This window comes from Prinia subflava, chromosome 2 (assembly GCF_021018805.1).
Source record: "Prinia subflava isolate CZ2003 ecotype Zambia chromosome 2, Cam_Psub_1.2, whole genome shotgun sequence".
Lineage (NCBI taxonomy): Eukaryota > Metazoa > Chordata > Aves > Passeriformes > Cisticolidae > Prinia > Prinia subflava.
In genome coordinates, this window is record NC_086248.1 from 97115241 (window position 1) to 97185941 (window position 70701).

Consider the following 70701-nt stretch of genomic DNA (forward strand, 5'->3'; position numbering starts at 1 on the left):
CAGGAAATAACAGTTTAACAACAACCAAGGAATCAGCGGGCCAAAAGCTTCTCCTACCCAGAGGTCACCAAGACTCATCCCCTAGAGAAATCCAAAAGTATTCGAATTCCTCTTGTCATTCTAAGGCTTGTGGCAGTGCTCTTATGAAGAGTTCATGACCATGCTGTGAGACAGCCAGCAAAAGGACTGTTTCAACACACAGAGAAAAGAATAAATAAATCAAGACAGTCTGAATTTTTTCTAAAGTCAGTGTTTTATTGCTCGGTGTTTTTTAGTTACACTTTGACACATTGCACTTCGGGATAGATTAGCACCTACTACATAATTTAAAAACTTAGTATCTTACAACTCATATAATTGGCACTATAGAGAAAACCCAGAGATTTGTCATTTTAACCCAAGACTAAAAGAGATAAAATGTTTACAACCTTTATTATTGGCAGGTGAACTTTCATTGTGGAAGGCCCTTAAAAAAAGTGAACAGAAACTAACAACCTAAATGCCCTCCAAAAATATATAAAAACAGTATCAGATAAGTCACTCCCTTCTTTACACCAGTCTTTTTGCTTTGGTACTTTTAGTACCCAAGTGCACAGTAATTCCCTCATCTTTTTCAAGGAAAAAAAAAGTAACATGATCAAAACTACACTGACTACTTTGGGTGAAAAGAGGAGAGACTCCCACACACCATTCTCAGTACCCACACAAACAGCATTTTCATCAAAAGTGGCATTGTCTCAGGATTTAGCACATCCCAAGAGGTTCATAAATAGTAAACGTTGGGGGTTTTTAAAAAGGGAAGAATTATTTTGAATAAATAAATGACAGCTCTAATAGCTGCATTGGCTTTGGTGACCAGTTATCTATATGCAGCATAAGTTATCTTCATAAGGTAAGTGATGAGCTAGCAGATGTGAAGTCCCTGAGGATCAGCATCTCTGCATTCAACTTGTTTGTTTCACAACGTGTGTAGACAGCCTGGAAAACAATCAGTCCCAAGGCATCTGCTTTTTAATCTCCCAGCACAGCTGCAGACCACACAATGAATTATTTCTGTACCTTTTCTGCAGGCAGGAATACATAAATAACACCGAATACTTCGTAGGAGGTGGCAGGGAATTAGTTCTGCTAAACCTGGGCCAAGTACTCCACCTTGTGTTCGTCCTCGGCTCTCAGAGAGAAGCTCCCGATGCCTGCTCCACAGCGGCAGGTCCAGCGGCGTAGCTCCTGATTCCTTCTGCCTGGGAAGAGGTGTTGTCCATGGTGCCATAGGACTGCTGCTCCGTAGGGGCCAGCACCGTCCTTTCGGTGGGGTGAGGACGCAAAACCTGGGGGATGTACATCTGAAATCACAAGTGAAGGGGTTTAGTGGTCTCTCAAAGCACAGTGCCGAGATAACTCGCCCAGGAGAATTCCTCCCCTTGTCACTCTTCTTTTCATCCTTTTCCAATTCTTCACCTTAACACCTCAGGCCTTTTGCACCCTGCTGGAGGCTTCCTGGTGCAACACTCACTGCACCTCTTGACTGTGGCACAAAGGCCCTTCCTTCTACCTCAGTCCTACATCCTTCTCAGTGACACGGCAAGCAAGACCTGCGACACATCACAGCTTTCAGAATCAAAGCAGCGGCAGTGACTGCATTTGCAGCTGTCCATGTGGGGCTCTGTCTGGGGCAGGGCACAGCACACAGCACACAGAGCTGCTGGAAGCAGTGTGGCTCAGCTACTGCTGAAATGGCAGCCAAAGGTACTTCTGGAACACCATCAGGGAGCAGTCCAGGAGCCCAGCTGCAGAACCCTCTGGTCCCACATGCACGTGGGAAATCCCACAGTCCATTCAGACTAACATGTCCTACATAAGCTCTTTGGTAAGCAGGGTGAGAAATCAAGTTTTTCTAGGACACTTAAGGGAATATTAGTAACTCTTAGCTTCTTACAGAAGATGTTGGAACTGTTGGTACGTCTGTGTCTTTTCCTCTTTCACCTTGTGTGTCTTCAATCTGTAACCAGCAATAGATGGGGAAAGAAAGAGAGACAACATCAAACTGGTGAGTGAAAACAATACACACAGATCATGAGCACCAAAACCTGCACAGACAAATCTCAGTGCAGTGCTGGCACTCTCTCCACCAATCCTTCTACACAGAATCACAGAAAGGTTTGGCTTGGAAAGGACCTTAGGGATCATCTAGTTCCAACCCCCTGCCACAGGCAGGGACATCTTCCACTAGGCCAGGTTGCTCCAGGTTCCATCCATCTTGGCCTTGACCACCCCCAGGGATGGAGCATCCACAGCTGCTCTGGGCAACCTCTGCTAGTGCTTCAGCAACCCCACAGCAAAGAATTACTTACTATTACCTAATCTAAACCTACTGTCAGTTTAAAGCCATTCCCCCTTGTTCTCTCATGACATGCTCTTGTAAAAAGTCTCCCTCCATCTTTTTTGTAGGCTCCCTTCAGGTACTGGAAGGGAGGTCAACTCAGAGCCTTCTCTTCTGCAGGCTGAACACCCCCAATTGTCTCAGCCTGGCCTCATATCAGAGCTGCTCCATCCTCTGATCATCTTGGTTGTCTTCCCTGGACTCGCTCCAACAGGTCCATGTCCCTCCTGTGCTGGGCCCCAGAGCAGGCTGCAGCCCTGCAGGTGGGGTGCAGAGAGCAGAATCACCTCCCTCAACCTGCCAGCCACTGCTGGGGATGCAGCCCAGGATACTTTTCCCATTCTGCTCTTTTCTCTCAAATTGAGTTCCTGCAGACACAGAGACTTTCCACTCTGCCAAGCAGGGCCTGTGCTACAGGCCCTCTTCAGCCATCTCACCATGAACCTTTGGGAGCAGACACTTCCAGGCTGTCCCTGGAAGGCAGGGACAACCCAGCAGGAATAGCTGGTGCTCTGTCAAGCACACAGGTAGGTGCTGAAAGGTCGGGTATCCAGCACTTACCCTGTAATTCAGTGGACTCAGGTACTTGAAACAGCCAAAACAAGTGTAAGCCAAGCAAATAACAATAGTGATGTTGACAACCAGCAAGGTAAACATGGTTGTAGGTGCTTTAAAACCTAGGAAAATATCCAGAGAATACAATATAAAAATGCAAAGCAGAAAAACCCAGCAAAATCAAAATCAGCCTTTATTTATCCTTCTCATTTTCAGAAGCCTCATGGATTTTTTTTTCCTTAGAGGAATGGGCAGCCCACTTCCAGCCATAAATGGAATGTCATTATACACTAAGTTCTCTCACTTTTCCTAGAGGCCAAGAAGTATTGCTGTAATATAGCATGTATATGTAATAATATTAAATTATAGACAAGAGTCAGAGTGAGTGTTCTCCTCCCTCATTCATCCATTCTGGACCAACTTCTTAAATATTTTTATTAATGATCTGTGAAATATAATATTAATTACATTGATTAATTATGATGATGGCACCAAATTGGATGGTTTGGCATCAGCTCAAAGGGATAAAGGTGAGGGGACAGGAGAATCAAAATGGTCTTGGCAGATAAAACCACCCCACCTGCTTTAAATGATCAAAGAAAAAAAAAAACCACATCCGACAGCAAGATAAAACTGTATGCAGAAAACAGCAAATAAATACAATTTGGAAGGAAAAATAAAATGTAGATATAAAGGATAACAACAGCACTGCAGTATACAACTGCTGGAAAGCAGTCAGTAGTGGAATGGTATCAAAGAACATGGGAAGAGAGGAAAATGAGGGAAAAAAACAAAACAAAACAAAAACAAGTCCCTGGTAAATATACAAAGCAATTCAGTGCTACTAAACTTTCAGCTGGGTAGCCTTGTCTACAATAAAATATGGACAGAACTGGGAAAAATCCAAGGAAAAAGATAAAGGCAAGAAACAGCAAGTATGAACTAGGCTGACAGGTAAGTTTTAGTTCAGAGAGAGTGCAATAAACCATAGGAAAGGACATGGTTGCCTAGTATGGAAAAAGTATTAAAGATTACAGTGGCTTCTTATTTTCCAGATGCACTAGGGAAATATTGTAAAGAAATTAGTCTCATTTCGCAGTAAAGATGACTTGAACAGGCTCTTAGGAAAAAGTAAACATCACTGCAAACCCTAGCTGTTTCCAAGCTTCTTCAGACAAAAGAGGCAACACCAACTCTCAGACATTTTTGTGGTAACCCCAGCATATGCAGTGGCACAGAACAGACAAGTTTTAGACCTTAGCAGGTTATATAAGCCCTGCACAGGTCTGTTCACAAGGGGAAAACACCACACACGTGCAAAAAACAAAACCAAAAAAGCCCTACAAACACATCACTGTTCAAACTAAAAAAGGAAGTGAAAAAACCTCCCTGGTGTATTCTGGAATGTCCTTCAGAGGAAGTTATTTTTATAAGCACAGGTTACACGAATATTTCCCAGATGGTGAGGTGTGTCTACACCAAAGCCAGTGTGTGGTGCAAACCACAAGGCAAACAGCAACAGGTCAGGGAAAGAGAAGTCTCCTACATCAGTTTTCCCTGCACTGTGTCCTCAGAACTCCTGCCTGCCAACAGCTCTGGAGAACACGGGACTCAAGTGACTGTTCCAGGAGATGGGGGTTGAACTGCAGACAGGACCTCATCTCCTCTGAGGTGAGAGGCCCAGTGGTGCTGCAGGTGTGGATGGGAGGGTGGATGGGTGGCATAAGGGTTGAGACAGAATACAGGCACTGAGAAGGAAAAAGATGAGTACAGCCTCTCACCTTCTATATGCAGTCAGGTGGTTTCTGATCCTGACTGAGAACTGGGGGAGAGGTCTTTCCAGCCTTACATTAATATATAAGGAGTGAGAAACCAGAGTATTGTCACTGGACTCTGCAACCAGACTGAAACACCCGTATCAAGCCAACTACACAAGTCAATGACAAAGCAGTCAAGCTTTACACCATAAACTGATCTATTTTGCAGATAAGGAAGCAGAGCTCTCTTACTCTTCCTTCCTTCTTTTTGGCACAAGAAGCAGCAATGAAATCAATGGCAATGAAATCAAAGTATTATATTGCCACCTCTCAAACTGCCCTGTGCACTGACAAACCACTGAACAACATCCTGTAAACAGGATCCTTACACTGACCAAGCCAAACGCAGCAATCCAGTCTGTGTTTTCCATTATTAAGGTCCCTGACAAATGATGGGTTTACCATGCTTTATTATAATAAAGACTGTATTTTTACTTCACCAGGATTTCCTTCCTAACAATTAAAGAGGTGCTTGCAATGCAGAGCGCTTGGCTGATTTTTCTAAAGCATGCTCTAGAAATTCTCCTGTTAATTTAGAGGACCCAGATTTGTTTTGTCTTCCTGGTTGCAAAAGCAGCTCTCAAAACAAGGGTAAAAACAAGCTCTGAAACACACAAGTAATGCAGGAACATCTATTCAAATCCAAGGACAGCCTGAAGCAATAGTTCCAAGTGCCTCTTGCATCCAGAGGAAGCTTTCCCTGTAGCTTTCTCTCTCCCTAAAGGTGCATGACAGCCTGCCAACAATACCTTGCTGACTACTGGTGTGTTAGAAAACACAATGCAGACATGGGCATTTGCCATGAGGACACAATAGAGTTAGCTATCAGGAGCTTCCTTCCAAAGAAGGGGAATCCAACCCTTCCAGCATCACTGACATCCCTGTTCCATGCCAAATACTTCCTGCTGTATCAAGGATAACAACCCATAAGCTGCTGCCTACCTTTTCTGACACCTAAGCTGTTGGTACAGCACCGCCAATGCTACCAACGCCAAGTATTTGCAAAACACAGATTGTCCCTATTTTAAAAATAAATTACACACAAACCACGAGGTTTCAAACTACAGTGTGGGGAAGGGAGTCACCATCTCACTGCAGTCGTCCATGTAAAATTTGATGGATGATGCAGAACACACGAGGACTAGCATTAGCCAACATTTTAGCATTTTTTCCTAAGTGATGGCAGTACAACCGAGGCAGCAGCCAATTCATCCAGGCAAATTAAACTTATACCCAGGCTGCACAAATGCAGGTAGTGAAGCCAGTGATCATCTTACTATAAAGAGCTAATTCTGAATAGATTTTTGTTTGATGCAATGATTTTTACTGTCTGTCACTTCACAGCCCAACTGACCAATACAAGCATACTGATTTAAGGAATACATGATCTCCTTTGAAATGAAGGCACATGGAGCCCCATACTAACAGTTTAATAGATCAGCCATCTCCATCAAAGGCTCTTGTGCAAATCTCGTGTAGTTCAGTGCCACAGGCAACCACCATGACTCCCCCTTTATGGAAGGAAAAAGAAAAGCCCACAAAGCATATGAAACTCCACATCTAATTCAGGGAAGGTGGCAAGAGAGCTGGCAGGTGGAAACAGGTAATACTTACCCAGCCGCACAAATGAGTAAAAGTAGAGCCAGAAAAGGCAGAGGATGGGAGCTGCCAGGGCCTGATTGACAGCTGCAAAGTGCATCTTCTTCTCCAGCTTGGCAGGGAGATAGGCGTAGTAGAGGTTGTGACGGTCCACCATGTGCTTCAGGAGGATGTAGATCAAACCTGGCAAAACACGAGAGCCAAGCAGAGGCCGTGGGAGGTTTGATAAAAAGCAGCACCTCTGTGAGGAGAGCTACACTAACCAAGTGAGTGGATACAGCCCAGACAGGAGGGGGTACAGCTGCAAGACAGCATCTGCTCCTAAGCCTGCTGCATCTCCATCCCTCCCCTCTCCACACACCACCTCTCTGTGGTGCCTCTCGTGCTCCCAGGGAGAGCCCAGAACTCCTCCCAGGTGCTGGCACACGAGGCCAAGGCAGTAGGGAACGCTTCCCAGCTGCCCTTCCACTGTGCTGGCAAGGAAGGCCTGACAGTGGCTTAACATCTCCCTCTCAGCCTTCACCAGATTCATGAGTGTGTTTCAAGTCAGCCATTCCTTATCCAAACAAACAGCAGCAACTGCTGTGGCAGCTCTGAATTGCAACAGCTTTGGGATGCAGTGGCACATTCAGATATTTACAACTGCATACAAAACGGATTGTGAGTAAATATCAATTACATTGTTACATAAAAATTGGCCACATTCTCCCAATAATAAGGTTGTTGATTAAACCAGTTCTGAACAATATCTAATTTAGATAATTATCTCCTATCTAGCTCTGTAAAGTTTTGGATTAGGAAATGAAAATACCAACTATATAAAATTATTTAGTACTACTTATGTCTGATCTAAGCCCCTCACCACCAAAGCCAGCACACTCAAATCTGAGAAATAAAATAAATATCTAATAGACATCAAATGTACTTTCAACCTCTAAAGGCAGTACAAGAGCTAAGTAATTCATCAGCTTTTTCACTGTTCTTCCACAAGAAGGGAAGGAAACTTGCATCCAAGTCCTAAGGATTAGCAACGTTTGAATGGGAATAAGAATTCAAAGCTGGGCCTTCCAAACTTCCCACATGCCCCATCTGACTCCCACAGTGCTCACTGGAAAACTCACCAAAAGGGACAATGATGGGACACGTGATGCTGTAGGCCATGATGACAGTGAACACACACAGCATCCAGGCATACATTGCTCCAAATTCATATTCAAAAGCCTGTTGCTAGGAACAAAAAACAAAACACCCAAAACTCTCAAGTCATCCATCAATGTGTCAGGAGTTAAGAATAGATTCACTGAAGCAACAATTCACCTTCTCTTGCTAAACCTGAGACATCAGTTATTTCCCTAAGAGGCAGAAATGATGTAATTAGATGAAGTATTTTGTGTTTTTATTACCTGGACATACAGAAAAGATGCTGTTTCTTTCCTAGCCTTAAAGTAATTTCTCAGGGAATCTGCATCTACAAGAAGCAGCTTCTTAAAATCACAAGGCAGAAAATAATTGTGCCAGACTCAGAACCTTCACTCCACTGGCAGCTGTATACAGGTTTAAGTTCCTACTGTAACACCTGGAATTTCAAGCTATAGGATAAGACTTCACCTGGAAGTGAAAGTCCACCTCTTAAAATGGAATATAGGTAAAAATATATATTTTGCTAGGTTCAGTTTAGGTTTTGCTATGTTCAGTTTAAAGCAAGTTGTACACACCTGATGGCTGACAAGAAACTAATGCTAGACAGAAAACCCCCTGAAGTTCAGACTATAAGCTAAAATCAGAACTATTCTATAAAATTTGAATCATAGAACTCTGACTTAGAGCTATGAAGAGATTGATACCTGAAGCTCAGAGCTTGGGTTTTGATTTTTGACTATCTCTGACTGGAATAAATCTCTCCCTGCTATCTGTGCTGTGAATGAAGGGAATATGACCCTGTCCTGGACAAGCGAAACAAAGGCTAAAAAAAAAAGAAAGCCAGGAGATGGTCGTTAATGGTGTGAAGGATGGGTGCTCCCAGTGGTTCAGACAAGGACCAGGCACTGAGATGCCTGTGCTGAGGAGGGGCTCAGTACCTGTTTGATGTTTTTCCTCTCTGCAGTGGACTTGGCCATGATCATGCGTATGGTGTAGAGGATGAGGCCCGGCAGGCGCAGCAGCTCCATCCCGTTGCCCACGAAGGCAGAGGCGATCACGTAGTTCACAAAGAACGCTCCCTGGTCAGGCAGGAACACACATCTGCCAGGAGAGACACCACTCACTGACTGCAGGGAGGGCAGCAAACACTGGCTCTATGCAGTGTATCCCTACGGCCTTTGGAAATCTCTTATGTACGTTAAGAAGCTGCCAGAAGAACTTCTGACAACCTTGTTGTAAAAGAATACTGCACAGCTGTAAGTGCAGCCAAGGCAAGAGCCTGGCTGAGCTGCAGTTCAGATGAGGAATAAACTCTTCACAAAAAGATGCAGCAGCCTGAGAGGTGGCTGACAGCAGACAAGAGCATCATCTGATGTCTGCAACAGCAACCTGACACGAGATGAGATAAGACTGCAATAGCATAATTATTTCTCCTAACTTAGTAACTCCTAATTATCTTCCTGCTACTGATTTTGAAACAGTGTTTGGAAATCTATGTCCTAATAATTCCATTCTATTCTTTCCCTCCAGGCACAAGCACAAGAGCTTAAAATAACCAATATCTGCAAATTTGCAATGTAATGTGTGTGAAAACATATATTTTTCTTAAAATCAAGATTCATTGGATTACAGAAAGAAAACTGCTGCAGCTGTTTTGTCTCACTCTAATCCCTGTGAAGATTCCCTGTCCATGATATGCAAAAATCCTCATCCAATTCCAATATCTTATCATCCTTTCTGTGAAGAAATTCTTTCTAATGTCTGACCTTATTGTCTCTTCCCCTTATTCAGAAGCTCAGCATCATCCCAGAGTAGCAACCCTGAGCAAATTTTAGTAAACACCAACCAAGGACAGTAAACAGCAAAAAATATTTCAAATCCTAAGTATTCCTTTACAAAGGAATAGCAAAGAGAGACTATTATTTAGCTAATACTTACTCCAGCCTAACTGCAGAATCAGACGATTCTCTGTCAAACAGCCAGCGGAAAAAGAAATCAAGGCTGAAAGAAAAATGGTAAGTGTAATTCAGTCTCCCACACCTTAGTACTGTCTAAAATTGCTTCTCTTTTTAAGTAGCTTAAATCAAGATAGTGGATAGAGAGAGTTTAATCAAATAATCTGAACACTACTTTAACTTTATTACAGTTACTGATAGCTAGAAATAAGAAAAAGGCTACAAAATCAAACAGAACAAAAACATCTAGCTCATATTAATGTTTTAATTATACATTTTTAGCAATTATTATACAGATAGCAGAAATACATGCCACCCAGAGAAACAGTCAAAAACTTAAAGGTAGAAAAAAAAAGATAACTCCAACTGAAGTGTAAGACACAGTCAGGAAACTTGGTTCTCAGCTATAATGGTGAGTATGGGTAACTTTTAATTAGCTCTTGATGTTACAAGAGCTAAATTTCTTTGTTAAAAGAAAAGCCAGGCTTTGGAAACTTTTAAGGGCTCTGAGGATCCCAGAAGTAAGATGAACATTGACATTTTACATGTAATGGTAACTTAACCACCCACACTGAAGGGAGTGGGAGTACATTGACCATACCTCACAACTAGAAAACATGAATAAGATGTCTCATTATAAAAGTACTCAGCCATTATCTCATTAAACCATGATTCTTTACCTGGTCAGACCAAGAGAAGGCAGAATCAATACCATGAAGATCAAAAATATGTAGACTTTATGCATCATGATTCTGTTCTCTGCAGATCTAGCAACACAAAAAGGCACAGAGTAAGAAACTCATACAAAAAGCTGCCACATATGAAGGATCTTTCCTGGACTATGCCAGCACATGTCAGACTTCCAGCTTCCCCTACTAATATCATATTGCTACCAAACATCTTTGAGATATTCACCAATATGGACCAAGCAGACTTTCAGTATCTTCTTGGGCAACCAAAATATTGCTGAATTAATTATTATTTAAATATAAAAATTAATTAATTGCTGAATTAATCCAGCCTCTGGATGAGCATCACTACGTGTCTGCACCACAGGCACAGGGATGTGCCACCAGCACAGCTGGTCTCTCACCCAAAGGCATTCAATCTTGCAAGAGCTTGTAGACAAACAGCTCTTCAAGTGTCATGCCAGGAGGGATTAAGCAGTTCAGGAAAGGGCACAACTGCCAAGAAACCAGACACTTAGAGAACCTCCCTCCCAAGTGTCAAGCCTTGGGGAATAACGTGGCACTACTAATGCTACACCCTTACTACAGTAGCAGGAACATGGATCCAGTGACACCCTGTTGCCAGAAAACTGCAGCACAGTGAACACTTCAGACTCTTAGAGGTGGTGTCTGATAGGGCTTTAAATCCCTAGGGGTTTTATTACAGGAACACTTGGGCACTGTGAGACCTATCAGTGTAACTACACTGAGGCCTGAAATCAGACCTGTGATCTCTAGTGACTTCAGAAAATTATTTTAACTGATTGAGAAGGGCTCAAAGTTCATGTGTGTAGTAAAGCTACCAAAACAAAGATGATGCAAAGCATACAATGGTGACAAATAAACAGTAGACTCTGGACATGGTGTCTTAGAAAGGCATTGTACAAAAATTCAAAAGGAAAACCGTCAAATTTACCTTAGAATATAAAAACAAACAAACAAACAATGACTACCAGCTTTAAGGATAAAGACTGAGTGAAGTTGAGTGAAGATGGGATTGAGTGTGAAGTATCCATGCTTTTATCTGTGTGTAGGTAAACAGGGCATCAAATCTGGTGCTTCAAACCAAGCTGTGCTGAGTTCTCCAAGTCAGCAGCACGTTAGTGGGCTTGACATCTCTGGGGTGCACCAGCTCAATGTGAAAACCTTGCACCAACACATCTGCTGGGCCTTGGCCCCATAAATCATCTCAGATCACCACTGATATCCAACAGATCTGAGCTGTGCACCAGGAATTACATCCAAACCATTTTGTCATGCCAAACAATCAAAAGATGGATTCCCTTTTTATAAGTTGTCAGCCTGGAGGGGATCCAAACCACATGGCCCATCTTCCCAGAGAGCAAGTTAATTATGGGATTAGAGGCACTTCCCATGCTCCTGTTGAATGAAGCTGCACCTCCTGGGCCTGCTCATACAATTCTTTTATTATTAAACACGAAGAGGAGCAAGGTGGGGAGCAGGGAAAAGCATAAGCAAATCATGTGGTCACATTACACTTGCTGTGTGGGTTACAAATGACCCAAACCCCGAAGTGTGGTTACAATACTAGAAAGAGACAAGATCAGGAAATTCCCTGCTATGAAGGGCCTGTGGATCTGAGAGCTCTGTCAAAGATCAGCACTTTCATTTATTTTAGGAGCTGATAAAGTAAAAACAGAGGAAAAGGTTGCTTACTTCGTCCAGTGGGACTCCAGCAACGTTGAGTAATAGACAATTGTTGGTAGCAAAGCTGAGAAGGACCAGAGCAAGAGCGTTGGGAAAAACTGACTGATGACAGGATTCTAGTGGGGGAGAAAATAAGTATTAAAAACACTTTAATGCAGTTGTGGTGGAACAAAGATGCTAATATTTTGCTTTTTGTAAATTATAGCAGGGTGAACTGGAGAAATTATGTTTAGATAGTCTTAAATTGAGTAGTGAGTGCTTAGCACTGGCATATAAAACAAAAAAACAAAGAGAGATTGGGAATTAAATTCCATGAGAGTGCAGCCTCACAAGTAGTTTTTCTGCAGTTTACATTAGCTTGGGGAAATATTTGAAAAGAACAGTTTGCAAGTTGCTTTAGCTGCAGTCAAACTAGGATCAGATATATATGCCATCTTGCTTTGAACACTGTAAGCAAAATAAAAACATTTTATCTCAGAGCTAAAAATCTGAATTTCCCCCTTTCTTATCAAAAAATCGAAATACAAGTTGGACTTGAAATTCTATTTTTTTGCAAAAAATTTTTATTACAAAATTTAGAATTATTTAAGTTTGAATTGCATATTTTTACCACAAGTACACAACTATGTTATAATAATATAAAGCCTCAGATAAAAATTACTTCAGATTATTATCTAGGAACAAAAAAGGGCTAAAGACCTGATTCTGGACTTATGGTTTTAATCAGCAGCTACATAAAACAGTCCTGAGAATTTCAATTGAAGGTGTAAGGTAGGAATTTCAGTTGAAGGTAAGATGAAACCCTATCAATTTACCAAAATTTTGGTCTGATCCAAAACAGCTATATCCTAACATATGGCAATACTCACATTAAGGTAGTGAATAGGTTTAGTGACATTGAACTTGTCCATGGTTGAGATGATTATGGAAGGAGTAGTAAGAAAAAACAGCACAATAAAAAGAAGCAAATTAATGCAAGCCCATCTAAACCACCATTTCAATCCATGCACCGAAAGATTTTTCCTGGAGAAGTAAGCAAAAATAAAAAAGACATTAAAAGAAGCAGCAAGCATTTGCTGTTAAAAAAAGATATATACACTATCTGTCAAGTAACAGGTGGCTCTGCTTTTTCTAAACTGAGCTTTCAAAGTTATATAACAATGCACTACACAAGTTCCAGTTGCTACTAGAAATAACGAGAACTGTGCAACCTCTCTTGAATGATACCATAAATTGTGCTTGCAGAAGAACATATTTATTCTTTCAATACACAAGCAACATCTAATGTAGTTAAAGTTTGGAATGAAACACTACCATTGTTCAGTAATATAGAAGTACTAAACAGAGATGGGACAAGAAGAGACAGAGATAGAAGACACAATTTCTGCAAGGAAAGAGGCAGAATCTACCAAAAAAAAGTGATTTGAAATAAAACTTCAAATTTGCAAACACTGCATCTCTTCCTGCCATATTAAAACAGTAACTATAGATTTTAAACAAGTAAAGTTCTTAAATGTTATTTGAAATGGTTGCCAAAAGGACTGGAGTGATTTGAATGCCAGGCAAGGCAAAATATTCAGAACAAACAAAACAGGAATACAGAGGCTCAGTAACATTCCTAATTAAGACAAGTCTTTTTGTGAACTTGGCATATCCCTGTGGTCCCTCTTCAAGGTGGAAGGGGAGAAAAGAAAAAGAACTGGAAGACAGACCAGAGTTTACAGAGGGGATCAAGCTACACTCATCCCGTGGCAACCCAGAAAAATATATACATATTTGGAGGATACTCAGCACTAACACCAAGTTGCATCCCTCAGATCTCAACAGTAGATATGCTAGAGCCTCAAAAAATGGAAACACTGAGGGACAGACATAAACAGGATTAGGTGGGTTTTTTTTTTAATTTTGGTGTGGAAAAACTCAAGTCCATTACCCCAAGGTCAGTGAAGAACATCAGTAATGAAAATAGAGAGGCAGATCAGCCACATTCCAACATAACATGAAGTTTTAGTTTAGGTTTAAAGAATAACATTCTCATCCCTATCTGTCCTGTGTCCATTCTAAACCTACATTATCACCAACAAATGGATGTAAGACAGGAATCTTACCAACAAATGTTCTCAGGGTAAGGAGCATATGTAACCTCCCAGTTGGATATACACAGCTCCCTGCTGTAGCGTGAGGGCTGGGGTTCTCCTTTACACTTAATGCTCTGACATTTGCAGGCATTGAAGTCCTTAAGGATGCTGTAAGGAAGAAGAGGAAGATTTTTCCAAATTTTTACACCTGAAAATGCTAAATATGTAATGAGAAAGTCTAGGAATAGTGATAAAGGTTTTGGTGTTTTTTTAATTTTAATAACCTGTGATCAAGATAGAGCTTAAACAACAATGTAACATATTATGCAATAATGACCATTATCTAAAGAGTTGCTACCACAGGCCTGAGATCTGTTTTGTTGGGAATAAAACCCAGTCTTGGTTTAAACTGTTTACTGCTTCTACCAACATGAACAATGGCCATGAATCATACTAAAAAAAAATAAAAAAATTAAAGCCTGAGAGCATTGGGAAAAAAAAGACAGTTTCCTAAAACACATCTTTACATAATACAGCTGCTTTCAAATCATAGTAGACTAATGAAATGAGACTGCAGGCTAATCCTTTACACTAGTATCAAAACCAGCCAATTTTGCCTTGAGTACCAATTCTGAGAAGAATTTTTAGCATGCTAGTATTCTCACAATTCAAAATATTAGCCTTTTTCACCAACTCCTAAAATAATCACAGTGCTTAATTCTATCTTCCCATATTATGAGTTGACTGACACTCAAAATATTTAAAGAAAATTTAAACATGCTGAGAATTAATGCTTTCAAAGATCTCTCAAAGGACAGTGGTAGAAGGATGAGGCACACATTCAGAGACTATTTTTATTACAGTAGCAGAGAAGCAATATGTATTATATTTAAATGGGGAGATTCTAAAATCTGTGGACATGCTTATTACTCCGTTGCATCTTAACATAAAGAAGACAGAGAACCACACACACAAACACGAAACTAATAAAAATAACCCTCAACCTCCCAGATATTTTCCTTACCAGAACTCAAGCAGTGATGTCAGATTGCCAGCATCTTGCAGCAGCAAGTATTTAAGACAGTTGATTATTCTTTGACAGTTTATTTTTTAAAATACATACAAAGCAAGTTTTAGCCATCATTAAAAAGCTTCTACAACCACCAGAGCCCTCAGAACCTCACTTTTGCCATCCTGTTTCTCTCACCCTATTTCAAGGCTCTGCAGAGCAGAGCACCCTAAGGGCACCAAGTAACTTTCCAATTTGATGGGAGCCTCAGCTTCACACATAATTTAATCAAATTTCCCAGGGAATGGAGGCTGCCACATTAATTCCAAGCTAAACAAACTAAAATATTTTCAGGTCTTGATGATTCAACTCAGAGATGCCTGCAGTGCAACTCAGAACACTTGCTCATGGAGGGACTATCCCACCAAAACTGTACACAGCACATCAGTAGCTAGAGAAGCAACTTCTGTGCTTATTTCTCCTTCCACTTTCACATTTCAAAATGTTATTTCATTACAGATTTAGGAGAGGAGGCAGATTTCAGCACACAGTCACTACTCAGTGAAAGAGTAGCAAGCAAAACTTTCTCCAATATACCAAATTCTTGCAAGAAATTCTACGTCCTGGACTTCCTTTAAAAACAGCCTGAAAAACTGTCTCTCTAACATGACTTGAAGGCCAAAAGAATGCAGACAATTTAAACCAGAGGCTAAGAACAGAAAAAAGCATGATGTATTGTATTGTACTACAAATACTCTGCTTCCCTTTCCCCATTTTGTGTTAGCAAAAGATGCTCATAAAGTGCCAACAGAACACGAGAGGCTGCACACATTTTTCTCTGCAAATGACTGAATAAAAGCACAGAACAACTTCTGCTATTAGGTCCACACATATATCTCTAACAGGTAAGGGATATAGAGAATGTGTATCTATCACCTGTGGCCAGGTCCCTCACTGACCCTGCACTGCTGAGATGACTGAACTGGCAGTGTCATTTGTACCCACTCTGATAATTTGGTAACTGGACCATTTGCACAGCAGGAAATGGAGATATCAGTAACTCATATTCAAGAACCAATCAGTCTGGCCTCCTACTAACCTACACTGATGGACTGGGTCCCACACAGAAGAGAAATGCTCTTTATCCCATTAAATGTCCCAAGCCTTTTAGTCCCTTAGATAATTTCTTCATTCAAAGCATAGAGGCTAAAACCCATTTATGGAAAAACTTACCAGAAAGCAAAGCAGAGCAAATCCACAGAATGGTGAAAAAGAAGAAAGGAAGAACCAACATAAGCAAACAAGGGACACAAACAAGGCATCAGTTGCACTATTTTAGTAAAAAGAGAACAAAAAAGACAACAGACAAAACTTACTAGGTTGCCATGGATTTCTCTTGAAATGTTACAAAAGCCATTCCCAGTGGGTTGTTATGAACAGCTTGTTCCTCTTTTGAATATTCTTCCTCAAGTTCATTTCTAACTTTGGTGTAATAATCTACAGCATCCTCCTGTGGGGAAATTGATGGCTGTTACAAGCAGGTACCAGATGGCCAATATCCTCATTAACACACAGCTTACACAAACCATAGTCACCCTTCCTCATGCCACTCCCACAAATTACAAATCATGTCACAAGGCAAAGACAAACAGGAAGATTTTCTTGTACTTCAGTTTGTGCACTAGATTACATTTCAAATGTTTCAGGGAATTCCTTTTCTGTGCGGTACAAGAACATGGCAGATGAGCAATAGGCAATGAATTAAGAATTTTCTTAAGGTCAATGAAACATGACACAAAAACTATTTCTATTTTCTACTCCTCCAATAACCTACTTAGCCATAACTAAAAAAGAACACAACCTCTTACCCTTTCACATCCTCTCATTTCACAGCAGCAGAATTGACCACATGGCTTAGGGTTGATTTGGACTCTCTTGCCATACTTCTGATGCAGGTGTTCATAGTAAATCAGGCTTTTTTCTGCCTGTTTTCTGCACAGAAAAATACATTCATAGCATTTTGCAAGAAAGCAATATCAATATCAAGCTTAAAAAGATTATAATCCCTGAGAGGAAAAAACTGTTTCAAGGACTGATAGCAAATTAACCAGTCACCAAATACATTTACGTGCAGTTTATTTTGGTTACTTATATAATTTATTTTCAAGCCTGTAATATCATTATACAGCCTACACTTGTAGTGATGTTCCAGGAAAAAGAACAACCCAGTGTTACTCTTGAGAGCCCAGGAGATAACACTTGTCTCTCCTGTGATCAGCACCTCTGGCCAAAGAAGCAGGGTTAATAGAGTTATTAATTCAGTAGTTCAGTTTTTCACTAGGAACTGCCTATAAATAACTGAGTACATACATACATAAATAATCACCAAGTCAAAACTTAACTTAGGCAACACACAACATGTCACGCCAACAAGAGATGGGCTGAATCCCATAAACCCCTTTAAAACACAGCTGAATCTGAAATCCACACCAGATTAGCTGAATCTAACTGAAATCCAGACCAGAACTTGAAGAGCAGAACCCATCTTTAGGATGCACCAGGTTAGTACTGCTGGTACATATTGATTAAGGACTAGCAAAACATTCAGGAAATTAAACTAAAGACACATAGGTTACAAGAACAGTACCTTTTTTTGAAAAGGTTAATAAGCTTGGCTACGTCGTAACACAGCTGGACCTCCAGCACAGTGCAGGTTGGGTAGGCATCCCTGAAAGGAAGCAGCACATGAGAACAATAAGAAGAGAAAGTACAACGAAGAAACTCTTTGAAAGAGCAGCAGTGGTATCTGACTTCTCATCACTCATTTAATTTCTGAATGAGGTATCAGAGAGCAGAGACTTCCGCAGACACTTGTTGGAAGTTACTTTAAGATGAGATGTGCAGCTTTATTCCAAGTCAATGCAGTGTGGGAGCATGAATGGAAAATGTGGATACACAGACACTTTCTTTAATTCTGATTTTCAGATCAGCTAACTAACTTCATTGAAATACAGTCTTCTGAATTTTAAACTGTGCAAAATTCAAAAAACTTATCTGCTTGGGCAGGGAAAACTACCAGGACAATTTTATATCTCCTATTCCTAAACAAAGATGGAAAGAGATTTTTTACAAGGGCAGGAAGTGACAGGATAATGGAGAATGACTTCAAACTGAAAGAGAATAGGTTTAGATTAGCTATTAGGAAGAACTTCTTTAGTGTGAGGGTGGTGAGGCCCTGGAACAGGTTGCCCTGAGAAACTGTGGCTGCCCCATCCCTGGAAGTGTTCAGGGTCATGTTGGATGGGACCCTGAGCAACCTGGTCTAGTGGGAGGTGTCCCTGCCCTGGATGATCTTCAAGGCCCCTTCCAAGCCAACCCATGACTCCAATGTTATTACTCAAGGATGGAACTCACGTGAAATGGTTTTGTACTGCATCTTCACTCGCATTTTTTGGAAGACCAGTTATGAACAATGTGCACTTAACCTGGGAGAGAAAATACAAGCTACATTTTGATAAACCACATTACAAAAGAAAAAACAGGATTATAAAGAAGGATAAGACACAGCACTGAGCTGTGTAGTAGAGTGGGGAAAAAGGTAGGTAATCCTGATTTTGTGGGAGCTCATCTATTTAAGACAGCACCTTCTACACTGGTAACAGGCTACAGCAAAATTTCACAAATCCCTCCCCAACCTCCTTCTCTCCATCCATTTTCACAACTCAGTAGAGCATTGCTTTCAGTCAGTTCCTTCACATTTAGGTCACTTTCTAGCATGCAGGAGGTGCCTTAGCAATTTGCTTTTTTAGCATTATCCATTGGCAAATGCACTTTTTTTCTCTCCAATACAGACACTTACTATGTTTTCTTCTTTATATGTGACATACTTCATGTGATGTCTCATGAAGACAACAGTCAGAATCAGGTAAACAACAGCAAAAACTGTGTGCAGCCAAAGAAGATTATTGCTGTCAGACAAAACATTAGGAATATGAGAAATAGGAAGAACCAATTGTCCAACTGATGCAAGCAGCTATCAAAATGATAATCAGATCAAAACTTCTCACTGAACACAAAACAAGAAAAAAAGCCAGTTACTGGTAGTCAGTCACACCTAGATGCCTTGGACAGCCATCAGGACTATTTGCTTCCAATAAAATTCTATGGGTCGTGGAGCTAAAAAGAAGAGAGATATTCTGTGACATGGACATATTTAGGCAGTGTTTGGCTTTCACTTTCTCATTCAGATGACCCATTGCATATATGATGCTATTTGCCAAGATGTTTGTTATTTATTTTATTATTTATTAGGCTGAGTGCATAATTGAACTTTCCTTGAACACAATCCTTACTCAAATTGAAAACAGCCTCACGTAGGGAGTAAATTCTGCTTTTCTGATAGCTCCTTCTTCAAAGCTTACAGAAGTTCTGTTCTGAGAACAGCTCTTCAGTTTTGTGAAGAGTATTAACAATTGCAATGAAACTAAAATACAGGAATCTATTTTACAGATAAAAAAATCCAATGAAATAAAAACATCCCCATCTCTTACTTGGTTTCATAATATGGTTAAACAAAACAGCTATTCTACTGGACATAGTGTCAGGGATGGACATGGATTGATCAAGAATAAATCAGAACATTTGTGCAGCTTTGTACTTCAACTATTTTACAGACTTTTAAAAACACATAGAAGTCATTTTAATTGTAATCTCAGATGGGAGAGATTTGCACACACATAAATCTAATGTAAGGGAATTTCAATCATCCCAGCTACACATTCCAGTAAAGTTATCAGCTGTACCTTCCTTCTGAAGCATGGTTTCCTTTAATGGGGAAATTTCTGAAAAAACCTCACTGGGTATGCAGCTATTAGCCAACAGAAACATGAGGTGTAAGAAGTGAGAGCTGAGAGAGTAGAAGCCCAGTCTCAAGACTTACCAGCACTCTAAGTGCACAGCCTGAAGCAGAACATATCCCAGTTTCAGTCAATGGACAGGGATTAAGTTATTCCAACCCCATGAGCCATGCAGCAAATAACAATTCTTGTGTTTAGAGACCATGGCAGGAAACAGACATCAGCACAGAGGCACTCTGCAAGAATTACTTACCTAGTCTGTAAGTTTACTATAGTTGTTCTTCCAAAACTATAGGGATCTTTATCTAGGAAGAACAAGAACAAGTAGGAAAATTAACTGACACAACGCTTACTGTCAGAAAGTCAGCTTTTATTCTATTTTTTAAAGAAGTTGATATATTTCTTTTTCATGCTGAGCAAGTTCATTGATAAAAAGATTTAGAATCATAATCAATGCTGGTTTACTCTATCCTCCATTTTAAAGTTGGAAAAAACATCCTTAGGTTATACCACATTCAAGTCATCAAGGAAAACAGTAGATGTTTCGAAAATCTAAACCCTAGATCTTTGAAGCAGTTCTCTCCCTTCATGTCCATTAACAATATTGCTCAGGGATTGAACATTTCCTGCACATTTTTCTTTCATCTTAACCAATTTCTTATCTCACGCTTTTAGGCTGCATTAATTCAGTGTTGACAAAACAGTGCTGACAACCTTGGTAAGGTCAAAAACGGGTTTACATGACATTATTTCTCTAGACTGTCAAGTATTTTAAAAAAATTAAAATGCAGGTGAGGGAAAATTGAGTAAGTTATTACAATGGAAAGGGAGTTAAGTGTATCTAGAAAGCTAAACAATCCTTCTAGCCCAGACTGTTAAACTACATTGCAAGTTGTCATCACAACTGAAAGGACTGCAAATGCACAAAATCAGCTTACAGTGGAAGAGGAGGAAGAGTGGGAGAGAACACCAAAGCTTTGGTTTCTGCTCCATTTCCTAGACTCACAAAGGTTAATGCAGAAAACCAGAAGCTACATTGTCTTGCTTTAATAAAAAGCTGATATTAACATAGAGAATTGCCAAGAAAGAGCTCATAAAAGGGAGGTCAGAGATGGAAATTCCACAGGGAAACAATACAAAAAGGAAAAGGTACAGTGCATCCTATTACAGACAAGAGCTGTGTCACAAGGTTCTTAAAAACCGTGAACAACACTTTAAACATGATCTTGCTGAGACTGAGACAAAGCCAGGTATGAAATGGGATTGTAGGGGCTCATAATCAAAAATGGAAGAATGCATAAATCAGGGTTTAACAGAGATCTCACTCAAAGCACTCAGACTTCCCACCAGCAAACTGAATGACAGAGTAGAGGGTATGATTATTTTATTTGTAGGTGCCACACTGGAAGACATAATCAGGACTAGGCTGCAAGAAACATGAAATGAACTTCATCTAGTCAGCACTGACAAAGTCTCTGCAAGATCTGTCCACTTTTGAGACACAAACCAAGATCTAAAGGAACAATGGGAGACAGTGTAGCTGGATTGAAACAAAAATTCAAGGCATGGCTGATGATTTTATGATCAGCCAAATGGAAAACATTTCTCATTAAAGCCCAAATTAAATGGTTTGTTTATGAGAAAGAGGAAAAAGCAGATTAAAAATGTTTATAACACTCAAACAGCTACAAGGATTTTGTGAAGAGCAAAAGAATAATCTATTCTCTCTAGTGACAGATCAAAAAAAAAAGATTTTAAATTAATTGAAGCAAAAGAGATTCAGACTGGATACTATAAAAAGATTTCTCAGCTGTGAAGATGTTTTCCATCAACAATCAGCACCAATAAAAACCATAATGATCAACACCAGTTAAGAGGGCATGGGTGAAGTTAATCCTGCCTTGAGCCTTTTAAGTCATGTCATCTGTTTCTGCAGAGGTCTGCAATCTTATTTCTGACAACTGTTTAAAGAGCCAGAAACTTGCCCCATGTCCATGACAGCCAATTCCAGCCAGCTCCAGGACAGACCTGCTGCTGGCCAAGGCCAAGGCAATGAGGAATAATAGTGATAGCACATTTCAGAAGGAGAAAAAAGTCATTGTGCAGATCTAACTGCAGACAGGGAAGAGCAGAGAGGAACAACTCTGCAGACACCAAGGCCAGTGCAGAAGGAGGGGCAGGAAATGCTTCAGGCACCAGAGCTGAAATTCCCCAGCAGCCCATGGTGGAGAATCATGGGGATGCAGAGATTCCCCTGCAGCCTGGGGGAAGACCCACGCTGGAGAAGTGGATACTTGAGAGGAGGCTGTAATCCTGTGGGAGACCTGTGCTGGAGGAGGGTCCTGGCAGAGACCTGTGGACCCATGGAGAGAGGAGCCCATGCTGGAGCAGGTTTCCTGGTGGGACTTGTGACCCTGTGGGGACCCACTCTGTACATGAAAGACTGCACCCTGTAGAAGGGTGACTTATGGAGCAGCAGTTTGTGAAGATGGCATCCAGCCAGAGTCAACCCATTACAGTGGTTAAAACACCAACTTATAAATTTTACCAAAATTAAAAAAAAAAAAAAAAACGAACTAAAGAGTTTTTACTACTATATAAAATAAAGCATTGTTCTAAGAATACAAATCAATAAATTCTTACCAAGCAGATCCCCAGAGAGATTGACAGGCAATATCACACACACGGACAAAATGCTGATAGCAATCAGCAAACAGATGATGTGGCGCTGGAAGGCGAGGTAATGGATGGCATCCTCACCACAGCGGTCGTGAATCTCATCGTCACTGCATCAGACACAAGAGCACGTGGTCAGCTTGCTTACTCTTCTTGGGAGTGCTTTATGGGCACACACTAAACCCTCAGTCTACTCAGTGACATCCCCATTCCCATCAGTCCCTGTTAGCTTTCAAAAACGCTGTGTTCTTTCACGTGTAAATTCAGGTTCCAAAGGTGCACTTCTCTAGTGCAATACCACCACACAAAATTTAACACTAGGGAATTTAAGATTGAAACAATAATCTGAAAAGCAAATATGAATCCAATTCTTTTGGACAAGAAGAGGACAAAGTTTTTTGCTGTGACCTCCTGCTTTATGTCAGTCACAAGCCTAGCCCTCTAAATTCAAGATCAGTGACAGTATTCACTCATCTCCATAAAGGCTCCCTGTGAGGAAAATCTCAGCAGAACCACCTCACTCTTATCACACCCAGGTAACAGGAGATATAAAAGGCTTTGCAATGAACTCTCAGTATCTCTCCACTGTCAGCAGATTATTAGAACAGGAGAACTTGGAAAAGGAAGTTGCTCTTTACTAGCAAAAATGGAGAAAGACAGGTTTAACCCCCACCCCTTTCATATTTCAATGTATCCAAGCTAGAAACTGATTTTTAAAGTCACGATCTACTAAGCCCCAAGAGACATAAAGAACACACGTCACATGTCTAACATTGAGTTTCTGGTTAGTCAAATCCAGCCCCAACTAAACCACCAGTTCTCCACAGAAACCCTTGCAGGGAAATCTCACTGGCTGCCTGGGGCCCTGCTGGCTTCAAACAGGGGAACACCCACAAGGTACTCTTTGTAGAGTAAAATCCTAGAGTGGAATTATTAGCTCTGAATCCATATAAATGTTATAGATTCACTCAGATTCACACACTATCCCAAGATTGGGAAGTCCCTGGGCTGCTAGCAAGACAACTATATCCTGAAAAAGTATTCCCATAAGTTGACCTTGTTTTCACTTCCTTTTTTCAACCAGTCAGAGGCACCTGTATCAGTGCCTCTATTAAAATTCTATCTACTCAAAGGGGAAAGTAAACCCCAAAAATTTTGAATGAAAATCACCTTTCTAAATTAAAAAAGATCAAAGGAAACCAGAGCACACTATTTCTGTTTCATATACTTACTGCATCCGAAAAGCAGCTGTAATCCAAGAACAAAACCCCTATACAGAAAAAAAAAAAGTTTTTAGGAGCTGACATACAAGAAATAGAGTCTAATCCATCCAATTAAGACAAGTCTTTCTATTAAGGCAATCTCTTAGCTAAAAAGCTAGTAGTTTGTTGCTCTGAAATACAAGGGTCGAATACAAGTTCACCAGTTAAATGCTTGTTAAAAACACTGCTGTGATTACATTAACAGAAAGGCCTCTTGTATAGGTTTACAAATCCCCCAATGAAACTGGATAGCAGAATTCAGATCTCACTGAGCATCCCACTGTGGTTCAAAAAAAAAACCCCTCTCTCTCAAAAGGGCTCTTCTTTCAAATGAACATTATCCAAATAGACACACATTACTCAATAGATGAAGTTGCTTTAGGGTTTTAAAAAGATGAAGTAAAGTACACAAATAGCAGAGCAATCCTGATCAAACACTAGTAAGCTTTTGATGCTCACACAAATTATTAATTGCAAGGCTAGATATTAAGTTGATGCATGTATATATGAAATATTGAAAATTTAGAATGCCACCACTAGACAACCCTTGCATGGTTCATTCTGAAGTTGCAACACAAAATTATAGAGGTATACCAGGTCAACAACCTCAGTAAGACCATGGAGGGAGCCAGTTAAAAGTTTGGCCAAAATATTATCCTCCACTCCAAACCAATCTATTATTCAGACAGCATAACAGTATTATTAGCCTCACACTGCCATCCAGTTTTCTCAACACTGTGAGGAAAACAATGTACTGTAAAGAGCAACTAGGTATTATCTGCAATGTGAACACAATGTAACTTTTTGAACTGTTATCCCTGTACAAATTATTTACTAGTCTTTCTTTCACTCTCCCCTCCCACTTTGAAACACTAACATATAGTCCCTCTCTAAATTAAAACAAACAAACAAACCAGACTTAGAAACAACAACACAAGATACTGGTTTTATGATATTGGCAATAGATTGTCAGGAAACAGAGATTACACACGGTTTTATAAAAGCACAGCTAACAATGCATTGTTAATTTGTGCATAGAGATGACCTTCCAGTTTAATGATGGTTCACTGGACTATCTAGAATGGCAATTTCAGCAGATTCCATTCAGAAAGTATTGTCGGGACTCCAGAACACTTACCTTATCGTATTCAAGATCCTCAGGTACTGATGATGATGTTGACAACCGGTTATATCTTGATTCACTAAAACACATTAAATGATACTTTTAAGTATCTTTAACCACAGATAATGGAGTGCTACAGAATTTGTTCAACTTTAACAATTCTGCCTAAGGGGTGCAGTACAAACACTCTTCTTCACTTCTGAAAGCTGTGCTTTTCACCCTGTAGCACATGCCTGATTATAGTAACTTGTGTATGTCTGGTGTTGAACAGAGAGGACACGTGAGCTCCTGACTTGAGAGCACATAACTGAACTTGGAAGAAAACTACATTTTATCAAGATATTAAAACCACAGTGATGTAACAGAATGCAACACAGGTTTGGGAGCCTAGCCAGGGTCAGATTTGCAAGCTGGGTTCTTGTTTGGATATTCCTCATTACAAGACATCACTTCTTTTCCCTCCTTCTTTCTTCCTTTATCGTACAGCCACTGCTTACAATTTCTCCTCACAACTAAATCCCTGCAAAGCCACCTCCTCACACAAACAGTCCTGTAGCAAGGCTAGAAACATTTAGAAACTCTGTAGCCCTCAAAAGTAGCAGAGTGCCTGTTTCAGCTTGTTGCTAAAAAGAAATGTTGCAATGGCAATTACAGGAGGACACCTGTTGGAATGGAGTGTGTTCCTAGGTGTCTCTGTAATTTTGGCCAGCAGGCCCAGCTCACAGCCCAGCAGGACAGAAACACAGGCTCCCAGCTGTCTGACTGCTCCAGCCTGTTGGGCCCATGCCTCCACAGCCCAGTACCAGAGCACCTTCATGACTGCTGCCTCAGCCAGCTGGATTACAGCCTTCTCAGTTATTGCCTATTTTATTTCACATCATCTGCCTTTCACAACTGTCCATAGATTACACCTAAAAACAGGGTTTGAGTTCTTTTCTGTTGCTCAGTTGTGAATTCACCACAATTTGATTGCACCAGGAAGAGGCTCATGGTTAAAGTTTCCCCACTTCACACACAGACAGCTTAGATCTTGAACATCCCAACACATCACTCTACAGAAAAAACAAAATCAAAAGCTCATTTGAAGTATTACTAAAAATCAGTGAAGAATTTCAGAAACCTGCAACAGTAAGTTTTATTTTTGAACTCTGGGGAAATTTTCTGGCACAGGCTGTGCAGGGAGCTCTGGGAATACACTGGGCTTGGGCCAAGACAAACAAAATGGTTACTATCCCTCTGTACAGAAGCACACTGCAAACATCAATGTACAGCCTGTCAGCAGACAAGCTGCCTACTTCCTCACCTCCACTTCCTTAACTCACAGCTGTAGGATGAAATTCGTGGCAATGGAAACAATGGGCTTATGGCTGAAACCACGGACAGTAACCCTCTGAGGGGGATGTATTTCACACAAAGCAGTGTGAGGGTATTTTTAACAAACAAGTGCATGTGATTACAAACATCTCTAATTGATAAAATTGCAATATAAGCCACATTTACTGTACTTTCCTCCCCACTCCCCCAATGGTTTCAGCAAGTCAGCCTGATTGCATATCTTTTTTACCTTTCAACTTCTGACACCAGAGCAACACGACCGTAGTCCCAGAATCTCTTTCTTATAATGGAAAACAGTAATATTAAAATCTAGAAAATAAAAAAGAAGATATTAAAATATTTCTTTTTCCCATTTCAAAATAATCATTCTTAGGTGTGTAAGAACTGACAAAAAATGCTGTCCTAGCTCCTAAATCAATTATCATATGCCAACCAACTCAGTGGTGGCCATGCTACAAACCAACCTGTCTGGGACCAAAAGTGCCTATCTCTGATCTCTGCAATGTATTTTTAATCTGCTCCTGTATTTTCCCTTTTTGAGAGAGATGAAGAAAACAAGAAAAAGCTCCATCACTGAGAATTTCATAGATTCATTTTCTTTTTTTCCTAAGAAATAAGTGGCTCTGCAGAAAGCAGTGCAGTAACAAGGTCTGTTTTCTATGCATATGTAGCACACACCCTCCCCTTCTGGTTCCTCCTCCATCCCATACCTGTTTGGCTGGAACGTGGTGTTAGTGATGTAATTTACTGGGATCAAACACTGACTGGCCAGCCAGGAGACATGTCCAGATTACCTCTGTCAGGATTACACAGCTAATTTCCACATTTCACAATGAATATAACACTCTTATGAGAGCCTTCCTTCTAACAGGGAGGGTTAATTTAGATCTTCCTTCCTCATCTAGTCATTAAACTTGGTGCAAGCAGAAAGTTCTCCAGATTATTCACAGCTTTGGTTGAAATTGGCTATAGTATTGTACAGTTACTAGGCAGGACTGCCAGATAAAAATGGGAAAACAATGAAACAGATAAACCTCACTTCCTTTGGAAACCAGCCTAGAAGTAACATATCAGAAACCCATCAACTGACAGCTACTAAAAGGATATGTAGTAAAAATGTCATGAAAATAAGAGTACAGGAGTTGATAAATAATGTTCAGTACTTGGTACTTGAAGAAGAGAGGAGCCTTCTGCACTCGACCCAGCTCTCTACCTAACCCTGCTTCAGTGTGGAGTTCAGCAGCAAGGAACTCAAAAGCAGACTAAGTATCTTAAAACTGAGCCAGAGCAAACACTTCAACTAAATCTTACTAATTGCTGTGCCATTAGTCACACAGAGCTGTAAATACTGTACATCCTCAGAAAATGGATTTATGGCAGCATACACCAAATCAACAGTAAAGAATGCCACTGTATAACTTTGAGGAATATCCTCTACAGTCCTACAGAACAACCAGATCAGACCACAGGTATTTTGAGTTACTTTACAGCAGATTTCTAGAATTCAGAAACTGTTATCCCTTTAGTCTATTTTACTACCATAGACCCTCTTCTGAGGCCAATTTGCTGGTCTGCAGCCCTGTTTCTGGTGGCTGAAGATCACCTAGACCAAGCTTAGAAAAATAACCACAAGTTTTAATGCAGTTTCAGGCCTGTCTGGAGCCCCTAGATAGCAACTGATCATATTGCACCTTTGGTCAGGACTGAGGTTTTCAGTACATCATTTCATCTTCATCTACAGCTTCAGGAAATATAATTTTTTTAAAGTTGTTTTTTCAAAAGGCAATACAACATGGAAAGCCTGTCATTTTACAACTGAGTTAGTAATGGTATCCCCTTCCTGAAAATGCACCCAGTACTTAAACCCAAATGTTCTTGCAGTTAAGAAAAAACATGAAAATTTGAGCTAAAACCACAAAATTCACTGACTCCGCACACAGATCCTGTAAAACTGCACTCTCCCTACATCTACAAAATCCAACATACAGTGACATCACCATCCCATCTGTATGCAAACATTTATCAACCCTTAAAAAGCACTTTGATGTTCCCAGGATGGCCTCAACTCATTTCTTATTCTGAACATTCTCAGAAATCAAATTCCAACCTAAAGAAAAAGAGAATTCTGAACAATCTAACTTTTGAGAAGGCCAAAAGTACTTTCAATTCAAGAAATAGAAGTCTGGGCTTACAAAAAAGAAGGTGACATCAAGCAGCAGAACTGTTGGGATTCCACCAAAAGTGACTCCTTGGAGCACCGTGCTGCCCTGGGCAGTGCTGTAGCAGTAAGTCTCATTTGTCCTGTTGAAAGGTGCACTCCTGTTCCCGAAGAAGCCTACATCAGAATGTCCAAAACCCAGAAAATAGAAAGGGTTCATTTTGCCTATCCCTTTAAAAGACAAAAAACAAAAAAGAAAACAAAAGGTGAAATCAACTTGTGAAAAACCTGGTTGGTGTTTGTGAGCTATATTAATATTACAAGCATAAAAAGTGCAGGAAGATGCAACCAGAAAACTACTTTGGAAAAGAAGGTGTCTTTGACAGTCTCTTCCCTTCACATGTGAAATATTTTGCAATAACTGGCAGGTTCAGCTACCAGCAGTGCCCAGACAAGAATTCCAGACATCTAATGAACCACATCCTCTATGGAGATCTGAGGACAACTGCAGAAGACTCCTCCCCAAAAAAACTTCCCTATCATTTAATCTGTAGCATAAAATGACATATTCCAGCCTGGACTGTGATTCTAGGAATCACACAGGGCATTACATATTCCAGCAATGGCAGTTTGAAGATTTTGTTCCTAGTTGATGAGCGTGTGTGAACGCATCAGCTTGTGAACTTTGTATTTAAATGTCAACACCTTGAGATCATTAACAAATTCACCACTAATTCCAAAGAAAAGAACTACTGCACAAACACACATGCTCCTTTCTGTTCTTGGAATATTGTGCAAATTTCCTTTTTCAAAATAATTCAGCTGAAAGGCCAGCACAGCAGTTATGTCACAAACAAGAAAGAACAAAGAGTATTTGTCATAGAACAGACATCTACCTCATTTTAGTCAACTGACCTGATCAGATAAGGTAGTACCATACAAGAATGCGAGAGATTTGGCTATTGATACAAAGTTCTTTTTAGCAGTGCAGGCGATTGCTCGTTTATTTTGGGGCTTTCCACTTCAAACATTTCCTTTCTTGGATCTTTTTAACTTGCTGATTCCCAAGAACTGATTCATGCAGAACACACTTCTGACTGACAAATTCACAAAGAAACCACTCCCCAAAAAAAGAATCAATCCTTCAAAAGCAAATATTGTAGGTCCTCATCACACAGGTCCAGGGACACTACTTTTGGGATGTCGTGCCTCTAAGAGGAATGCACGTGTCTCTGACGACAGCACTATTCTGGATGCTGAAAACCAAACAAACAAACACGAATAAAGAAACATTGTCCTTTTAAAAGGCGGGAAAACATCATGGAGAATACTCCTCCCAAAACAGCGTTTGCTAAATGTTGGACAGGGTGACACGGTGAGGAAGAAATTTTGTCTCAGCTGACGTGTTTCATCACGGGGGTGGGGTGGGGGGAAGATAAAGAAAAAAACCGTACAACACCCACAAAAGTTGTGCTGTGACTCTATCCTTGCTTTCTAGGGACTGAAATTTAGTGCTGACGGAAATTAAAGCTTTTTCGAAGAGCCTTAGGAAATCTTCAACACAAGCTCGCACGCTTAACTCTTAAGCACCACACTGGAGTTTATCAGACACTATTTCCAGTTCTCGAAAGCTGTTCTTTTTAAACAAGCCAGCTGCCAGGAAGGGCAGGGGAAGACCTCCCACGGGTGGGGCTGCGCCTCAGGAGCCCAGCGAGCGCCGGCAGGGGCTCCACAAACGGAGCCGGCTCCGGTGCGGGGCTGGAGCCCGGCTGCTCCCGGCTGCTCCCGGCTCCGGCAGGGACGTGCAGCCGCGGCGGGCGGGCCGGCTTCCCCGGGAGCGCATTGGGAAGAGCCGGGCTCGCCGCTGGGGCAGGGCGCGGGTCCCTGGGGGCACAGCAGGGCGCGCTGGCTCCCCCTCAGCGCCCGCGGGGAGGGGTCGCTGCTCCCGGCGCCGCCCGCCCCGACCCCGCAGCGGGGGTCCCGCTCCCCTCCCCTCGGCCCCACAGGATGCCGCTCCCGCCCTCCCTTACCTGCGCCGGGACGGCCTCTCCTACCCCCTCCCTTCCCTTCTCTGCCCGTCCCTTCCCTGCCCTCCCGCCCCGTCACCTCACGGGCGGTCCCGGCCCCGGAGTTACGAGCGCCGGCAACAGGTCCCGGGCTCTGCGCATGAGCGCGGCCTGCGGTCAGCGCTCCCCGCCCCGGCCCTCCCCGCTCCCCGCCGCGGCCCCGCAGGCTGCTCCGGCCGGGACAGGGCCGGTCCTGCTGGGAGAGCGCCGCTCCGGCCGGGACAGGGCCGGTCCTGCTGGGAGAGCGCCGCTCCGGCCGGGACAGGGCCGGTCCTGCTGGGAGAGCGCCGCTCCGGCCGGGACGGGGCCGCTCCGGCCGGGACGGGGCCGCTCCGGCCGGGACAGGGCCGCCCCCGCGCCTCCCTCAGGGAACCGACCCTCAAATAACCGAGGGAAAGCTGCTGCTACTCTCGAGCCTGGAGAACAGAAGGCTCCGGGGAGACCTTAGAGCGCCTACGGGTGTCTAAAACCAGAACCGAACAGAGCATTTTATAGCACAGGAAAACAAAATCTGTCTCCAAGAAATGTAAGGTGTGATTTCCAGAGAGATTTCACAATTCCAGGTCTGGTGAAGTAGGCAAGCACGCGGGTGGAAGTGGAGCAGGACATACACTGAGATCACAGAATCGTGGAAGAGAATGGTTTGGAAGGCACCTGAAATGTCATCCATGTCCAACCCCTCACCATAGGCAGGGACACCTTCCACAGGACCAGGTTGCTCAGAATTCCGTCCAGCCTAGTCTTGAACACTTCCAGTGGTGGGATATCCACAGCTTCTCTGGACAACCTCTGCCAGTGCCTCACTGCCCTCAGAGTGTTTTTTTTTTTCCCTATTATCCGACCTAAACCTACCCTTTTTCAGTTTGAATCCACTCCCCCTTGTCCTACCACTACATGCCCTTGTAGAAGTCCCTCTATGCCTGTGTAGAAAGTCGCTCTCCAGCTCTCCCATAGCCCCCTTCAGGTACTGGAAGGTGCTGTAAGGTCTCCCAGGGCTTTTCTCCAGGCTGAACAATCCCAGCTCTCTCAGCCTGTCTGTAGGAGAACTTCTCTAGCCTTTTGAGCATCCTCATGGTCTCCTCTGGACTGACTCCAACAGGTCCACATCTTTCTTGTGCTGGGGGCCCCAGAGCCAGATTCAGCACTCTGGGTTGGGTCTCATGAGGGCAGAGTAGAGGGGGAGAATCACCTTCATTGGCCTGCTGGCCTAACCTCTTCTGGCAGGTAGCTCTAAAGTAAATTAATAAATTAATTGTAGTAGCATGAATGTTCCATGAAATATGCACAGCCCCTTGTCTCCATACACTTCCTCCTATGTTGTCAATTGGAAAAAAAACCCAAGACCTAGGGAGTTTAAGTTAAGGAGTCTATGACAGAGTTGGGATAAGACCAGTTGCCAGATATCCATAAGGACATTATCCAAAGGACTATCCTTTAGGGGGTTCATTGCTCCCAGACAACAGGCCAGAAACACTGTACAGCAGGTGTCTGCTGTCCACCTCTTCTCTACCTTTTCTCTTGGTGTTCCCTCCACAGCCATTTGATACCCAGCATTGCCAACCATCCTCATCCTCCTGTGCCTTCCTCCTTTGCCCCTGACTGGCAGGACTGACCTCAAAGAGGCATATGAGGAGGAAGAAGGTTATGGTAATAATGAAAATGTAACTGTTCAGGGGGAACCAGGGACCACTTGCCTTCAAAGGTTTGCACCCCTACCTGCAGTCTCATGGATGAAGCAGCAGTGATGTCTTAGAATAGCAACCCACTCCAAAACCAACCAAAAATAATTAGGGCATTGCAAGGCTCAGTCTGATGTTACATTGATCAAAACCTCGGTTATCTGCTGACTTTTATGTTTAAAAGGAATTAATGTTCCAGCTGCCAAGAAGCCACTATCCGCTCCATTTGTCAATCCTGACCCTGCCTCTCCACCTTTAACTCCTTGTATTCCCGTGTATTCAGACTCCATGGATCACTCAGGGCCCCGCACGCATGGCTGCTGTTCTGCTCCCTGCCATTTTATTTATCCACAACTGTTTTGCTCTGCCAAACCCTTGTTTCACCTTTCAGGAGTGCCTGCTCAGTGTAGAGAGCAGCATCTGGCTGTATGTGTGCTATCTGCCTTCTCCCACTTCATCCCACAAAAAGGGAAAAGTCCTGGTTATCTGCAATCAACTGAGAGACATTTCAAGACAGAACTTTAGCATTTGCCTAGCAGATGCATTGTAGATAATCTGTGATTTTAAATTGGCTGTAACAATTACACTAGTTAGAAAATAACATGAAAGTTCTCATCTCAGAGTGGTTCAGATTCATTGCTGGAAGAAAGAAATCCCACTGCTGTTGAAGGATGTTAGTTGTTTTACCTTTAAACACACTCTCTCCTGTCTAGGGCTGTGTTGGTGGGAACATTGTTTGGCATGAGTGTCGTAGAGTTGTTGTTCCATCCTGCCTTTTCTGGAACAACTCTTCCTGTGGACAACTTATTTCAAAACAGGATTTCAAAGTGGAATAACTATAATTACTTTCTTTTAAATTAAGTTTTACTGATGTAGGTGCAGCAGAGTAGATCTACCATGTAGATGAAGCCTCAGTGTATGCTTGCAGCTCCTGCACTTCTAGGGCCAAAATCTGTTGATTTTCTCACTGATTTCTTAAGCTGTTTGTACTCTTGATTCTTGCCAGGTTTTTCAAAACTAAGAAGGCCTTGCTCTAGTTAGATTATCACACTCTGTAGTGTAAAATAGGTAATATTCAGTGATCTCAACATTGTACTCTTGACATTCTTCAGCGTGATGACTTTTGCCTAGCTACAAAATAATTTTTCCCTCTCTCTCTCTCACAAGAATAACATCAAGCTTTTGTCATTTGTTTTTGTTCTTCCTCTGTCTAGACAGGCTCTTTAGCTAAGTGGTGTGATTTTGTTTATCTCTAATTTCAACAGCAGAGTCACATTTCCCTCCTCCCTACCTCTTGTAAATAGGGTTTTGTTTACCACTGTCTGTTCTTTTGGTGACAAAAGCCACATACTGTCATTAGTTCACAAACGTTTAATTATGTTGCTAGAGCAGATGGAAAACCACCCTCAGGACCTAGGAGCAGGCCAATAGATTCTGAAATCCTTCCATCTTTCTTTTATTTTGCATCCTCCATATCCACTTCAACAGCTCTTTAGCACCAGGTTGAACAAGTGTGCGGGGTATTTACACTTCCACGTGTGACTCTTCCCTTACTTTATTAAATGACCTTATGGCTGAAGAACTCCCTTGTCACTTTAGTTTGATTTATCCCAGCAGGATGTCCCTTGATGGGTGAACTCCAAACTGGACTTCAATAGTGTCTGGAGGTGAGTAGCAGGTGGCCTGAGCTTTGCCATGCGTGGCAACTCTCGCCGTGGTTTCTTCTCTCTGAAGAAACTCATCAGCCCAGCTTGCTCTTCCTTACTTATCTGCCTATTCAAATACACCTTAATGGATTTAATTCAGGCTTCCAGCCTGGCAGCCCTTTGCTATCTTTTAATCTTTGCCTTCATCTGGCAATCTGTTTACGAGCCTCAATATGCCACAGGACATAGAGTGGGCATTATGGGATTTTCCTTGGAAAAGTCTGAGCATTAAAATGTTTATAATATAAACAAATGAATAGAAAAACCTAGAAAGATGCACAGATCTAAATGTCATACTATAAGTCAGCAAGCAGCAAATCTTGATTTAAATTGACAATTTACTCTTCTTTTCTCTCTATTCTTTTTAATTGTTTTTGTCATGCTTCTTCTCATTCATAGACTAATAAGGGACTAGTATGCTGACTTTCAAGGTAAAAATAGCCTTGCATTAAAGTTGGTATGTATTCGTATTAATCAATACAACAGATTTGACCAAATCAATACAATGCTGGTCAATACAATGTATTTAACCAAATATATCTAGCAATATATGACAGAAATTTGCTTTGCTTTGCTTTTCCATTTTATATCAGATAGGAAATGGTGAATGTAGCATTGGTATTGATGCTTGAGCATGATTCATTTTTCCTGTCATCTTCATCAAGTTATACTTGGATGAAAACTGGAATTTTATTAAAACACACAGGAAACTGCAATCTAAAATAGCAATGCTGAAAAATACAGGAGGAAAAAGTAGGCTTATTGCAACATACTTTGCATAAACTTGATTTATGAAGTGGTGAGTCCATGAGCTTCCTCATCACTCACCTCTGGGCAGGGTGAGGTTTTAAGCCTTGTTTTTTGTGGAGTAGTTGCAGGTGTGGAGAATCCCTTGCTGATACACAGGATTGTTAGGTTTATTGTTGGCTTGTCACAATGCAACCACTGTTGGTGTGACACATTTTGGTACCAAACCAGGACAAGGTGGCCTGCAACGCGGGTGACTTCATTGCTTCCTGAATGTCACATTATCTTAATGCTTATCCGTGCTTTAACCCCATGTGGATAGAAGCTGAAGGGACTTAATGCATAGGAGGCACAGCACTAACTATGATTAAGGCAGCTCCCTGAGAGAGAGAGAGGGAGATGGAGAAACCATCTGGTTTGTCCCACTGAAGAGGAGAGCACCTGGCCACGTGAGCCATTGGATTGTCAGGTACCAGGTGTGCTTGTGTATGAAATATCAAACCACTCAGGGCTTGTAAGGTTTCCCATTCCCAGGTACACATTAGTTCTACTGAACAACTCCAGTGTCCTCGAGAGCCTCCGTGCTCCACAGGTGTCCTCACTGCACACAGTGACTCCTGTTGCAACAGTACTGAGGTGAGCCCTGGACAGAATTTAGCATCCTTGCCTCAGGTTCTGCTTTCCCTGGAGCACAAAGATGAGTGGTTGGTTGTGCAGGAGCAACAAAATGCTCCAGGAGATCTTCCAGTCTAAACCATTGGTGGGTCAATTGAGCTGGATTTGCAGCAGCCTTGGATTGAGAGTAAATTTTTGTGAAGCAGGCTCTGAAATCCTGGTTTTAATCCAAATAGGTCAAAAGAGGAACACTAGTTTTTCCCTTCTAATTTTTTCTTTCCAAACACTACCCAGTTTGACAGCTTTGAAAAAACTACTCATGGTTGATCTGCTGTATCCGTGCTCTATGTGCAGAGTCCAGTGAGATTCCCAGCTTTTAGATATAAGAATCGTCTTCCAAGGCCTTGGTGACAACACTTCCTGATTTACTGGCGTGATTTCCCTTAAAATGTTAGCATCAAACATGCTGCATGATAATTTATAAATTTATAGATTAAATAGGTTTTTAAAGGACTTTTATAATGAGCAGTCTTTTTTTTTTTCCCCTGTTGGGCAAGAATTCCCCCTTCCAGCTTCTGAATTTACAGATGAAAAGAATTCAGTGTCCAAACTGTGAGGATTTCAAAGAGCTGGCAAGGTCTGAGTTACAATTTCCACAGCAGCCGTGATTTGGCTCCTTTGCAGACAGAGCAGGCAAGCAGGGGGGCACTAATGACAGCGGGATGATCCTGGTGAGCCCAAGCAGGGGGTCAGGTGCCAGGGATGCAAGGGGCAAGTGGCTGGGGTGACTTGGTGTCAGGATGCAAAGTGGCTTAGGCAGGAAGATGTGAAGAGCTGTGGCAAACAGCCACAGCCAAGGGCGGTGAGGCCTTTCCTAGCAAAGAAGCTCCTGAGCCCGGGGGAGCGTGGCTTTAGTAGAGCATGACTGGAAATGGTGGGGAGCAGCAGCATCCAACCAGTTCCAAGTGCATGACTGCTGCTTGAGGTACACCACAGGCACGTGGATCCTCACTGTGTACTTTCTGGCACCTGCACATTAGGGAAGCAGTGTTACCTAAATCTATCCATTCCTTAGTTTGTGATTACCTGTTGGACATATTATCACCATACCTTCTGATTTTCCCATTCTTCCTCTTTCTGCAGTATTTTATTTCTCCCCCCATTCATCCTTTCTCATGTTTCCTTTCCTGTGATTCTTTTTCTCTTTCTAAATCACATCATTTTCTTTCTGCTTCATCTTTCTCCTTTCAAATGTGTGCAAAGGATATAAAGGTATTCCCTCACGTCTCTTCCAGCTGGACTTGGCTTGTTTGACATTGCCTCACGAGTGGGAGTGTGTCCTAATCTGTATAAAAAGGGAAAGTGATGTAGTCACTGCAAGCTGAGCAGCTTAGACACACAGGTGATCTATGGATCAGTGGAGAACTTTCTTCCCTGTAACACATGGCAAGGGGGACATGGCTTGTTTTACTAAGATACTTCAAGTACAGTAATCATTAGAGTCTATTGGTGATTAGAGTTTTGTTGATAGAGGCTGTGCTTGGCCGGTGCCTTTGAAAATCAGCTTATTTATTTTGGTGTCTAAATACGGACTTGAAAATATTGGCCAAGGCAATTTGCTCAAGGTCATAGTCCCAATTCAGGGACAGAACTGGGAAGAGAGCCCAGATGTTTTCAGCTCTCCTTTCCTGCTGATATTGTGTAGAGTTTCAGTAAAGCAGATGTTTATATTTAGATTCACTGAAGTAGATGCTTATATATTCAGGTTGTATATCAGATAATGATAGAGTGAGTGGTCAGAATTAATCTGGGAGGAGTTAAGAGCAGGTGCTGTAAAGTGGCATGGTTTCTGAAATGAGATGAACTCCAGGATGGAAGAAAGAACATGGGAACATCTAGGGAAGCTATTCTTGCCTTCGCAACATGGTGCACATTTTCTTTTACAGCCTGTCTGGGTCAGTTCCTGAGGCTGCACAGGCACAGCTAAGAGAGCAGGTGCTGCATGCAGAGCCCTGGCATGAGCAGACCTGAGGTTTAAGGCCCCAAATTGCCAACTGCTCTGGGCAACAGTGAACCAGAGTGATTCTAGTTCCTTTGCACCATAGTTCCTGTGAAGATTAGAAGAGTTTCATACATCAGTGTAAGAACTTGAACATATTATTCAAATTATCATAGTGAGAGCATTTCTCAGTGGATATGAAATTGTGTTAAGGAACCAGTTCCCATCCACTTAGGAAACAAGACCACTGGGTTCTGTTATTGCTGTAGTTTCTAGATCAGCTTCAAGGCAACCCAAGCAACAGTGTATTTTCATGTCTTATTATGAATCACACCATTTTCTCGTTTAGGACAGCAAGTGTTCAACAGTTTACCAGCCTGGGAACACAGTAAAGACCAGAGGTAAACTTTCCTACCACAAGGGATTGAAAACAAATCAAACACTGAAGCCTTCAAAGAGTTTTAACAGCCAATTTTCCAAGTCTGCTCCACATTAAGATTTTCAGATTCCTCCCATTAGATTTGCAGAAACTGAACTTCCTTGAGAACATTGTTTTCCTGTACTCTGCCTCCAAGATTTTCCAGCAGATCTGGTCAAAATGATTAAGCATTTCAAATTAATTCTCAGGTCATCTATGTCTCTGCTCAAACTGTAGTAATTATTTCTAGTTTTGCTGTCAAAATATTCCTTGCTCTATTTTAGAATCAAAGCAGAGAAAAGGGGCTAAGCACCCAAGTTTTGCTCAATGAAAAATGGACTCTATATTCCTTCTTGTACCTTTGAAAAATCTTCTCCATGTGTATGATTTGTCAAAAGATGCTGAATTCTGCACTGGCAACTGCTGAAGCTAAGAACTATGCTGCATAGATAAAATAAATTTTAGTCACTAAGTTCTTTAGTTATTCAGATGGAAAGCTGACAGATGAAAGCTTCAAATGCATGGCATTTCCTGCAGAATCACATGCCAAAGCCAAAATTAAGGTTCAGAAATGCATTTGGTTGCTATGTGGAAATGTTGGCAATTCCTGGATTAATGGTTTTGAATAAGCAAATGGTAAGGTAAGAAAAGGAAAAAGAAAAAAAACCCAAAGAACAAAAACCCAAACAAGTGAAGTTTGTGTTTCACGCTTCAAGTGACCTGAGCAAGTGTGGCTAAATTCCCTTTTAAAATCAAATGACCATGATGCATCTCCCATGGTGCTGCAGTATGAATGCTAAAAGGATTAAAACTGGTCAGGTCACAGAGCTTTATTTTTTGCTCTTTTAAGGACCATGTTAGATCCGAGACCTTATACTCCTTCTTTACATAGATATGAGTACATGACAGGAAATTACATAATTTCCTGTGCCATGAAGTAAAATACCCTTTTCTGTTCTCTTTTGGAGTCAAATACACAAAAACCAGTGGGTTTTTTCAGTTTTTTTCTTCTGAAATCTTTTTGATTAAATAGTAATAACATTCAAAAATGTTAGAAATCAATACCATGATAATATAAATATTTAAGTGAAAACGGCTTTGTAGTAACTGCTTGAGTAGGAGCAGTATCCACACACCCTCCTTTCTGAACATTGCAGTGTTGTTTAAAAATGAAAGAAAATCAGGGGGCTATTTTGATATTTCTTGTGCAATTCTCGAAGGTGTAACAAACTACCAATCTAGACAGAAGGGGAATGGAATGAAGAGGATAAAGAATAAATCACCACTAATAGTAACCAGCTCACTAGATTTTGAAAATGAGTTAATGATTTGAAATTTTATCAACAGATCTAAAATCTTTTAAAATGTGTTTCAAATAATCTACAGACCTTTAAGACCATTCTCCAAAGAGACGTCAGTTCTCTGAAGACAAAGAAAGGCTTCCTGCAGAATTCACTGCAATGCTTACAGCCTCCTTCTGTTGAAAAAGAATGAACATCAAGCATCAGGATGAGGGAGTATAGTCTGATCAGGATAATAATTTCCAAGATGGGTTTGTACCTCTTGAAACTCCCAGCTTCCTGGAAGCCTTTCAGATGTGTTCTCCCTGCAAGAGCCCAGCTCACCCAGAGCTCAGACAGGCAGGCCTGGTGTTGTTGCTGGACCCATTCAGAATTCTACCTCACCATCCTGTTGATCACAGCCCTAGCTGCTGTTGACATCAAGGACAAAAGCCATGTGCAAGTAATAATTTTTGAAACTGAATACATCTAAGTCCCATGGGTAAAACCCACTGACATGCAATAACCCCATAGTCACTTCAGCAGCAGATGTTACAGATGGAAAACAACCATGGGAGTAGTTTAGATCATTTTCCTGTTGTTGCAGGTATCTTTTTACCAATCAGTAGATTTGCTAAGGCATTGCCCAAGCTAATTTTGAATATCTCAATGAGGACTAGCAGAAGCCTTTGGGCAGCTGCTCTCCACTCTATCTGATGGACCAGGTTAGAGAAGTCTAAACTATCAATTCTGTCTTGTCATCCCTGTGTGTTATCACTTTATTTTGCCTTCTACAATCTTGCATGGGGTTTTGTAATTTTCTGTGCAAGTAAAAGCACTTTTTAGAGGTTTTTTGCACTCCACTAACAAATTACTGTTTTGCACAACATCTCATTATTTTTAGCAGAAGTCGCTTTTAGGTCTCACTCATCTTGGCCTTTTATCTTTATTTTTGGCCTGTAAAAAAAAATCTTCCAGCACAGTTAGTAATGCAAATTATTCAACTTGCATGAACACGTATTTCGTAATCTTTCTGCCTTTACACCTTCTCCTGGTAATAGAAATAAACTGCAGCTGCTAGAATATAGTGTTATTCTTTCTCTATCTGAGTTGAGGAAAAGTGATTCATTTTCTCTCTTTCTTAGCAAAAGAGGACAGTCTGTTCAGTGAAGCAAAAGTTATTAGGGCTAAAATTAACTGGAGGAAATACAATCCATAATTAAGCCAGGTTACTCAGTGCCACAGATGCAGTAGGAATAGTATTCCAACTATATTAGCATGAGAGGAAAATGGGGACATCACTCCGGTTTTGGAGTGTCAAATGCCACACAAATTTGGCACACAATCAGTGAGGGCTATGGGACATTGGATCTGCACATTAAGGCAGAAGAAACGTACTTTTTAAAAAAAGCTGATAAACCTCTACAGGATAAGTACAGTTGCAAGGAAAAGGCAGCATTTTAACTAGGCCAGTAAATGGGCTCTGATTAGAAATTAAGTGGTGCTCCCCCAGAATTCAGCTATTTCTCAGTAATTAGGACATTCCTTAATGAAGTGGACTGTGGTGTAAAGCAAGCAATTCAGGGCTGTATGCTTCTTTATCTGACTCAACTACATTAGCTAAATATCAGTGTTTTTGCCAGCAGCCTATGCTCTAGCCATCAGAGCGGTGATGAGTCCTGCTTCCTCAGCTACAAACAAGGAACAGACTGAGGCAGTGGGGATGAGACTGCTGAAGGCATAGAAAATGCTGTATTTAAACAGTTGTGTTTGCTTTTCTGTTAAAAAAAAATCTTGAAGGTCTCCTTTCTGCCAGAACACTGGCACTTTGCAAACACTGCCAACACAAACCCCTGTGAGCGAGCCAGCTGACATCAGCTGACCAAGGACATGGGGAGACTTTGGACATTTTATCCATTCCTCCTCGGACAGACAGCCTTTTGTCCTGGCCATCTGACCAAAACAAGCTCATGAGTCAACGCAGAAGCTGCCCATGGAATATGTGCTTCTGTCAGTGCAATCTGAGATGCACAGCCCCAGAGGAAAGGAACCCAATAGGCTGTGATCTTTCAGATATTTCCATTGGAGATGGACAGTTCAGTCTGGCCTATACTGGTGATGAGGAAAATCAGTCTCGTGTCCTAGCCTAGATTAAATGAGCTGGACAATTTCTGTATAGCTCAAGCAGGTGATTGTTTGGACCACAAAAGTTGCCACTGAAACTGGCTGCTCAGCAAGAGAGTAAACACTAAGGACTGAGGCTGAGGTTGCAGCATCTTTGGAGTGAGATCTGTGCACTCAGAGGAACCACGATTCATCTCAGACACAGGACATGAAGTTCTATTTCCCAGAGTCAAGTTAGCCAGAGCTAACACAACTGGGTTGAGTGGCTCTGCTGTTTTCAGTCTAGCCCTGGGAGATACCCAGATGTCTTGTGTTATCAGGCCTTACCTTCTGGAAACTTTTCCATGACAGATACTTGCAGAGCAAGCTGAGGCCATGGGGAGAAAACTCCAGGGAGCTGTACTGGCCCACAGAAGTCCTGGGTGCTTCTAGTCTGTCTTTTTGCACTGAGCAAGCTGTTCATGCTCTCCTATGAAGGATGACAGAGATGGGGCTGTTCAGCCTAGAGAAGGGAAAGGCTCTGGAGACACCTGAGATCTCCTTCCAGTACCTAAAGGGGACTTACAAGGGAGCTGGAGAGGGATGTTTTACAAGGGCATGTAATGACAGGCTAAGGGGGAATGACTTCAAAGTGACAGAAGAGAGGTTTGGTTTAGATTCTCAGAGGAAATCCTTTACTGTGAGGATGGTGAGGTGCTGGAACAGGTTGACCAGAGAAGTTGTGGCTGCCCCATCCCCGGAAGTGTTCAAGACCAGGCTGAGCAGGGCTTTGGGCAGGGTTTGGTGATCTCCACACTCTCTGTCTAGACCTGTTTGACTCAGGGCCAGTCCCTGCAGAGGAATAGAGGCACCACCACCAGCACAGGCCATGACAGCCAAGAAAGAAGCTAAAGATTCCTGTGAAATCCCACTCTGAGGTGTGTAGCCTGGGTTTGCTGGTGGGAATATTCAGTTCGGAGCGCTGCTGTGTGGCTCGTGGGTGCATTGGTGAGGCAATGTGAGAGAGGCATGCCCTCATGCATAGCCTGCAGTTTACTTCCAGTTTGGAAGCTTCTAAATGTGACCATCCCCTTCTGCAGTGTTTTGTTAGCTGTGTAAAACTTGGTGTGCTTGAGGCTGAAAAAGAATGTGAAAGACAACTTTTAGTTGAAATATTTTTTAATTTGGCATATTTATACCTGCATCTCAACCATTCCTATTTTTACTTCTACACTCCTGAATTCAGGAGGCCCTGACTTTAGGGAAAAACAGACCAAAATCTACACAGAGTTGTGCTCCCATCTCCCTACAACAAACATGTTGCACAAACATGGGCATTTCTTGGGGCACACAGAAATTGTTGCCTTTCACATCACTCAAGCAAGGACTATTTTAATACGGGCCCAGCTGTAATACAAAAGGGTTATGTCCATGGCAATTGAAATCTTCAAAAGTTTAATATTCAGACCCCCAATACTGCAAATAAATTTCAAATATTCTTGTTTCCCAGGATAATAGCTAATAGTTATTAGGGTAAGCCTTTCATGCTTTCTCTTTGATCCCATTGGACTTATTTAACAAAAATCATTGCATGGATGTGCCCAGCAAATGTCTTACAGAACTGCTTGTAACAAAATTAAAAGCTTAAATATAGAGATTCTCTCTTCACTAAGTACTGGCTTTTATTAAAACTGGGAGTTGCTCATACTTCACCCCTTGCAGCCTCTTTGAATCCTCTGTTTGACATTTCAGAAGTGCCATGCAGGTTCTAATACACATTACACAGAAAGAGCTATTATAAATTCCTGACTTTTTCTTGTTTGCACGGCAAAGGGGGAATGGCAAATCCTCCAATTGGACCAGATAATCACTCTCCTGTGAAAAGCCTGCAATACACATCCTCTGTTTTCTTCTTAGCTGAGCTTCAAGTGTGTTTGGTCAATAGTTTTATTTTGGGTGTGAAGCCCATAAATCACCTTCCAATACACATTGGACAGTGGAAAGTCCTGGTGGATTTGGCATCAGCCACAGGAGAAATCACATCCGGATACAGGAAAGCTGGGTGCTGCTGGAGCATCAGACATTTTCATTTCATGTTGTCATTGTTGTTCGAAGAACTCTCACTGCAGAGTAGGATTGCTATCTGGAGCAAAGATTAATTGGATGGATAAATAATTATGGGATCATGTCTTCTGACATAAGAGAGAGACCATTACAAACCCATGGACTGCAGTTTAATCCGGGTGACCATTTAAACCTAACAAATTCCCTGCTGGAACGGAGCTGGCCAACCTTAGAGAGCCCATCTGCAGAGAACTTTGTCAGCCATCCGAGCATTGCTCAGGTGGTTTCCAAGCCTCTGGCACAGCTCATTGTGTGACCAGTTCTTTTGCCCCAGCCTCTGGGAATCAGTAATGTGCCATTTGACAGTCCTGAGGGAAGAGCTGGGTGTATGCAGCTTTCCTAAAGGGCTGAGGGGTCACAAAGGTTTCAGGAAAAAACCTTCCCTCTTATTCACAAGTGCAGGAGTATTTGACATGAGCTGAACTTGAAGCCAGCAAATGAAGTGGATATTTTTCACTGCTGTTTGTGTTATAGGAATGGATGTATTTTGAATTAATATACAAATGCATGTCTAAAATTCATCTCCAGAGAAAGATGCTACACAAAGTGCAGGATTAAAGAATGCACTGCCTTGGGCTATGCACAGGCTGTTACATTGTAGTCTGTTCAATTTTTGTCTTAAAACTCAATTTAGCTAAATAAGGTGCCCTTTTAACATCTAACAGAGGCTTTATCATGTTTAGGAAGACAAGTTTCTTAAAAGGTTGTAAAGACAAAGTGAGCAGCAACAGGAGTGTTGAGTGGGGCTCTTTCAGACGGCTTTATTGCCTTCCCCTGAGCACAAAACAGGCTGCCTGCCTCGGCTGACACTTGTTTTAATGAGGGATGAGCCACAACGGGGTGATTTTGTACAAGTTCATTACATGGCATCCTCCAGCCAGACTGTCCTCAGGGCACACCATTCAGCCTGGGCCTTGGGTGAAACTGGACCAATTTTAAATCATTTACAGAGGCATATAAAATCCAAATGGCCTTTGATGCTGAAGGCATTTGTATGTCGGCTCAGGTATGTGGCTGCTGGAGAGGATGAGAATCTGCCCCAAGTGCCATGCTCCTTCATGCTTTTATCAATCACATTTTATTTCTTCAACTCAGTTCTCCTGGGGTTGGTGCCAAAAATAGATTTCCACATCTTGTGCCAGCAAAGCCAGGGAAGAAAAGGGTGTAAGTTTCCAGTTTAAATGTTACTAGGTAAACATCCAGCCTCCTCACCACAGCCTTCAGATCAGCTTCACTCTCCAGAGCCAGCGCTCTGCTGTGGCTGTTAACAGCATTTAAAATACAGATATTCTTCATCCATGCTAGGGAATAGTGCAGTGGTTTCTCATGATCACTGAGAAGTGATCTGCCTTTACATAAAGCCTTCTTCTTCTTCTAACATTAGTATTATGAAACCCACAGGAACCCACCCATAAAGAGTGATGGGACGTTTCTCTAAAATGTCACACCCGTACATTTTCCACCTTCTGTGATTCAGAAGCAGCATAAAAAGCCATAAGTCGTTCAACTGCTGTGATTCACTGCCCTGATTCATACACTTGATACAAATATTCAGAGATCAAAGTGGGACCTAACCCCCCTCCTCACAAAGATTTAAATGATTTTTCAATGCTTGCCATATAAAATGGAGTGCCAGCTAAAGCTCAAGCTTTTCCTGATTGGTATTGGCTGTTTTAAGAAGCAAGTTCTCTGCAGTAAAGATTGATGCTGCCTTTAAGAATCATGTGGCATAGTACATAAAGCAATGTATTCTGCAGTTGTGCTTCCTCCCTAGCAAGGCTGAACAGGGGACACTAATTGCTCAGGGGGCTTCTGTGCAAATATTTACAGTGAATTAAGAAAAAATGGAAATTTCTTCCCCATGAAAGAATCTGGGAGCCCCCTAAACCTTCTTGTATTAACTTTGCAGTGGATGAAGGTGTTAAACTGGCATGTGTCTACCAACAGGGGAGTGATCCTTTTAAGTCCTTGGCTTCATCCCCACTTGTGAAATTTGTTGTGCCAGTGGGATGACGCTGGCTATAAAACCCCAGCACTGGGGACCTCCATCCAGCTCGGGCAGCCTGCCAGCACATCTCTGCCGAAAGCAGCCCCAGGGAGATCCCCCCCTTCATCTCTGCCAGGCAAGGAACTGCTTTGCTGAAGGAGGATGGACCTGAGGTGTGCCTGGATGCTCTGCATGCTCAGCCTCATCCTCACTGCCCGAGCGTTTACCCACGAAGGCTTCAAGGAGGTGATGCTGAAGCAGCTGGGGCTGGCTGAGGTCCCTCAACTTGACCAGAGAGACTTGGTGGATCTGGTTATCCCAGACCACGTCAAGAACAAGTACATGTCCATGCTGAAGCGGCAGAGGGTGAAGCGCCGAGCTGTGCCGAGCCTGGCTGGCATCCTCAGGGGGATCCCGGGACACACAGGTAAAGTTCCTGCTGCCGGGAGCATCCACTGCTGCCGCCAGCGGAATCTGCCGCGCCTCTCCCGGCCGGCCGCAGGGTGGGCAGAGGCAAAACCCCGAGGGGAAAGGGGAATGAGGGTCGGGTTTGGCTCCAAAGATCAGCTGGGCACAGGAGGGGCACGCAACAGCATCGTAGAGATTAACACACACTCTTTGCACCGGGAGAGGGGGCCCCGCAGTTCTTCCAGAGGACAGGATGCTGCTGGAGCACACCTCTTGGAGGATGTTTCACTCTCTCTCATCTTTTTTTTTTTTTTTCGTTTAGGTTTGTTTTTGACAGGAAAATTTATCAAGGAGGAAAATAGCCATACAGATACAATAGTGGCTGCACAAGGGCACTCAGAGCTTATTGTGCCTTCAAAGGACATACACAGCACCCTGGGCAGCAAATGAAAATATTTTTTCATTCCAAGTGGTGCGGTTTCCTGCTTTCATACCCAGCACTGGCACAGAGTGCACACCTTTTGAGGTCTGCTCAATTTGAGGTCATATGTCAGGGATTTAGTTCTTCCAAGCTGCAGAGACTCAGACATAGGAGAATAATTAGGGCATTTGCAAGACATTGATTCAAGTATGCATTAGAAAAGGTGTGTTTAGTGCCTGTCTCTGCCATAAGGGCTCGACCGGGAGCATGGAAGGAGTGTGTTGTGATGATAATTGTGCATGAAGTGTGGTGGCTCTGCTCAGCAGGATGGCAGTGACAGGCCATCTATTTTGTCCCCAACTGCACAGGCATGACAGGAGAAGTCCTGTATTCCGACACAACCACACGCCAGAAGCTGATGTTTGACATGGAGGGCAGAATACCTAAAAACAGTGAAGTCACAATGGCTGAACTGAAACTCTTCAAAAAGCCTCTGGACAGAGCAAACCTGCCTGCCAAGCAGTCTCACAGGCCTGTCTCCAACGCCAGAGTCAGCGTGTACTGGGTGCAGCGGCACCACGATGGTACCAATAGGACCTCCCTGATAGATTCCAGGTAAGAAAGGGGCCTCTGCTGCAGTTACAGAGTTTGGGTCCTCTGGGGTGCATTTGGGTATCGTGTGGTTGTGCCTCAGCTCAGTCTGATGGGATTTACCTCTGTACAACCAAGCTATATGGCCTCTAAACCCAGAATGAGCTTGTAAGAGCAGGTGTTATGCTAAGATGGCAATATATGATGATTCTTTGAAATAATCTATGAAATGATGCCATGTACTGCTGTGTCTTCCCCTCTAAAATCCCCAACCTGCTTCAATTCTTTGTCACTAACTCAAGCAGGTTAGTGGCTGCTGGTATTCTTTCCACTGGCCATTTCATTAGCTGGTTTAAACAAGTAAATTATGCAAAAAACATCTGATTCTGTAATGGTGAGCTCTGTGGAAGTTTTGCAACACTTGAAGGCAGAACGAAGTAGACTAGAAACTTATGGCCCTAATGCAGCTCAGATAGGAGCAGGTGGGAGCCTGGTGTTTACCAGGCTGGCATCACCAATACTGAGGTTGCACATGATCCTGCACCACCTAATTTTCTGTATGACATGTAGAGAGGGTTTTTTCTGTCCCTTCAGTGTCTGTTAGATCTGCATGCTTCTTTTTGAGGTGGCAAATAAGTGCTGTGGGTGCTTGCCCCAAGCAAAAATGATCATGTAATCACGGCATGTGACAATCTACAGGAAGTAAATTATCCTACTGCAATCACAGCACTGTGATGCCTGGGATTTATCTGATGGGCTTTTGTAATGCCAACCCTTGTCGTACAGGCTGGTTCCTATCCGTGAGTCGGGCTGGAAGAGCTTTGATGTGACCCAGGCCGTGCACTACTGGCTGCGAAGCAAGAGGCGGGAGCCGATGTTCCTGGAGGTGTGGATCGAGGGGGAGAGGGCGGGCAGCTTTGCCTCGGAAATGGCCAAAGCCGTGCGCTTCACCTCGCAGGACCCCAGGGATAAAGCCCTAGGCAAGCCTGAGCTGGTGCTTTACACCCTCAACTTGGATGACTATGGGTATGTATGAAACCTAAATCTGTACTATCGCTGTGTAATTTTGTCCCTGAATTATTGTGGAGGGGGGCAAACCCAGGGTAGGCAGCTCTTACCCTCCCAAGTGTTTACCAGCTGTGAATGGAGTAGTTAGAAAGCTGCTGCTGAATCTCACCTCTCCTCTTCCCATATCCGTTGTCTGAATACTCAAACAAACCCTGAGCACGGCCCAGGTTTCATGTCTCAAAGCCTACCTGTGCTATTAGCAGCAGGCATGATTTCTCCAGTTTCCAGTTACAGCACCCGTTCCTGTTTCTCCCTTTGTGTCCAGGAGCTCTGGGGACTGCAGGGAGGAGGCGGCGCTGGGGAAATCCACCTGCTGCCGGCAGAAGCACTACATCAGCTTCCGCGAGCTGCCGTGGGCGCAGCACTGGATCCTGGAGCCGGCGGGGTTCCAGGCGTACCGCTGCGCCGGGAGCTGCCTGCAGCCGCCCCGCGCCCTGCGCCGCGCCGCCTCCGGGCAGCGCTCCTGCGCCGCGGCCGGCAGCTCCGCGCTGCCCGTCATCTACCTCGTCCGGAGGGGCAACCGCACCGACATTGAGGCTGCCGAGTTCCCCGGCATGGTGGTGGAGAGGTGCAGCTGCGTGGCGGACGGCGAGGCGCTGGTGTGAGCGGGGGGTGGCCTGGGGTGGCATCCATGCCCCGCAGCCCTGCCAAGAGCCACCCCCGCCCCCGGCCCCGGGGCGGTGAGGAGGGTCCTGGGGGTTCTTCCCTGAAAGGGGCAGCAGCATCGGGGCCCTGCTGCCCTGCCGAGAGAGTGCACTTAGAGACACTGCCCGTGTAGGTGTGCTCAGAGGAGCGTGCATTTCACGTATGTGAGGGGTTCCTAAGAAGCCGAGTGCTTCTCGGGGCCCCCTTGACGCCAGTTAAATTTCACTGAGTTTATTTCAGCCACAGCCCTGGAGTACTGCAAACAGCTCCAGGCAAAAGAATAGTGCCCATCACCAGGTGAAGAACAGATGGGTGGGCTCAGCTTTTCATTCTTAGGCTGCTGGGTTTGGTCCTTGTCTGTGCAAGCTGTGTTTTTGGTGAGCTGGAGAGCGGAAGCACTTACATGTATATAATCTGTACACATATGCACACACATGTACAGAGTGTATGAGTACATGTGTATCGTCTACATAGTGGATATCTACATATTGATCACACACACACACACACACATATATGTACATAAAATATTGCTTAGAGCTCAAAGGAACACATTTATGTGCATATGTATTGTATGTACATATACAGATCTACATGTACATAAAATGTTATCTGAAACTGAAAGGCTTGTATTTTAGGCCCTTGCACCATGGGCTTAACACAGTTTTAGGAAGAATTTAGAGTCCTGAAATCAACAGGAGTATTAGGACTTAGGTTTGCTTGGATGAATAACAGTTTGTTTTTCTGATTCTGTATTATAGTTATTTCAGTTTAGGGATATTCTTCACATTGTGTGTGTTTTCAAAATCAAGGAAACAATAAAATACAAGTATTAAAGTAGCCATGTGTTTGCTCATATTTATTCTTACATCTAAAAGTGGAGGGGAAAGGATCTGTCATACTTCTGTGAGTATCCAGTGCCCAGCTCCTATAAACAGACCTGCAGTAACAGATCTTCTCAGCTCCCTGTGTGATCCCACCTTCTCCTGGTGAAGCTCATCTGCTCCCCCAGGGACTGGGCTGAATCCGCAGGCAGAGCAGAGCCAGCACTGCCAGCGCCTTATCCTGAGCTGCTGCGGAGTTTAAGCCACACTTTCTTAAAGAGAAAATCTAGAATCTTATCGGCCAGCAGGTGATGCTCTCCTCGTGAGCCCAGCGGTGACAGAACCTGCAGGGGTCAGCTGGAGCTGTAGAGCTGGGAGGGATGAGCTGCCTCCCATGCCTTTCCCGCCCAGGTGAAGCATTTTAACCCTGCCCCTTCCTGTTGGACATCTGGCCGACACATACCCTGGACAAACGCTATTATAATGTGGTTTAATCGCTTCGTGAACTGTTCTGAACTGCTGGCCAGGGTGTCACCCCTGCTAGTGATTTCCACCTTCGTGTCAGACTCCTCAGTTCATTACCCACTGAGACGGCAGTGGCTCTAGGGATGAAGCATTTGCTGCTGACCTCTGCTGGACGGTGGGATGTGTTCCCTGAGACTCTGAACCTGCTACAGGTGCAAGGGCTCTGAAATGTGTTTGTCTGGCTAGACAGGGTGACCATGGACAGGGGAAAAGAGGGACCTGTTTGACTCTGCAGTGGCTGTGTGTCACCTGTCAGGAAGATGTGAATGTTCCTGCTGCTCTGCAGGACCCAGGTCTGAGGTCACCCAGGCATGTCCGACATCCCCTCATGGGTAGGTTGGCACCTCTCACATGAGTGAGCACCTGTGGCAAAAGAGCTTTAGGGGGAGGGAAAAGGACAAAAGCAGAGACTCACCATTCACCAGCGCTGGGCTACAGCACCATGGGAGGCTGGAATCAGAGCAGGATGAGCCGGAATGATCTCTGGCCATGATCATGGCTATGCACATTCAGCCCCAGGTCCTCTCCACCCAGCTCGGGGCAGGGCACAGCCTGAAGGCCAGGAGCTCACCTACAAAGCCACACACTGAGCCTGGGGAAGAAAGTGTTTGAGCTGGTTGCTGCCTGAGAATGAAGAGCATTAACCCTGGCTTTCCTCCAGCCTCCAGCACCTGGACTTCAGACATCATCCATCCTCCATCCCAGGAGAAATTCCAAGCAGTGCAACTTGGGCCAGGCTGTTGGAAATGGGGAGAGGAGCATCACAGGAGCAGCGTGGTGGGCGAGGCTCCTCCCCTCCACCAGGATCCTATGCTGTGTCCGCCGCCCTTGGCTTTGCATCTGGCTGCTTTTGCTGGGGTGTCCTGTGCACAGGAGGGACACAGAAGCGAGCGGTGGGTCTGTGTGCATGTGTGTGACACCTGGAGGGCCGGGAGGGGGAGGCCAAGGAGACCTGGTGTTACTGTGAGGAGAACTGTGGATACTACAGGGTGCAAATCTGTGAGCCGTACGGCCCTGCCTGCTCTGCTGCCTGCGTGGACAATTGGATTTATTGCTAGGGCAGCTGCACAGATGTCACAACATCTCTGCTGGGGCTGGTTTTGAGCTTTTGGATTGAAGCTCCCCACTTTTGGGGAGACAGGACACTACTCCTCTAAACTCCAGATGGCTTTGCAATGAAAATGTTGCAGACTTGTAGGCTGGGCTGATGTGGAGAAGGCTCCAGAGACTTCTACATTGCAAACTCCAGGGCAGAAGGCTGTGGATGAAATACTGCCACACCTGGGGCTTTTTCAGACACCAGCCTGTGCTACAGGTAATTATCTCCCAGCCTGTCATCTTCAATCCAGGCTGCATTTGCTGTGACACCTTCTGTGTGCTGCTTGCATGGGTACACCTTGTAATGCACACAAAGGCTGCCAAGCTGTCATGTTCTCCTTTCCATCTGAGCAGCACCACAGTCTCCCAGGAAAGGCAGAACATCTCACATTCCTGGCAGCAGCGTGCTTCAGCATTGTCATTGATGCTGTGCTGTAATAAAATAAAAAAGAAGAGCAGTGCAGAGGCGTAATGAACCACATATAGCCAGAAACTATTTTAGAAAATGGAAAGGTGTTTTAAGGCAAAGCCAGCGTTAAAGTGTCAGGCATCCTCCTGCACTGCTGAAAGCACAGAGCACCCAAGTGCTGCTCAAGGAGCAGGAGGTGTGTCCTCTTCACGTGGAGGAGTTCAACAGCCCTGTTAGACCCACACTCCCACACTCCAGGTTAGGCTCTTGTGTGAACGTTCGCGTGGCAGCGTCCGAGCTGAATCTTATCAGAAGCATGAGCTTATCACGAGTGTGAGCTCTGGCTGGCCCTCATGGCACTGCTCACAGGGTGACCTTCAAGGGCCTGCAGTGGTTAATGGAGCTGGGCACGGGGTCTGGAGCTGGTCCTATCAGTCTTAGGAAAGCTTTCTTTAACAGAGAGGCCTGGGCATGCCAGCAGCACTTTCTCTTTTCATTATCTCTCCCCGTTATCTCCATTCTAGGAGAGAGCACAAAAGTTTCAAGCCACATTAAGTGCAGCTGCTAGCTGGACTACACTGCCCTGTGTGATCTTTCCATGGTTTAATTTAAACCAAAGCTGCTTTCCCATTTTCTTTCAAAATCTATGAGAAGTTGCAGCTTTTCCCAGCTGGTGAGACCTTATTTCCTCTCCCTCTCTTGTTTTTTCCCTTTTGCACTTCACAGACTCCACCAAGGGTGTCTGACACTTTGCCTTTCAGGGCAACCTTCTAATTGCCTGTGTAAGTGGAAAGTCAGATGCCCAATCCACATCCCAGCAAAGGTGATAATCAAGGAGCTCCTTTGGCTTTGGCTGGCAACAGTGGGAGTGTGGGAAAGGGCAAAGGGGGTTGGGGGGGGGGGGGTGACAGGAGAGGCAGGGAGTATGACAGAGATCCTGCAGGACTTTGATGTTTTTAGAGGACTTGGGCTTCCCTAAAGGAGCAGGTGTAGGAGAGCAGCGTGAACAACATCAGCACATTTCAGAATAAAACAGAATAAAAAGCTCGCCATGACTGCTGCCCTGTGCTCCAGAGATGCTAAGGCACTCCAGAGCTGTTGGGGTACCTTGGTTCCCTGTGGTAAAACCAGCAGGTGCAGAATGGCCAAGAAAGAGTTTTTAACCATGGCAGGAGATAATAGACTATCTGGAGATGCTGGGCACTGGAAAGTCATGTAAACAATCCACAGGTCTCAGTATTCTTGTTTCGATAATTGATAAATTGGGGTGGATTTTTGCTTGTTTGGATTTTTTCCCAAACTATTTATTAAGTTTGTTTTAAAGCTTCTCCTAAAGTTTATTTATGGTTTTTCTGTTTACATTTTTACTTCTGATTTTCTCATTTGTGACAAATCTGCCTCTTTGGAAGCCCGGCATGCCTGTATTCCCTTTGAAAGTCTGTTTTCTGAAAACGAATGCTATCAGTTTATAATCATTACTTCCCAGGTGACTGCCAACTTCCTGCCCAGTGGTCAGTAGCTCTGCCACCCTTGGGAGGTTTCACAGGTAGTTACTGGGTACTGCGTACACTCTCATAAGGTGCCATCTATAACCACCAGACCTCAGAGAATTGTTTAGGTTGGAAAAAACCTCCAGCAGCATCAAGTCCAACTCTTAACCCAGCACTGCCAAGCCCACCACTAAACCGTGGCCCACATCGACCCAGCTTTGAAGCACCTGCAGGGATGGTGATTCAATCACCTCCCTGAGCAGCCCGTTCGTGTTTTCACTGAGATATTCCCAGCGGATGTTTCACAAGCTGGCTGCCTCCTTATAAACACTCCTTTCCATACAGCCCAGACAGGTCTTTCAAGAGCTCCTTGCTCCTTTCTGCCCGGCAAGTTTTGTGCAAATTCCTGATTCCTCGTGTGTGGCTAGAGGCACCCAGCGAAGGCAGCAGGGAGAAGCAGGACAGGCAGCTCCTGCATTCGGGGACACTTCCCAAGCCCGCACAGCTGCTGGCTCTAAACCCAGACCAGGTACCCTGGGTTAGCCCAGCCTCTAGCACAGCTGGAAAGCAGTGGCTGTCCAGCCCCTCCTCTACAGCTGGGTGAGGTCAGAGCTGTCACCTCCCTCCCTTCAGGTGTCATTAGGCATGTTAATCTGCAAAGCCACGCTAATTGCTCAGCTGAGGTGGCGGTGCTAACAGGGGTGCAGGCATTGCCATTTCCAGTTAAATGTCTCCGAGAAAGCTTTAGGATTTAAAAATAGCACCTTCCCGAGAATAGGCATCGCTACAAACAATCCTCTCAAATGCCGACCTTCTCCCGAAAACAAAATGGATAGGAACGGGTCGCGGGCGGTCCAGAGGGATCGATGGTGGCTGTTCCAGGAACAGGCAGGCCGGTGTCAGGGTGACCCGATGTCCCCGCTCCGCGGCAGGTCGGGGGCCCTGTGCCGAGGCTCTGTGAGGGAGGGGAGCCCACTCATCCTCCGCGTTAGTCCAGTGCCACCTACAGCAGGCAGGGCAGGAGCTGCGGCGCCCGGCAAAGCAGTGCCAGCAATTCCAGCACGCCCAGCAAAAGCGCTGCCTCCATGAGCGGCTTTTGAGGAACTCGTCCATCAGCAGCGCGCAGGGGAGCACCGTGGAACGGAGCCTGTTGGTTGGAGGGCGGCAGCTGCTGTTGTGTCTGCTGGTGGTGATATTTCTAAACCTCTACCAGTTCCTTCCCTCTATGACCTGTCCTGCTCCCTGCTGTTTTGTGTATTAGATTATCTTTATTTCCAGGGAAGAGATGGATCTGTATGAAGTGAGGAAAAGTCCTCCCTCAGGCTTGTGCCAGTGTTTTCACTCATTACTTTTTTTTAGTCAGTAACTCAGAAATGCCAGTGAAACATGAGGCAGTGCTTAGGTGCTTGAAATAAAGGCATTTAAAATGACACTTCAGAAGTGTGACTTCTCTAAGTTGCAGCACTTGCTTTTTGGGGAAGCAGTTCCGTGGGAGAATGAACCTTTTCTCTGGGAAGATATTCACAGTTTTGGTGCATTTACAATCAGAAACATCTTTGAACTCTAAAGCTACATAAATACTCAGGAGAAGACAGACACGGGCTGCAAACTGCATTATCCTCTGTCCCTGGACTAGAAAGATCTCCTCTGTTCTGAGGCCATTCTCTCCTACAGAAATAGCCCATATAATGCTGGAACTAGTTAAGTTTACATATATATATTTATTATTTTCAACTTTCAACTTTTCTGTTCTTGTCCAAATTCTTAGTAAGCTTCAAGCACTTCACTTATGTATTTCTCCTCTGTTGAAGGATCAATCCAAGTCCTGTTGCTATCCAGCTGTTTTCAAAAGGATACCCTTTGAGCATGCCAAAGTCCTGAATTGCCAGTGAGCACCCCTCTGGCTCTTCAGATTAGCGTAATGCTCTAGGCTAATCCTCGATGTGGGAAGATCCTAGACCAAGTGATTGTTCTTTCTTAACTCAGCAGGAGCTACACAATTCCTAAATAAATTTGCCAGAGCATGGAGCTCCTTCAAGGTACAGCTGTTGCCCTCTAAGATAGATGTAGGGCATTTCTTTTAATTCTGGCAGTACTGAAGATGCAGTTAGTCAATAGTGTTTGGTGCTACTGGTGGTTTAAAATATTTCAGTCCTTCTCCACCAACCTGTGTTTTATGTAATCCTGCTTCTGTTGTGCTAGCACAAATCTGTTAGAGCCACATCAGGGAGCTGATTTGGTTTAACAAGGACCCCACAACACTAAAGGCAAGTAGGTGACACACAGGGTAGGCTGAGAAGTGGCTACAACTGGAGCCAGAGAGCAACTGCAGTGAGGGGCAATGACTTGGGAAGGAGCTGTTGCCAGAACACACCATTAACACGGTCTATTCAATTTGGTCCCACACTTAGAGAGGAGCTTGAGCGTGCTCAAAGAGCTGAAGGCTCTCTTGTCCCACACACTGTCCCTACCTTTTAGAGAGCTGGTGACATCAAAGGTCTGCCAACATCTAACATCCCAACCCAACGGATTTACACCAGCAAAACTTCAACATGCTAAGGTGAGCTCCCAAGCACCCTGCATCCCAGTTTCCTAATGAAACACTCAGTGAACACACTCATTTCCTTTCCACACAGAGTCTGCTTGTCCCGTCACAACCTCCGTGAGATGTTTCTCTTCTCCCCACAATACACTGGGGAACAGATCCCCAGTGTGCAAGCACTGTGACTATGATGAGATCCTTCCCACCCATCCATCCTTTCCATTACTTCTTGGGATGCCAACCAAGCTTGTGGATGTGAGTTCAGAAGCTGGGGATACTCAGTTGAAAGGATACCAAGAGCTTTTATTTAATGACATCAAATACACATGCAAAAAAGGTAAATATTCCCAAATCTAACCAGAGGTTTTCCCTTTAGGGGGCTTTGCAAATAAGGATGGCTTGATCTGGTCTCTAGACAGACCCCTCACTGAAAACAGCCTTGCTGCTCTTTCCTTCAAAGTGCCTCCACATTTCAGTCCCAAAGACATCAATCCCATCTTCAGCTTCTCCAAACCCAGGGCTTCCAGTTCAGCAGCAGAGTTGAACGCCAGCAGGTCTATTGGTTCTGCCTCCTGAAAAGAGAAAAGCTTTTGAGACAAACATTCAAGAAAAACAGGAGCTCAAGCAGCATTTGGACAGTGCTCTCAGGCACATGGTGTGATTCTTGGGGCTGTCCTGTGCTGGGCCAGGAGCTGGACTTCGACTCTTGTGGGTCCCTTAGAACTGAGAAAATTCTATGATTATCCCCAGGGAAGTTCAATACTTGGAAGAAAACTGAATGAAAAACAAGTTCACCATCTTGCCCAGCAGTTCAGTAGCTTAACCTTGGCTTCCAGAGGCACAGCAAAGCTGACAGACCCTTTTTAGCCTGATGCTGAATACGACCAATATACCTCCAGCAGGAGCAGGAAGGAGAATGAAAAGTTATTTCTAATGCAGCTACACTGTAATTAAATAAATCAATTTAAAAGCATCTCTGTTTAGAAAGATTAACCCCAAAAATAAGTTGTGAAGCTCATATCTTGTCCTGCCACTAAAAGAAAATATGGATTAAAATTTCAGCTTCAAAGGAAATTGATGTATTTGCAAATTGACTGAGTGTAAAAAGGAGCCCTACAGATAGTCTAGCCCAATCCCAGGGCCTTGTCCACAAAAAAACATGGAATAAACAGGAGAATTCAAATGCTGGAATTTACTAACACGCTATAAAGGACACCAAAATCTAAGCCCATTTTGTTCAATATTTAAATGCACATACTGGCCTTATAGTCTGTACCAAAGAAACTTCAGAGCAAGTAAAAACAGCAGTGGGAAGGAGAGCGCTCCCCTTATGCACTCAGCAAAAACAATTCTTGCCAGCAGAATCAGAACCTTTGTCCTGGTAAGTACACAAAACCCCAACTGGCTGCCTCATTATTCTCACCCTACTTCTAAAAAAACCCATTCATCAAGGACTACTATAAAAATGTTTCCACCTGCAATAACAATCTGCCACAGCACTGGTGGAGTTTCCTGTTCTAGAAATAGAAAGTCTCGCAAATACCGAGCAAAAGGTAAACAGTGAAGGATGGTAAACATCCTGTTTAAAACTTGCCAGCTCTAATGGTACAGTAGATGACAAAGATCTAATTGATCACATTACATCCTTGGGCTTTTCCCCACTGAACTGTAATAAACTTTCACACATCACAGTTCAGTTGTTGCCAGTGGCAGACTTTCACTAGGGTGAATAAAGGCAGAAAATCCCAGTAACTCCCTAGCCTGAAAACAAGAGCTACACTTTGTTTTATTGCTAGAGTAAGCCCAGATTCATTACCCCAACAACACTTTCACAGTAATATCATGCAAGGACCCATAAAGCAGAAGTATTGGCACCCTCTGCTGCCAAGTATCAGTTGGACTTTCATCAATTTAGTGGGAAAAGTTACATTGCTGGAGCTTGTTTGCTTCTTCAGCTCTAAAAGCAGCTGAAGACACACCACATTTTGTACTGCTTCATACTTACTGTGCTTTGTGACTGGTTTGTTTCCTGTGCCTTAGCTGGAACATTTTCTTGCTCTTCTTTCTGACCTTGAGTCACTCCGTTCTTTCCTTGGGCCATTTCCTTTGGAGGCTCTGTCAGCTTGCTGTTTTCTCCAGACAGAATCTGAGCTTGCCCGCCTGTGCACACCTCTCCTTGCAGGTCTCTTCCAGGACCTTCTGGTTGCTCCAGTGGTTTCTCATTTGCACTGGTAGATGGACTGTCCTCTGCTGAAGCCACAGAGCTGCTGCAACACTCATCTGAATTTCCAGCACTGTCATTAGCACTGCTGCCTGATGGACAGCTTCTGTCAGATGCACAGGGGGAGCCATCCTTACTGTCATCCTCACAGCCCGAGCCTGTGGCCTCATCCAGTCCTGGCCTGGCCCAGGGAATATATTACAAATTAACATGCATCTATCTTAACTCTTTTTCTTTTAAATAAATTTTTAATTGCCACATTTCTCTTCCCAAAACCCACTTCACAGACAGACATAAGGAGCTATTCTAACAGCTATTTAGGTTAGTTTGGTTAATGGAAGAGCTGTCAATATTGCAAAGGACCTACAAATGCCCAAAACAGGTATTACAGCATTCCCAATACAGAAATGACTGGAATCTTTGACTTCTCTTTCATGTTACATTAGCTGAAAGATGCCAGGGGAGAAAAATAATCTTTTTAAGTTCATTGTAAATATAATTCATTTATGAAGAAAAGGACAATAGGAAGTAGTAGAATATAATCATTTAGAAGAGGTGGGGGGAAAAAGTGTCTGTTTTGCAAATGAAATTTGTCCGCTCCATCTGGGACAGAATTATAGGAATGCAGAAATGTTTACTTTCAGTTCTTTGATTTTATCAGTTGAGTCTTCTTATTTCTATTTCAGTCTACATCTCAGACTAGACTCTGCTTACTTGTATGTATCTAACTTTTCATCCTTTTTAAGGCTTAAGACTGGAGTGTAAAAACAAGGTGTAACTCTTACCCGGGACATTCTCTTTTTTCAGATTTTGTTTCGCTCTTTCCAGGCTCACCCGGACGCTTCCGACTCCTGCTGCTTTCTGATGACACTGCTTTGCTGGCAATAACCTGCAACCCTTCAAAACAAATTTGAAAGTGGACTTCATCAGTACATGATTCATACATGCTGTAGGTTCTGCTTATCTTTTCACTTCAGATGCAATTTAAAACACTAATGGGAAAGAGTCACTATTGGTGATACAGACTCAAAGCCTGAACATAAACTCAGCAGCAGCAAAAGCTTTCCTACATGAACCTACTAAGGGACAGAGTCAATTAAAATTGGATTCCTGAACTGAACTATCAGGTTCCTCATCCTATTCAGCCTCAAGTTTCACTCTCTAGCTGACAGCAAGAGAACAATACAGGGACAAATAAAGTGACTACAAAGACCAGGAACTGAAACAAGGCATTCTGCAGTTGGATGCAATGTCTAGTTTTTATGTACAACTCCTTTAGTTTCACTGTGTCATTCTTACAGCTCAACTAGCAACACCACCTTCACAGAATCTGGCTCTTATTACGAGGTGACCTAGCACAGCAAGGTGAGGCATCACTTGCATCGTGTCAGGCCGTTCAATGGAATTTAACAGGCACTGCAGGCAAAGATGAAAAGTTAAATCAAGCAAATTTCACTGAAATTTAAGGTTTCATTCATTGAAAGAAACCAATTCTTATGTAGATTTTCCTGCTGGGGTGAGGCTGGCCCGAGGGCAGGGAGGCGGGGCAGTACCGATGCGCAGGGCCTCCTCCTGGCGCTCGGCCATCTCGCGGTACTGCCGCTCGTACTCGGGGTCGGTGAAGGTGTGCCGCGGCTCCGCCAGCTTCCGCTGCAGCCTCTCCAGGCGCCGCTGCTCCTTCTCGGCCTCCCGCTCCGCCTGCTTCTTCACCCACTCTGCCATCCTGCGCACGACAGCCACCAAAGCGGCGTCAGAGCGCCCGCTGCAGCGGCAGCTCGCTGCTTTGCAGGCACAGAACGCTCCCACCGCCCGCCAGGACGGCACACAGAGGGAAACGACAACAGGACCCAGCAGAACTGCTGAGGAAATTCATAGAAATGCTGAGGAAACAGCGATTCTGCTACAGAGAATAGAGTAGGGTTTATTCTGAAAGCCAGAAACAGCAGCTAAGTTCACACATCGCCAAGACTGTGGTCTTGCAGCTTCAGAGAGAACTGTGAGAATTCCACACAAGGAATCCAAGAGGTGCAGAACAGCCCCTCAGCCTCAGGCTGCAGTAAAATCACATCTATTTTTGAACTAATAGAATTACAGTCAGGAAAGCCCTGTTGGCTTCCAGTCCACCTGCACTTAGGATTTCACTTTTGCTCTTTTTAGTATTCAAAACACCATTTCATTGCTACAACGGGCTGTCACTTCACCTCTTTTGCTAACAGGGAGCTACAGGATCAGGTTGGTTTACAATTCCAGCTTGTGAGAAAATGCCTTACGCCTTCTCGTGGTTGACGTCCCGCAGTCTCCTCCCACTGAGGTCTCGACAGGCCTCTCTGTTCGTTGTCTTCTCAATCTGAGCACCCAGGGCTCGCAGCATTGACCCAAAGCCTTCCAGAGGAAAGAGTAATCAGCAATTAGCTAAACAGAAACATCAATATAAGGAGCCCAGCTCAGGCTGAATTCCTTAGTTCTTTGGCCACTGAGATCTTTGCATTTATATGGTTGTTTTTCTTTTAAATAAGAGAGTTTAAAGTCAATTAGGTCACATAACACACTCAAATCACAGACTGTTTGTACCTGAAATATTTGTCCTAAGTGACCACTGAATGAAACTTGGCAGTCTAAGATGACAGGTCCTTTTAAAAACAATTTCAACATTGAAGCCACTTTGGTACATGTTACAGACTTCTACAAACAGAGAAAAGCTGAAAAGGCATGGGAGGAAGATCTGGACTGCAGCTTCCCTAGTCAGTCCTCAGCTTTGTACCAACATTTTGGTTTTAGCTCAGAGACTTTGTATCAGTCAAACACAGAAAAAGATCTGCCAGCATCTGAGGACTCCTGCTATAAGTATGGACTACAGCACAGCAGAGGTTTTTTTTAACCAAAGAATCTAATCATTAACAAGCAGATTAAACAACAAACCTCCTTTTCCACCACAAAGCCTCGGCTCCAGGCTATAAACGACCCCACTCTGCAGCTCATCTTCATCACTGGCCAGTCGCCCATTACACCTCACATACAAGCTTTCTTCTGGGATGTTCTAAAAACGCAGCAAGATTGAGTCAGATCACTGAGCCAGAGAAAATGAAACATTCTGACACAGAAAATCATTAAGCAGTCATGTTTCCTTCCTTCCAGAGGGGAGGCAAAAAAATCAGACAATCTGAAAAGCATGAACATTCTCTAACTGTGCTTGTTTTAATTCCTGGTTACCAAAGGATTGAACACAGTCTAAATCAGGTTGTAAACATGAACAACCAAAAGCTATATACTATGGGAAAAATTCAGAAACAACCTGTGATGAACTGACCACAACCCTCACTCCCTGTCCTCAGTGCTGCTGCTGGGGAGAAGACAGAGCCTGGGAAAGAGGGAGGGAGGAGGGAAGGTGTATTTAAGATTTCTTTTACCTCTCATAATCCTACCCTGATTTTGGCTGGTAATAAATTAATTTCCCCAGGTCAAGCCTGTTTTGCCCGTGGTGGTGACTCCTGAAAGATCTCCCCGCCCTTATCTCGTCGTTTGACCCTTTTTGTTACATTTTATCTCTCCTGTCCAGCTGAGGAGAGGAGGGAGAGCGGCACCGGGGTGCGCCTTGAGTCCTGCCAGGGTCAACCCACCGCAGTGTGTATGTATGTATATATATAAACACACACATATATATCATGTAGATAAGAGGCTACAGGGCTCTCTTACAGCAAACCCTCCCGCTCAGCGAAGCGACAGCAACGACGAGCAAGGTGCGCACAGGCGGGCATCGCGCCCGCCGCCCGCGGGTGCCGGAGCGGCCTCAGCGGGCCCGGCCTGCGCGGCGCCGCCGACGCCGGAAGCGCAGCGCCTCCCGAGGCCGGAGGGCCCCACACCCGCCCGCGGCGCCCCGCTCCCCCGGCACTCACCAGCTCCCGGGCGCGGTGGCGGCGGAGGCAGAGCACGGAGCCGCCCCCGGGGGGCAGCGGCAGCGGCCGCGCCCGCGGCCCCAGCGGGTCCCGCACCCACAGCGGCGCCAACCCCAGCGCCGCCATCGCTGCGGCCCCGCGCGGTCACGTGACGCGGAAGCGGGCGGGGGCACCGGGCCACGCCCCCGTGCCCTCAGCCCCGCCCGGCCCCGCCCGGCCCGGTTCTGTCCCGGTTTTGTCCCGTTTTGTCGTCGGGAGTTCCTTATGTAAATGGTTCAAGGCGAATCCAGGGAGCTCTGCCGTTCCAGACCGCGGAATCCGTGCAGCTCGCCAGGCTGTGCAGCCTTCCCGGAGCCCGTCCCGGCCGGAGCGGCGGGGAGCGCGCGCCGTGGCTCCCGCTGGCGGCGGCGGCGGGAGCGGCAGCGGGAGCGCGGGAAGCAGGGAGCGCTCGTGCCCCCTCAGGGACGGGAGGCGCCGCCGACCATCGCAAGTGCGGGAAAGGAGCCGAGATGGGCATTCCTGCGTTGTCTGGCCAAACACGGTGCGAGCTTCACGCGAGGATCTGCAGGGCGTCCCTGTGGATTCTTCGCCTTGTTCACTCCCACACACGGTTTGGCGTAGGGATGAGAACAGGCCCAGAGCTCCGGTATCCGGGGGCGATGCGCCTGGGCCGGGGCGATCCCAGACATGAGGACCGGGAGATAAATTCATTGGGAGCTGCGGAGAAGGACTGGGGGTTCTTGCGGATGAAAGGCAGCAGAGTGTACTTCAGTCCAGAAACACAACACATCCTGGGCTGCATCAGAGGAAGGACAGCTGGCAGGACAAGGGAGGCGTTTTGGCCCCTTTCCCCTCATGACACCGCACCTGGAGGGCTGTGCACATCGTCAGCACCAGAGAGTCAGCCTGTTGGAGCAGTCATCCTCAGGCAGCCTGTTGGAATGGATCCAGAGGAGGGCCAGGAAGATGCTCAGTGGAGCTGGAGCACCTCAGCTATGAGGACAGGCTGAGACAGCTGCAGTAGTTCAGCTCTGGGGACACCTCATTGCAGCCTTCCAGTACTTAAAAGAGGCAGAGACAGATAGTGATAGGACAAAGAGGGATGTTTTTAAACTAACAGAGCAGAGACTTAGATTAGATGTTAAAAACGAGTTCTTTACACTAAGGATGGTGAGGCAGTGGCATAGGTTGCCCTGTATGTGTTTAAATCAGAGTTGTTCTGGAGCAAGAGTCCACAATCAGCTCTTCATGACATGTGGTAACTACCTGTAGGCAGGAGACTGAAGAATTAGTTAGAGAGAAAAAAAAAAAATCATACTTCTCCCTGTCCAGGAAAGTATGTGTACAGAGGTAGGGTGGACATCCAGGCAGTGTAACCATTCTTTGGTGGTTTCAAATCTCTTCCATGTCTCCAATATAACCATCCAGATAGAGGATATTTGAAGGCGGGTTGCTCCCAGATGTCTCTGGTGGGAATTGTTTCAAACACTAGCAAAGATGTGGTTGGACAGCCCTGAGACCTGCAGTGTGATACACCTGACACTTTATCTCCAGATAACCGTGTTACCTGGAGTGCCTTTGTGTTGGATAGCTCCATGGGCAAGGACTATTGCTCACGGTGTCATCTGCCCACTTCAGGTGTGTCCTCACCCGAGGTGGGGGCTTCCCTGCCACAGTGGCACCTGGCACCCTGAAAATCCCCGTTAGCAAGCAAGATGGGCTCCTGTGCTGGAGCCTGCCGCTGAATTCAGCTCTTAGGCGTGGTGCTGTTTTAGAAAGATGGGGGTTGTGCCTGAGCTGCTGGGCTGTTCCCCAAAGGCTGTCTCACCCTTTCAGCCTGCTGAAGAGCCGCGCTCCCTGGCCAGGCCTGTGCCAGCATGGATAAGTGGCTCTCATGCCTGGCTGTCTTAAGGTGATGTGATAAAGAAGGAGGAAGCTGAGGAACAAAGAGGCAGAGACATGACTTGAAGACTTCAAAATGTAAACAAATGAGTAATAACTTAATTAAGGGGATCTCCCAATGAGTTTGTCTTGGCCAACTCACAAATCAAACATCACCCACCACTTCTTACACTATAATTTTAGCTAAAATATTTTTGTAAAGGATCCTGACCTAATCCAGACTCTTTGTTTGCTACAACAAGTTGATATTTTGAATTTTGTGTCACATTGGCACAGTGGAGCCATTCAAACCCTATGTGTATGTAGCCTGCAAAAGCTGTGGTTATTTTTTTGCTGGATCAGGCCCAAATTCAGTTGACATTGTATTTTAAGTCACGTAGTACTGCTTGTTTCATGCCACACCTGCAGCATGCCGCCTGATGTTAAATTCCACTAGATTTGGGGTATTTTTATTCATTTGTGGTACCTGATTGGAGTGTAATTGGTGCACGTGAGGTATGTGTGCACACATTTGCAGATGAATAAGTATTTTCTTCAATCTGTGGGATTTCACTTGCGTTCTGAGGGCGTGAATCATTTCCTCCTCTGAAACTCCTGTTCTTGGCATGGAGGGTGTGGAGCTTGCCACTACAGGCCAAATAGGTGGAGTTGTCCAGGAAAGAGTTGGGCCACAGAGCTGCCCTGTGGATGTTCTGGATCAGTGTAATCCACAGGTTCTTTGATCCGTGTCTTTTCTGAATGTTTCAGCCTACTCTTTCATCTCTGGGGTTTTGTATCATCTCAGTGAAAAGAGGACCTAAAAGGAGGCGCCACTGCATCCTGAGAGATATCCATCCATGGCAGCAACCTGTCATTCCTAGCTCTGACACCGGGATGGTGCCTGCCAGCTAGAGCTGTGAAACCCTGCCAGCAGCAGAGCTGACAGCAGTGGAGTCACACTGAAGGGATCAGGCTCTCTGCAGATCCTCCAGCACCACCTGACAGGTGGTTTTGGGCTACTGATGCCATTGTCTGCCCAGTGCTGGGGTCTGTGCTTGGGTGATGGTGTCTGTGAGACTTGCCCAGACCCTTGCACATAGTCAGGCTACAAGTGAGCAGCATTTAACAAGCAGAGGAGTGGGTTTCTCTCAGCTCAGCCCCACAGCAGAGCCTGCTCTCAGGATTTATGCAGCACCATTTAGCTGGTTCATGTCAGTGGGCGAGTGTTCCTGTGTCTCTTGTTCTGGATTATGCTTCTATTCCTAGAACTCATCAAAAGTCTATTGCCTTGCTCCTCACAGAAAAGTCTAAATAAGTCAAAAGGGCTGTTATTATAATTTCCCATTTGAAATGTATTTTATGAGAAGTGTTATTCTCTTGGTAAAACAACACACACTCTCTGATTCTGCAGTGGTGCTTTAGACTTAGTTAATAAATCATGCTTGCCACTTTTCATTTAGAAAGGATTTCACAGACATAATTAATTAAACCTGACAGTATCCTTGTGGGATAAGTAAGTACTCCGACTATTTTAATGGTGACACTCAGACAAACTGGTTATTCTACCTTATCAAATCAGTCAAAGGATCAAGTCTAGAATTTAAAACTTCCTGCTATCCCGACATAATTTAGGAGATGAGACCACCCATCCTTTTTGTATTTCATCCTGATATCCATGTGTGTGATGCCTGAGATGGCAGGTGGGGTTCTGTGGCCTGCAGGACGCAGTGTGGGGAGACCAGGCTGTGATCTGCTTCGGTTCTATTACCTGATGGGACATGGAACACAGATTGGTCAGTCTGTCTGGAGCCATCAGCCGTGTTACTGTCATAATGCTGCTGTTCACTCCCCTGTTCATTCACTCACCCTCGTTGTTTCCTCTGGTGGGCTCCATCTAATGGGGGTATCGATGCTTCCCAGTGCTCTTAAACGGTCTGTCAGGACCAGGATCACATTATGCAGGACTGTAATGAGGAAAGAGCCAGGTACTCGCTGGCCCTTGTCTTCCAATCTGCACCTGGAAGATGCTGGTGGGAGTGAAGAACCCAAACCAGTTGTTTGCCAGGGGCCCAGATTAGCAAGGATGGGTCAAGAGTTGTTCTGATAAGAATTCAGTGTTTCTCACTCCTGAAAGTGCTCCTAGACACAGGTAAGAGAAAGGATGGAAGACTTCACTATAAGTGTGAAACAGATGCATATGTTCCTTTTAGAATATTTTAAGTCTGCAGAGATATTAACAAAGGTGAATTTTGTCCACTGAGGTCACTTCCAAAATCTGAAAACATGTCCTTTAAGAGTGGGGGGTTTTGTTTGCTAGGCAGTCAGTCATGTACTATCATAAATATATGGAACTGGATCATCTGGATGTATTTTCTTTTACATTTTAATGGTATCCCGAAGGGTAAGCTCCACATCATGTATTTGCAGTTAAATGTGTTGCATGTTTTCATGTTATTTTTATGTGGAGGATAACGACAGGATGAAAAAGGTGTGTGCATGTTCTTAGGACAATAACTAAGAGGCTGTATGACATGAGGGAACACTGTTTTACTTTAGACAATATGGCATCATACTCTTTGATAAAAATATAATTAACTGTAATGAACCTAAGTTGATATTTGCAAGTGCAGTTTCCTGCCAAATGTCAATAGTTAGTTGCTTCAGTTTCTGTGTCGTTGACCCAATGGGGAGAGACAGGGTGTTAAAATACCTGAAACTGGGATGGGAGCAGGTGGGGGAGAAATGGAGATGTTACTTATACATTGTGTGAATGCAACAGCTACTGTTTAATATTCTTATTGTCTCACAGGGAATGCCTGGATTTCAATCTCTGAACAAGTATGGGGTGAGATTTCTTTATTCTTATAGCCTATAGTTGTTACTAGTGCAGATATTTGGAGATAATCAAGATTTTAAGGTAACTCTAAACTCAGTTTTACCCTCACTTTGGTCCCTTTGTTATGCTTAACACTTTTGTCTCCATCCTATGCAGGGATATTTTAACTGTGAGTTCTTTCAGGGGAGGAACATGCACTGCTCTGCACATGCATATGTGAAGAACCTGAGAAACCAAGTTCCTTCTTTGTTTTGCCCTAAATATCACCAGCACAGTCAGCCTTGTTAGTGTTCTGAATAGCAACCTGAAATTTGGCAGCAAGAGTTTGAAATGAATTGGTTAATTAGACACCCAGGTAACATTGCAGAAGGTAACACTTCAGGTTCCTAGAATTCCTTTACCTTGTGTTTTCTCTGCTTTGCTAATCTGAATGCCTGGATTTGGTCTGTTCTGGTTAATTTTAACCAAATACAGGTGGAGAGTGCTGAATGGTCACTTGTAGTGAACAGTGTATTTTATAGGAAAACAATACCAAAACCAGGTCTCTGCCTCTTTACTTTTCCTCTCCCTGTAATGAAGCTTTTAATTACAGCTTGCAGAGACACTGCAGAGACACTGCTTAATTACTAAATCTCTGTGTAGGGACTGGATTCTAGCTTCCTAATTGGCACCTGTGTGTTTGACAACTTCATAAAAATCCAAAGCTAAGAGTGAGCACAAGGTATGAAATGTGTATGTTGTATACAAGGTAGATCTCTATTGTCTGTCAGACCCCTGTGCCTTAAAGTTTTTAAGAAACAGGAGAGAGAGAGTGAACATTGTACAGCTTTGCAATGTGGATTCATCCCATCATGACACTGTCTGCAATAATTAGAACAAAGTTACTCTTTTCTTAAAATGACGAGCTGAAAGGGGAAAAAAAAAAAAAAGACCAGGTATCCTCATTTGTTTTTCAACTGAGACGAAAATTGATTTGGAAATGTTCCTTGCTAGAACTGAAGTTGCATTTCCAGTAGTTGGGAGGAGCTCCCAAATTATACTACCCCACCCACGTCTGCCTGCTTTCGGTTTACCTGAGGAGACTACAAAGGAACAGAAAGAGGAAAAGAGGACAGCAACGAAAGGGAGAGCACACAGGACAGGTCTAAAAAGACAGAAATTTCAGGCAGAGTGCCTCAATGAATAAGGAGGGTAAGCCCTCATTTTGGGTTGTGTTCAGCAGAGAGATCACGTGCTCGGCAGTCTGTGGCATGGCGGTGTTCTTAAATCCTGCTGAAAGCAGATCATGGCACTGATCATTGGCCCTTTGATCAAGTGTTATGAGTCAGATCCCCAGCTCGTGTAAATTCTCAAAGGTCCGCTGGCTTGAGGGAGAGTTGCCCCGAGTTAAGGATCCAGTCTGCAGTGGAGAGAGGCCTCATTCTTTGGGTAATGAGTTGGATATTGTTGCCTTTTGACTGGATCATACCAGCCCCACTCAGGCAACATTCTTGTAGTAGTAATATTTATCTGCTTGTGTAGAGAATGTTCTACCAGCTCGCTGAGGACCTACAAATTAATAATAACACATTCAGATTTATATTTGTTTCTCTTGAAAAAAAAAAATACAGATATTGATTTAGGGGAAAATGTGGGAGGTTTTGTTGTTGTTTTATACCATAAGTTTGAGTTGGAGAATACTGACATTATAGGATTACAGACATGTAGCTTCTTGTTGATTTGATATTGGGATAATTTGCCATTATCTTTACACAGTATCTTTTTGCACCCATGCAATTGAATTAAATTGTTAATGTGATGTTCAAGGAACACCACTGGTTGGATTCCCCTCCAGTGTTTCTTCTAATCCTTTCCAAAACAGAGCTAATTATGTGTCATCTATGAGGAATTTGTAATACAGCTCACTGTGCCCCTTGAGGATCTTTCTTAAGTCATATGTGTGTGAAGTCTAGAAAAATCCTGTCCTCACATGGCTATATTTCAATGTTAGGAACACGATGATGATACAGCTGGGCCTTTGTTCCTTCGTGTTCCTGTCTGACTTGGGCTCTGGCCTAGAAGTGATGTCGGTGTCAGAATATGCCAGAGTGGTTGTTTCTCAGAGCAGGCCTATGAAGAAGTTCTTGCCAGTGTGTGAAAGGCGCAGTTGGAAAATCTTGTTGATGATGATTGTTTTGTTGTTGTTGTTGTTTCTTTCTCCCTCATGTTCTTTTGTATCAGGAAGTCACAGGAACAGTTTGCCAGGAGAAGCCTTCATGCCAGTTGTACCCCCACATCTGCAGACCTGGGCTCGGCTCCGTCACGTGCTCACTCCTGGCTTGTGCAGGTGGCCCTTTGCCTGTAAAGGTTCTACAGGGGACCTTGTGCTTCTCAGAACCAAGAACCTTAAATACTGCAGATGTGGCAGGAGCAATTTTCCTGGCCCTTTGAGCCCCATGCTGAAGTTCAGGGCTGCCAGCCAGCCAGCTTGTCCTTCCGTGCACATGGGAGCAGGGTGCTGTGTGCGCCCAGCAGGGGGAAGTGACAGTGACAGGAGCACTCGCTGTCTGTTGGAGCTCAGGGCTGGGCCGAGGGGCGTAACTGGTGTGTGTCATGTCAACTGCAGTAGCACCTGGTAAATTACTCCCTCTCAAGTGAGGGTTCATCCTGCATAAGCAGAGCCCCTCTTCTGAGTGTGGGACACAGCGCCAACATGGAAACTGTGCCTGGAAGCCTTGTAGCCCAGAGGAAACAGGCTGGCAGCCATTCCTGTGGTTCTTTGCTGCTGAGGTTTTAAGTGGTGCTGCTTCTCTTCCTCTGTCCTGAGATCTGTGCCCTGCAGTCCATGTCTGATCCAACTGATGCTCTCCACTTCAGTTGCCCAGGCTGTGGCTTGTATTTTAACATCACTTGTACACTGTAAGTTGTAGTGCCAAGACTTGGCATGCAAAAGTTGTAGTGAGTCCCCACAGAATGGAAGATTTGCTAGAATCATACAATGTTAGCACATGCTAAATTTGTGTATTCTCATTTATTTTCCGTTGCTTGTTTTGATGAGTTTGGAGTTGTTGGGGGATCAAGATTGTGCCTGCAAACACAACTGTCTAACATTTTCTTTAGAAGTCAAAAAAAAGGATGAGATTTTGATGTTATCACCTGTTTGCAGGGATGTAGGACTTTTGGTAAAAGTCCCCAGTCTCACTGTAGAACTTAAGAGAGAATTTTGTCAGCAACTAAGACATATAAGTCATTATAATGAATTGGTGCTGCCTGACAAATCCTTCTCACCACCAGTGATCCCTGGACTCCTCTAAGGCAGCTGGGCCCCATGAACGTTGTGTTGTGGCACTCACAAAGCAAGTGAGGCTTGACAGGCACTGTTTGATCATGAGGAACCACCTATTGCCACATCGTTCCTGTGCACCCTTGCTTCCGGCCCCCTTCTCTGACACAAGAGATGTGTGGTCAGAGTGTGTTTGGGAGACAGGAACTTCTAATTCTGGCTCTGCTACTTTCTTCCTTGTGGTGTGAAAGTAGCTCGATGGGTGTTTTAAAGGAATTTTTTAAAAATACCTCCTAATTAGGGTGCCCACACCTGGGTATGTAGTCAGAGGCACACTAGGCCTCATTTTCAGAAATGAGTATCTGTGAATCCTTGTATTCTCTGCTGGAATTGTGGGTACTGAAGGTTGAGTTGTCAGGACGAATTGTTCTTCGTTAGCTTGAACATGAACTGTGTTGCAGAAGTTTCTGAGCATTAGGAAACTAATGAGAAGTGCTACTATAAAGTGCTATTCTCAATAGCAACTGCAGTTTTCACACTGTGATGCCTTGTGAGATGTGAATTCGAGAAGAGGAGGAGGAGAAATGAAGAAAAATAATCTAAAAATATGGTACAGAAAAGTAGAGTCTACAGAGTGTGTAACTTACAAAGAATGTTGGGAAAATAGGAAGCTTTCATTTCTTTAAAAACCCCCAAAGCTCTGTAGTCTCAAAAGACTGAAAATAACTTCATGTTCTTTGCTGATGCTTTAAGATATAATGTCTGCTACTCCATCTTTCCTCTCCCTTTTCTGCTCTCAGGAGACCACTTTCTCCACAAGTGGGTTTTGAGATTTGGGAATACTTGCTAAGAAAGATGGGACATGCCAGAACACTTCTCAGCTCTCTTAGAGCCAGACCTCAGAACAGTATTTTGATTTCTGAGACCCTTCCTCAGCTGAGGCTTGAGGAAGCATCACAAATGAGGCTTATAAAGCATCAAGACCATTTCAAGAGAGTCTTATATTTTTACGAGGAACAAGAAGATCTATTTTGAAAGCAATCAGCCTAGAGAATATTGCTCCAAATATATTAAGATATAGGGTGTCATAGCTGGTATTTTGGTCTGCTGTTTGCTGCTGGAGCCTGAGTACTTTGGTCTGTGCTGTTTGCATTGTACTAAAGAGTAGCTGAGTTTCATTCTGCCTGCTATCCCTAGGGCCCTCGTGAAGAAGAGATTCATATCTCATGAGATTACCCCACTGAGCAAAGAAATGAAATAAATAATATTATCTTTTAGTTCTGTCAAGTACAGTAGCTCTCAGAGCCTTTCAAGGCAGCGTCAGCAGGGGCTGGATCCTGCAGCAGTGTAGAAAGGCATCCTTTACAAGCACAGCGCTGCAGAACGGAGCCGATGTGAGCCTAATGGGGGGTGGAAAAGAGTGAGCCTTCTTTTCCCCTCCCTAATGCAAGCCCACAGGGGTTTATTTTCCAGCAGGTATGAGCCTTGGGGCAAATCAGCCCACTGGAATTCTTCTACAACAGG

At 44.0% G+C, this 70701-nt stretch overlaps 3 protein-coding genes across 7 annotated transcripts; 1 reads left to right on the forward strand and 2 right to left on the reverse strand.

The window, feature by feature from the left end:
- Positions 1-234: 234 nt before the first annotated feature.
- On the reverse strand, positions 235-30522 carry TMEM63A (transmembrane protein 63A). Of its 5 annotated transcripts, none has more exons than XM_063391126.1 (24): positions 30446-30522; positions 29255-29595; positions 28374-28570; positions 26411-26490; positions 24862-24925; positions 23694-23731; positions 22429-22571; positions 20039-20090; positions 18789-18897; positions 18344-18414; positions 17577-17657; positions 16798-16921; positions 16306-16439; positions 13951-14088; positions 12712-12865; positions 11852-11958; positions 10127-10213; positions 9430-9492; positions 8430-8592; positions 7473-7578; positions 6367-6534; positions 2942-3057; positions 1937-1999; positions 235-1343 (listed from the first exon to the last, which is right to left on the reverse strand). In XM_063391126.1, the coding sequence occupies exons 3-24, from the start codon at positions 28557-28559 to the stop codon at positions 1173-1175; spliced, it is 2418 nt and encodes an 805-aa protein (XP_063247196.1). In that variant the 5' UTR covers positions 28560-28570; positions 29255-29595; positions 30446-30522; the 3' UTR covers positions 235-1172. The 5 variants fall into 5 exon arrangements, with proteins under 5 accessions (XP_063247196.1, XP_063247198.1, XP_063247197.1 ...); XM_063391128.1 differs by having other exon boundaries at positions 30451-30472; XM_063391127.1 differs by having other exon boundaries at positions 30370-30462.
- A 13669-nt stretch (positions 30523-44191) lies between these two features.
- On the forward strand, positions 44192-49007 carry LOC134547795 (left-right determination factor 1-like). The gene is made up of 4 exons (XM_063391916.1): positions 44192-45490; positions 46261-46507; positions 47270-47509; positions 47817-49007. The coding sequence occupies exons 1-4, from the start codon at positions 45226-45228 to the stop codon at positions 48154-48156; spliced, it is 1092 nt and encodes a 363-aa protein (XP_063247986.1). The 5' UTR covers positions 44192-45225; the 3' UTR covers positions 48157-49007.
- Positions 49008-55366: 6359 nt separating this feature from the next.
- Positions 55367-61396, reverse strand: SDE2 (SDE2 telomere maintenance homolog). The gene is made up of 7 exons (XM_063391134.1): positions 61199-61396; positions 60225-60342; positions 59576-59687; positions 58859-59028; positions 58091-58202; positions 57090-57486; positions 55367-55656 (listed from the first exon to the last, which is right to left on the reverse strand). Exons 1-7 carry the CDS (start codon positions 61322-61324, stop codon positions 55438-55440), a joined length of 1254 nt encoding a protein of 417 aa, XP_063247204.1. The 5' UTR covers positions 61325-61396; the 3' UTR covers positions 55367-55437.
- Positions 61397-70701: the final 9305 nt, after the last annotated feature.

Excerpts from the sequence above, each read along its gene's own strand:
- TMEM63A (XM_063391126.1), bottom strand. The coding sequence starts at position 28,559 with ATGAACCCTTTCTATTTTCTGGGTTTTGGACATTCTGATGTAGGCTTC. Across the intron at positions 16,440-16,797 it reads AAATGAGAGGATGTGAAAGG|GAGGATGCTGTAGATTATTA; the intron begins GTAAGAGGTTGT and ends ATTTCCCCACAG. Across the intron at positions 6,535-7,472 it reads TCCCATCATTGTCCCTTTTG|GTTTGATCTACATCCTCCTG; the intron begins GTGAGTTTTCCA and ends GTGTTTTGCCAG.
- SDE2 (XM_063391134.1), bottom strand. The coding sequence starts at position 61,324 with ATGGCGGCGCTGGGGTTGGCGCCGCTGTGGGTGCGGGACCCGCTGGGG. Across the intron at positions 60,343-61,198 it reads GCCACCGCGCCCGGGAGCTG|AACATCCCAGAAGAAAGCTT; the intron begins GTGAGTGCCGGG and ends CTGCGTTTTTAG. Across the intron at positions 58,203-58,858 it reads GGAGGAGGCCCTGCGCATCG|GGTTGCAGGTTATTGCCAGC; the intron begins GTACTGCCCCGC and ends TTTGTTTTGAAG.
- LOC134547795 (XM_063391916.1), top strand. The coding sequence starts at position 45,226 with ATGGACCTGAGGTGTGCCTGGATGCTCTGCATGCTCAGCCTCATCCTC. Across the intron at positions 46,508-47,269 it reads ACCTCCCTGATAGATTCCAG|GCTGGTTCCTATCCGTGAGT; the intron begins GTAAGAAAGGGG and ends CTTGTCGTACAG. Across the intron at positions 47,510-47,816 it reads CTCAACTTGGATGACTATGG|GAGCTCTGGGGACTGCAGGG; the intron begins GTATGTATGAAA and ends CTTTGTGTCCAG.